This window comes from Haemorhous mexicanus, unplaced genomic scaffold (genome assembly GCF_027477595.1).
Source record: "Haemorhous mexicanus isolate bHaeMex1 unplaced genomic scaffold, bHaeMex1.pri scaffold_192_ctg1, whole genome shotgun sequence".
NCBI lineage: Eukaryota > Metazoa > Chordata > Aves > Passeriformes > Fringillidae > Haemorhous > Haemorhous mexicanus.
The window spans coordinates 1-52,866 of NW_026776023.1; the positions used below are offsets into that span (position 1 = coordinate 1).

Sequence of the window (52,866 nt, forward strand, 5' to 3'; positions counted from 1 at the left end):
CACCCCCAAAATTCCCATTTTTCACCCCAAAATTCCCATTTTTAATCCTCATAATTCTGTTTTTCATCCCCAAAATTCCAATTTTTCATCCTTAAAATTCCCATTTTTAATCCCCAAAATTCCAAATTTTCATCCCCAAAATTCCCATTTTTAATCCTCAAAATTCCAATTTTTAATCCCCAAAATTCCGATTTTTAATCCTCAAAATTCCAATTTTTAATCCTCAAAATTCCCATTTTTAATCCTCAAAATTCCAATTTTTCACCCCCAAAATTCCCATTTTTAATCCTCAAAATTCCCATTTTTAATCCCCAAAATTCCCATTTTTAATCCTCAAAATTCCAATTTTTAATCCCCAAAATTCCGATTTCATCCCTAAAATTCCCATTTTTAATCCTCAAAATTCCAATTTTCAATCCTCAAAATTCTCATTTTTAATCCTCAAAATTCCCATTTTTCACCCCCAAAATTCCCATTTTTAATCCTCAAAATTCCCATTTTTAATCCTCAAAATTCCCATTTTTAATCCCCAAAATTCCAATTTTTTATCATGAAAATTCCAATTTTTTTCATGATTTTTCCCCCAGAATTCTCCCCCAAAAATTGGGATTTTGGGCCCCCAGTTCCAGCACCGCCTCATCTTCCGCACCAGCCAGGTCCCAAAAACCCCAAATCACCCCAAAACATCCCCCCAAATCACCCCAAAAATCACCCCAAATATCCCCCAAAATCCCCCCAAAATTGGGGAAAATCGGGGAAAAATTGTCCTTGAAATTGGAATTTTTCGTCCTCAAAATTCCGATTTTTTATCATGAAAATTCCAATTTTTCGTCCTCAAAATTCCAATTTTTAATCCTCAAAATTCCAATTTTCACCCTCAAAATTCCCATTTTTTATCCTCAAAATTCCAATTTTTCATCCTCAAAATTCCCATTTTTAATCTTCAAAATTCCCATCTTTAATCCTCAAAATTCCAATTTTTTATCATGAAAATTCCCATTTTTAATCTTCAAAATTCCCATTTTTAATCCTCAAAATTCCCATTTTTAATCCCCAAAATTCCCATTTTTAATCCTCAAAATTCCAATTTTTTATCATGAAAATTCCAATTTTTCACCCCCAAAATTCCGATTGTTAATCTTCAAAATTCCCATCTTTAATCCTCAAAATTCCAATTTTTTATCATGAAAATTCCCATTTTTAATCTTCAAAATTCCCATTTTTTAATCTTCAAAATTCCCATTTTTCATCCTCAAAATTCCAATTTTTCACCCCCAAAATTCCCATTTTTTATCATGAAAATTCCAATTTTTCGTCCTCAAAATTCCCATTTTTCACCCCCAAAATTCCCATTTTTCATCCTCAAAATTCCAATTTTTCATCCTTAAAATTCCCATCTTTAATCCTCAAAATTCCAATTTTTCATCCCCAAAATTCCAATTTTTCACCCCCAAAATTTCCATTTTTAATCCTCAAAATTCCCATTTTTAATCCCCAAAATTCCCATTTTTAATCCCCAAAATTCCAATTTTTCATCCCCAAAATTCCCATTTTTAATCCTCAAAATTCCAATTTTTCACCCCCAAAATTCCCATTTTTAATCCTCAAAATTCCAATTTTTCACCCTCAAAATTCCCATCTTTAATCCTCAAAATTCCAATTTTTCATCCCCAAAATTCCCATTTTTCACCCCCAAAATTCCCATTTTTAATCCTCAAAATTCTCATCTTTAATCCTCAAAATTCCAATTTTCACCCCCAAAATTCCCATTTTTTTATCATCAGAATTCCAATTTTTTATCATGATTTTCCCCCCCAAAATTGGGATTTTCGTGTCCCCATTTCCAGCACCAGCCAGGTCCCAAAAATCCCCAAAATCACCCCAAAATTATCCTTCCATTTTAGGAGAAAATTTTCTCAATTTTGGGATCAAATTCCCCAAATTTTTTGTAAAATATTCTTCATTTTTTAGATAAATTCGCCCCAATTTTTTTGTCAAATTCTCTCAATTTTGGGCTCAAATCCCCTGAATTTTAGGATAAAATTCCCACCAGTTTTGGTATAAAAATCCTCAATTTTAGGATAAAAACCCCTCAATTTTGGGCTCAAAATCCATCAATTTTGGGATAAAATCCCCAGAATTTGGGGAGAAAATTCCCCCATTTTTTGGGCTCAAATCCCTCAATTTTAAAGCTAAATTCCCACAATTTCAGGATAAAATTTCCTCAGTTTTGGGCTAAAATTCCCTCAATTTTGGGGTTCCAATCCCTGAATTTCAGGCTAAAATTCCCTCAATTTTGGGGTTCCAATCCCTGAATTTTGGGCTAAAATTCCTTCAATTTTGGGGTTCCAATCCCTGAATTTTGGGATCAAATTCCCTCAATTTTGGGGTGAAATCCCTGAATTTTGGGAAAATTCCCTCAATTTTGGGGTTCAATCCCTGAATTTTGGGCTAAAATTCCCTCAATTTTGGGGTGAAATCCCTGAATTTTGGGCTAAAATTCCCTCAATTTTAGGGTTCCAATCCCTGAATTTTGGGCTAAAATTCCCTCAATTTTGGGGTATCAATCCCTGAATTTTGGGCTAAAATTCCCTCAATTTTGGGGTGAAATCCCTGAATTTTGGGCTAAAATTCCCTCAATTTTGGAGTGAAATCCCTGAATTTCAGGCTAAAATTCCCTCAATTTTGGGGTGAAATCCCTGAATTTTGGGCTAAAATTCCCCAAATTTTGGGGTTCCAATCCCTGAATTTCAGGCTAAAATTCCCTCAATTTTGGGGTAACAATCCCTGAATTTTGGGCTAAAATTCCCTCAATTTTGGGGTGAAATCCCTGAATTTTGGGCTAAAATTCCCTCAATTTTGGGGTTCCAATCCCTGAATTTCAGGCTAAAATTCCCAACAATTTTGGGGTGAAATCCCTGAATTTTGGGATCAAATTCCCAACAATTTTGGGGTGAAATCCCTGAATTTTGGGATAAAATTCCCTCAATTTTGGGGTTCCAATCCCTGAATTTTGGGCTAAAATTCCCTCAATTTTGGGGTTCCAATCCCTGAATTTTGGGCTAAAATTCCCTCAATTTTGGGGTTCCAATCCCTGAATTTCAGGCTAAAATTCCCTCAATTTTGGGGTGAAATCCCTGAATTTTGGGCTAAAATTCCCTCAATTTTGGGGTGAAATCCCTGAATTTCAGGCTAAAATTCCCAACAATTTTGGGGTAACAATCCCTGAATTTTGGGATAAAATTCCCTCAATTTTGGGGTATCAATCCCTGAATTTTGGGCTAAAATTCCCTCAATTTTGGGGTTCATTCACTCAATTTTGGGCTAAAATTCCCTCTATTTTGGGATCAAATTCCCAAAATTTTGGGCCCAAATTCTCAGAAATTTTGGGGTGAAATCCCTCAATTTTGGGGTTCCAATCCCTGAATTTCAGGATAAAATCCTCTCAAATTTGGGCTCCAATCCCCAAATTTTGCTCCCAAATCCCCAAATTTTACCCTAAAAACCCCACATTTTTTTCCCTAAACCATCTGCAAACATCCCCAAAATTACAAATTCCCTCTTTTTCCCTAATTTTCCCCTAATTTTCCCCATTTTTTCCCCCTTTCCCAGCTGGTGACTCAGGGATTGAATCTTAAAATTTTGGGGTTCAAATTCTTTAATTTTTGGGTTCAAATTCCTCAATTTTTGGGATAAATTTATGACAATTTTGGGCTAAAATTCCCTCCATTTTGGGATCAAATTCCCACAATTTCAGTGTCAAATTCTTCAATTTTGGGAATAAATTTCCTCAAATTTAAGATAAATTTCCCAGAATTTTGGGATAAAATTCCCTCAATTTTGGGGTCAATTCCCCAGAATTGTGGTGAAAAATTCTCCAAATTTTTGGTATAATTTATCTCAATTTCAGGCTAAAATTCCCTCAATTTTGGGGTGAAATCCCTGAATTTTGGGCTAAAATTCCCTCAATTTTGGGGTTCCAATCCCTGAATTTTGGGCTAAAATTCCCTCAATTTTGGGGTGAAATCCCTGAATTTTGGGCTAAAATTCCCTCAATTTTGGGGTGAAATCTCTGAATTTTGGGCTAAAATTCCCTCAATTTTGGGGTGAAATCCCTGAATTTTGGGCTAAAATTCCCTCAATTTGGGGGTGAAATCCCTGAATTTTGGGATCAAATTCCCTCAATTTTGGGGTGAAATCCCTGAATTTTGGGCTAAAATTCCCTCAATTTTGGGGCTCCAATCCCTGAATTTTGGGCTAAAATTCCCTCAATTTTGGGGTTGAAATCCCTGAATTTTGGGCTAAAATTCCCTCAATTTTGGGGTTCCAATCCCTGAATTTTGGGCTAAAATTCCCTCAATTTTGGGGTAACAATCCCGGAATTTCAGGATAAAATTCCCTCAATTTTGGGGTGAAATCCCTGAATTTTGGGCTAAAATTCCCTCAATTTTGGGGTGAAATCCCTGAATTTTGGGCTAAAATTCCCTCAATTTTGGGGTTCCAATCCCTGAATTTCAGGCTAAAATTCCCTCAATTTTGGGGTGAAATCCCTGAATTTTGGGCTAAAATTCCCTCAATTTTGGGGCTCCAATCCCTGAATTTTGGGCTAAAATTCCCTCAATTTTGGGGTAGAAATCCCTGAATTTTGGGCTAAAATTCCCTCAATTTTGGGGTAACAATCCCGGAATTTCAGGATAAAATTCCCTCAATTTTGGGGTAACAATCCCTGAATTTTGGGCTAAAATTCCCTCAATTTTGGGGTTCCAATCCCTGAATTATGGGCTAAAATTCCCTCAATTTTGGGGTGAAATCCCTGAATTTTGGGCTAAAATTCCCTCAATTTTGGGGTAACAATCCCTTAATTTTGGGCTAAAATTCCCTCAATTTTGGGGTTCAATCACTCAATTTTGGGATCAAATTCCCTCAATTTTGGGATCAAATTCCCACAATTTTGGGATCAAATTCCCAAAATTTTGGGATCAAATTCTCCGAAATTTTGGGGTGAAATCCCTCCATTTTGGGGTTCCAACCCCTGAATTTCAGGATAAAATCCTCTCAAATTTGGGCTCAAATCCCCAAACTTTGCTCCCAAATCCCCAAATTTTACCCTAAAAACCCCACATTTTTTTCCCTAAACCCCCTGCAAACCTCCCCAAAATTACAAATTCCCTCTTTTTCCCTAATTTTCCCCTAATTTTCCCATTTTTTCCCCCTTTCCCAGCTGGTGACCCTCCGTGGCTCCATCCTGGAGGACGCCACCCCCAGCACGGCCAAGGCCGGATCGGTGCGCGGGATCCCCCTGCGGGACCTGCTGGAATTCGTCCTGCCCGAGCTCAACATCCACTGCCTGCGCCTGGCCCTGGCCACCCCCAAGGTCCCCGAGCAGCTCCTCAAGCTGGACGAGCAGGGGGTGAGAATTCCAGAGATTTTGGGAATTTTTGGGGAATTTTTTTGGAATTTTTTGGCAATTTTTTGGGAATTTTTCGGAATTTTCGCGAATTTTTTTGGCAATTTTCGCGACTTTTTTGGGCAATTTCTGGAATATTTTGGGCTTTGGTGTAGTTGAAGGGTTAAAGGATCTCAAGGGTTAAACGATTGCTGGGATTTGAGAGAATTCCTGGAATTTTTGGGAATTTTTTGGGAATTTTTTGGGAATTTTTTGGGAGTGTTTTGGCAATTTCTGGGATTTTTTGCTGATTTTCCGCGGCTTTTTCCGCAGATTTTTCACCGATTTTTCTGGGATTTTTGAGGGATTTTTTAGGATTTTTGAGGGATTTTTGAGGGATTTTTTCGGATTTTGGGCTCTGTCCCATTCCCACCCTTAAAGTCTCCCAACTCTTGAAAGATTCCTGGGATTTTTCGGGAATTTTTGGGGGAATTTTGGGGTTTTTTGGGGATCCCCCTGCGGGACCTGCTGGAATTCGTCCTGCCCGAGCTCAACATCCACTGCCTGCGCCTGGCCCTGGCCACCCCCAAGGTCCCCGAGCAGCTCCTCAAGCTGGACGAGCAGGGGGTGAGAATTCCAGAAAATTTTGGGAATTTTTGGGAATTTTTGGGGAATTTTTTGGGAATTTTTCGGATTTTTCGCTAATTTTTTTGGCCATTTTCGCGACTTTTTTGGGGAGCAATTTCTGGGATATTTTGGGCTTTGGTGTAGTTGAAGGGTTAAAGGATCTCAAGGGTTAAACGATTGCTGGGATTTGAGAGAATTCCTGGAATTTTGGGGAATTTTTTGGGAGTTTTTTGGCAATTTCTGGGATTTTTTGCTGATTTTCCGCGGCTTTTTCCGCAGATTTTTCACCGATTTTTCTGGGATTTTTCTGGGATTTTTTTAGGGATTTTTGAGGGATTTTTGAGGGATTTTTGAGGATTTTGGGCTCTGTCCCATTCCCACCCTTAAAGGCTCCCAACTCTTGAAAGATTCCTGGGATTTTTAGGGAATTTTTGGGGGAATTTTGGGATTTTTTGGGGATCCCCCTGCGGGAGCTGCTGGAATTCGTCCTGCCCGAGCTCAACATCCACTGCCTGCGCCTGGCCCTGGCCACCCCCAAGGTCCCCGAGCAGCTCCTCAAGCTGGACGAGCAGGGGGTGAGAATTCCAGAAAATTTGGGAATTTTTGGGAATTTTTTGGGAATTTTTTGGGAATTTTTCAGAATTTTCGCGAATTTTTTTGGCAATTTTCGCGACTTTTTTGGGCAATTTCTGGAATATTTTGGGCTTTGGTGTAGTTGAAGGGTTAAAGGATCTCAAGGGTTAAATGATTGCTGGGATTTGAGGGAATTCCTGGAATTGTTGGGAATTTTTTGGGAATTTTGGGAATTTTTTGGGAATTTTTTGGCAATTTCTGGGTTTTTGTGTGGAATTTTCTGGGATTTTTTAGGGATTTTCTGTCATTTTTGGTGGTTTTGGGCTCTGTTTTATTCCAAGGGTTCAAGGATCTCAAGGGTTCAATGATTCCTGGGATTTGAGGGAATTCCTGGAATTTTTGGGAATTTTTGGGGAATTTTTTTGGATTTTTTTTGAATTTTTTTGGCAATTTCTGGGAGTTTATTTTTTGGGATTTTTTGGATAATTTCCTGAGATTTTAGGGAAATTTCCTGGGATTTTTGGGGGGAATTTCCTGAGATTTTTGGGGGTGGAATTTACTGGGATTTTGGGGGGGTTTTCTGGAATTTTTTGGGATTTTTTGGGAATTTTTTGGCAATTTCTGGGAGTTTATTTTTTGGGATTTTTTGGATAATATTCTGGGATTTTGGGAAATTTCCTGGGATTTTGGGGGGGAATTTTCTGGGAATTTGGGGGGTTTTTCTGGAATTTTCTGGGGATTCCCTGGGACTTTTTGGGGTTTTTGGATTTGTCATTTTCCAAGGCTTTCCTGCTCCCGTGAGTCGGGCGATCCCAAGGCTCGACGAATTTCCAGGATTTTCTGGAATTCCTTGGCTTTGGGATTTTTTGGGGGGGGTGGAATTTGGGGGTTTTTTTTTGGTATTCTGAAGATCCTAAATCCCCCAACGTCGGCGCGGCGCAGCTGTGCCGGCGGCACAAGGTGGGGATCCTCTACTGCAAGGCCGGGCAGAGCTCGGAGGAGGAGATGTACAACAACGAGGCCGCCGGGCCCGCCCTCGACGAGTTCCTCACGCTCCTGGGCGAGAAGGTGTCCCTCAAGTCCTTCACCAAGTACGCGGCGCAGCTCGACACCAAGAGTGAGTTTGGGCATCTTCTCGGGATCTTCTGGGGATCTGGGATGTCCCCAGGAGATCCCAAGGGTAGAAGGGTTCCAAGAGCTGGGGGATTCCAAGGGTTGAAGGATCTCAAGAGTTGGTTGAAGGATCTCAAGGCTTGGATGGTCCCAGAAGTTGGGCAATCTCAGGGGTTGAAGGATCCCAGGAGTTGGTTGAAGGATCCCAAGAGTTGGTTGAAGGATCCCAAGAGCTGGGAGATCCCAAGAGTTTAAGGTTCCCAAGGGTTGAAGGATTCCAAGAGTAGAAGGGTTCTAGGAAAGGATTCCAAGGGTTGAAGGATTCTGAGGGTTGGGAGATCCCCGGAGTTGGAGGCTCTTGGCAGAGAAGGTGTCCCTCAAGTCCTTCACCAAGTACGCGGCGCAGCTCGACACCAAGAGTGAGTTTGGGCATCTTCTGGGGATCTTCTGGGGATCTGGGATTTCACCAGGAGATCCCAAGGGTTGAAGGTTCCAAGGGTTGAAGGATTCTGAGGGTTGGGAGATCCCCAGAGTTGGAGGCTCTTGGCAGAGAAGGTGTTCCTCAAGTCCTTCACCAAGTACGCGGCGCAGCTCGACACCAAGAGTGAGTTTGGGCATCTTCTCGGGATCTTCTTGGGATCTGGGATTTGACCAGGAGATCCCAAGGGTTGAAGGGTTCCAAGAGCTGGGGGATTCCAAGGGTTGAAAGATTCCAAGAGTTTGGAGATCTCAAAAGTTGAAGGATTCCAAGGGTTGAGGGATCTCAAGGGTTGGGGGATCTCAAGGGTTGGGGGATCTCAAGGTGTGGGTGAATCCAGGGGTTGAAGGATCTCAACGTTGAAGGATTTCAAGAGTTGGTTGAAGGATCCCAAGAGTTGGTTGAAAGATCCCAAGAGTTGGGAGATCCCAAGAGTTTAAGGTTCCCAAGGGTTGAAGGATCCCAAGAGTTGAAGGGTTCTAGGAAAGGATTACAAGGGTTGAAGGATTCTGAGGGTGGGGAGATCCCAAGAGTTGGAGGCTCTTGGCAGAGAAGGTGTCCCTCAAGTCCTTCACCAAGTACGCGGCGCAGCTCGACACCAAGAGTGAGTTTGGGCATCTTCTCGGGATCTTCTGGGGATCTGGGATTTCACCAGGAGATCCCAAGGGTTGAAGGGTTCCAAGAGTTGGGGGATCTCAAGGGTTGGGGGATCTCAAGAGTTGGAGGCTCTTGGCAGAGAAGGTGTCCCTCAAGTCCTTCACCAAGTATGCGGCGCAGCTCGACGCCAAGAGTGAGTTTGGGCATCTTCTCGGGATCTTCTGGGGATCTGGGATTTCACCAGGAGATCCCAAGGGTTGAAGGATTCCAAGAGCTGGGGGATTCCAAGGGCTGAAGGATCTCAAGGGTTGGATGGTCCCAGAAGTTGGGGGTGGATCTCAAGGGTTGAAGAATCCCAAGAGTTGGAGGCTCTTGGCAGAGAAGGTGTCCCTCAAGTCCTTCACCAAGTACGCGGCGCAGCTCGACACCAAGAGTGAGTTTGGGCATCTTCTGGGGATCTTCTGGGGATCTGGGATTTCACCAGGAGATCCCAAGGGTTGAAGGGTTCCAAGCGTTGGTTGAAGGATCCCAAGGGTTGAAGGATTCCAAGAGTTTGGAGATCTCAAAAGTTGAAGGATTCCAAGAGTTGGGGGATCTCAAGGTGTGGGTGAATCCAGGGGTTGAAGGATCTCAAGCGTTGAAGGATTTCAAGAGTTGGTTGAAGGATCCCAAGGGTTGGTTGAAGGATCCCAAGGCTTGGATGGTCCCAGAAGTTGGGCAATCTCAGGGGTTGAAGGATCCCAGGAGTTGGTTGAAGGATCCCAAGTGTTGGGAGATCCCAAGAGTTTAAGGTTCCCAAGGGTTGAAGGATTTCAAGAGTTGGTTGAAGGATCCCAAGAGTTGGTTGAAGGATCCCAAGAGCGGGGAGATCCCAAGAGTTTAAGGTTCCCAAGGGTTGAAGGATCCCAAGAGTTGGTTGAAGGATCCCAAGAGTTGGGAGATCCCAAGAGTTTAAGTTTCCCAAGGGTTGAAGGATCCCAAGAGTTGAAGGGTTCTAGGAAAGGATTACAAGGGTTGAAGGATTCTGAGGGTTGGGAGATCCCCAGAGTTGGAGGCTCTTGGCAGAGAAGGTGTCCCTCAAGTCCTTCACCAAGTACGCGGCGCAGCTCGACACCAAGAGTGAGTTTGGGGTCTCAGGATCTTCTCGGGATCTTCTGGGGATCTGGGATTTCACCAGGAGATCCCAAGGCTTGAAGGGTTCCAAGAGCTGGTGGTTCCCAAGGGTTGGGTGATCCCAAGAGTTGAAGGATCCCAGAGGTTGTGTCGAGGATCCCTGAGACTGGGCAATCCCGGAAGTTGGGTGATCCCAAAACTTGAAGGCTTCCAAAGGTTAAAGGATTCCTAAGAGAGGGAAGATCCAAGAGTGGGAGATCCAGTGTTGGAGGATTCCAAGAGTTGGGGGATCCCAAGGGTTGGAGGATCCCAAAGTTTGGAGTATCCCAGAAGTTGGTTGGAAGATCCCTCTGATTGTGGGATCCCAAGGGTTGGGGGGTCCCAGACGTTGGGTGATCCATCCCAAGGTTCCAGGATGATCCCAAGGGTTGGGTGGTCCCAGACGATGGGTGATCCATCCCAAGGTTCCAGGATGATCCCAAGGGTTGGGTGGTCCCAGACGTTGGGTGATCCAGCCCAAGGTTCCAGGATGATCCCAAGGGTTGGCTGGTCCCAGACGTTGGGTGATCCATCCCAAGGTTCCAGGATGATCCCAAGGGTTGGGTGGTCCCAGACGTTGGGTGATCCAGCCCAAGGTTCCAGGATGATCCCAAGGGTTGGGTGGTCCCAGACGTTGGGTGATCCAGCCCAAGGTTCCAGGATGATCCCAAGGGTTGGGTGATCCCAGACGTTGGGTGATCCAGCCCAAGGTTCCAGGATGATCCCAAGGGTTGGGTGGTCCCAGTTGGACACCAGGAGGGAGTTTCGGGATGTGTTCCTGGAGCCAGGATTTCAGCGGATCCATTTTTTGGGATTCCACCTGATCCACTGGTCAGGATTTTATCAGATCCACTTCTCCGGATTGCACCGTCTCTGTTTTTTGGGATTCCACCAGGTCCATCTTTTGGCATTCCACCAGATCCATCTTTTGGCATTCCCCAGATCCATCTTTTGGCATTCCAGCAGATCCATCTTTTGGCATTCCACCAGATCCATCTTTTGGCATTCCCCAGATCCATCTTTTGGCATTCCACCAGATCCCTCTTTTGGCATTCCAGCAGATCCATCTTTTGGCATTCCCCAGATCCATCTTTTGGCATTCCCCAGATCCCTCTTTTGGCATTCCACCAGATCCCTCTTTTGGCATTCCACCGGATCCATCTTTTGGCATTCCACCGGATCCATCTTTTGGCATTCCACCAGATCCATCTTTTGGCATTCCCCAGATCCATCTTTTGGCATTCCACCAGATCCATCTTTTGGCATTCCCCAGATCCATCTTTTGGCATTCCAGCAGATCCATCTTTTGGCATTCCACCAGATCCATCTTTTGGCATTCCCCAGATCCATCTTTTGGCATTCCACCAGATCCCTCTTTTGGCATTCCAGCAGATCCATCTTTTGGCATTCCACCAGATCCATCTTTTGGCATTCACCGGATCCATCTTTTGGCATTCCACCGGATCCATCTTTTGGCATTCCCCAGATCCATCTTTTGGCATTCCCCAGATCCATCTTTTGGCATTCCACCAGATCCATCTTTTGGCATTCCACCAGATCCATCTTTTGGCATTCCCCAGATCCCTCTTTTGGCATTCCCCAGATCCATCTTTTGGCATTCCCCAGATCCATCTTTTGGCATTCCACCGGATCCATCTTTTGGCATTCCACCGGATCCCTCTTTTGGGATTCCACCAGATCCATCTTTTGGCATTCCACCGGATCCATCTCTTGGCATTCCCCAGATCCATCTTTTGGCATTCCAGCAGATCCATCTTTTGGCATTCCACCAGATCCCTCTTTTGGCATTCCACCAGATCCATCTTTTGGCATTCCCCAGATCCATCTTTTGGCATTCCACCGGATCCATCTTTTGGCATTCCCCGGATCCATCTTTTGACATTCCACCAGATCCATCTTTTGGCATTCCACCGGATCCATCTTTTGGCATTCCACCGGATCCATCTTTTGGCATTCCACCAGATCCATCTTTTGGCATTCCAGCAGATCCATCTTTTGGCATTCCACCGGATCCATCTTTTGGCATTCCACCGGATCCCTCTTTTGGCATTCCACCAGATCCCTCTTTTGGCATTCCCCAGATCCCTCGTTTGGCATTCCACCGGATCCATCTTTTGGCATTCCACCAGATCCATCTCTTGGCATTCCACCGGATCCATCTTTTGGCATTCCACCGGATCCATCTTTTGGCATTCCACCAGATCCATCTTTTGGCATTCCACCGGATCCATCTTTTGGCATTCCACCAGATCCATCTTTTGGCATTCCACCGGATCCATCTTTTGGCATTCCACCAGATCCATCTTTTGGCATTCCACCAGATCCATCTTTTGGCATTCCACCGGATCCATCTTTTGGCATTCCACCAGATCCATCTTTTGGCATTCCACCGGATCCATCTTTTGGCATTCCACCAGATCCATCTTTTGGCATTCCCCAGATCCATCTTTTGGCATTCCACCGGATCCATCTTTTGGCATTCCAGCAGATCCATCTTTTGGCATTCCCCAGATCCATCTTTTGGCATTCCACCGGATCCCTCTTTTGGCATTCCACCAGATCCATCTTTTGGCATTCCACCGGATCCATCTTTTGGCATTCCACCGGATCCATCTTTTGGCATTCCATCAGATCCCTCTTTTGGCATTCCACCGGATCCATCTTTTGGCATTCCACCGGATCCATCTTTCGGCATTCCACCGGATCCATCTCTTGCCATTCCACCGGATCCCTCTTTTGGCATTCCACCGGATCCATCTTTTGGCATTCCACCAGATCCATCTTTTGGCATTCCCCAGATCCCTCTTTTGGCATTCCACCGGATCCATCTCTTGGCATTCCACCAGATCCATCTTTTGGCATTCCACCAGATCCATCTTTTGGCATTCCAGCAGATCCATCTTTTGGCATTCCCCAGATCCCTCTTTTGGCATTCCACCAGATCCATCTTTTGTCATTCCCCCAGATCCATCTTTTGGCATTCCCCAGATCCATCTTTTGGCATTCCCCAGATCCCTCTTTTGGCATTCCCCAGATCCCTCTTTTGGCATTCCCCAGATCCCTCGTTTGGCATTCCACCAGATCCATCTTTTGGCATTCCACCAGATCCATCTTTTGGCATTCCACCGGATCCATCTTTTGGCATTCCAGCAGATCCATCTTTTGGCATTCCCCAGATCCCTCTTTTGGCATTCCCCAGATCCATCTTTTGACATTCCACCGGATCCATCTTTTGGCATTCCACCGGATCCATCTTTTGGCATTCCACCAGATCCATCTTTTGGCATTCCACCGGATCCCTCTTTTGGCATTCCCCAGATCCATCTTTTGGCATTCCACCAGATCCATCTTTTGGCATTCCACCGGATCCATCTTTTGGCATTCCACCAGATCCATCTTTTGGCATTCCACCGGATCCATCTTTTGGCATTCCACCGGATCCCTCGTTTGGCATTCCACCAGATCCATCTTTTGGCATTCCACCAGATCCATCTTTTGGCATTCCATCAGATCCCTCTTTTGGCATTCCACCGGATCCATCTCTTGCCATTCCACCAGATCCATGTTTTGGCATTCCCCAGATCCCTCTTTTGGCATTCCACCGGATCCATCTTTTGGCATTCCACCAGATCCATCTTTTGGCATTCCACCGGATCCATCTTTTGGCATTCCACCAGATCCATCTTCTGGCATTCCACCAGATCCATCTTTTGGCATTCCACCGGATCCATCTTTTGGCATTCCACCGGATCCATCTTTTGGCATTCCACCGGATCCCTCTTTTGGCATTCCACCAGATCCATCTTTTGGCATTCCACCGGATCCATCTTTTGGCATTCCAGCAGATCCATCTTTTGGCATTCCAGCAGATCCATCTTTTGGCATTCCCCAGATCCATCTTTTGGCATTCCACCAGATCCATCTTTTGGCATTCCACCAGATCCATCTTTTGGCATTCCAGCGGATCCCTCTTTTGGCATTCCAGCAGATCCATCTCTTGGCATTCCACCAGATCCATCTTTTGTCATTCCCCCAGATCCATCTTTTGGCATTCCACCAGATCCATCTTTTGGCATTCCAGCAGATCCATCTTTTGGCATTCCACCAGATCCCTCTTTTGGCATTCCACCAGATCCATCTTTTGGCATTCCCCAGATCCATCTTTGGCATTCCATGGGATCCATCTTTTGGCATTCCACCAGATCCATCTTTTGGCATTCCACCGGATCCCTCTTTTGGCATTCCACCGGATCCATCTTTTGGCATTCCACCGGATCCCTCTTTTGGCATTCCACCAGATCCATCTCTTGGCATTCCACCGGATCCATCTTTTGGCATTCCCCAGATCCCTCTTTTGGCATTCCACCGGATCCATCTCTTGCCATTCCACCGGATCCCTCTTTTGGCATTCCACCGGATCCATCTTTTGGCATTCCACCGGATCCATCTTTTGGCATTCCCCAGATCCCTCTTTTGGCATTCCCCAGATCCCTCTTTTGGCATTCCACCGGATCCATCTTTTGGCATTCCACCAGATCCATCTTTTGGCATTCCACCAGATCCATCTTTTGGCATTCCCCAGATCCATCTTCTGGCATTCCACCAGATCCCTCTTTTGGCATTCCACCGGATCCATCTTTTGGCATTCCACCAGATCCATCTTTTGGCATTCCACCAGATCCATCTTTTGGCATTCCACCGGATCCATCTTTTGGCATTCCACCGGATCCATCTTTTGGCATTCCCCAGATCCATCTTTTGGCATTCCACCGGATCCATCTTTTGGCATTCCCCAGATCCATCTTTTGGCATTCCCCAGATCCATCTTTTGGCATTCCCCAGATCCCTCTTTTGGCATTCCACCGGATCCCTCGTTTGGCATTCCACCGGATCCATCTTTTGGCATTCCAGCAGATCCATCTTTTGGCATTCCCCAGATCCCTCTTTTGGCATTCCACCGGATCCATCTTTTGGCATTCCACCAGATCCATCTCTTGGCATTCCCCAGATCCCTCTTTTGGCATTCCACCGGATCCCTCGTTTGGCATTCCACCGGATCCATCTTTTGGCATTCCAGCAGATCCCTCTTTTGGCATTCCACCGGATCCATCTTTTGGCATTCCACCAGATCCATCTTTTGGCATTCCCCAGATCCATCTTTTGGCATTCCACCGGATCCATCTCTTGGCATTCCCCAGATCCCTCTTTTGGCATTCCAGCAGATCCATCTTTTGGCATTCCACCAGATCCATCTTTTGGCATTCCACCGGATCCATCTTTTGGCATTCCAGCAGATTCCTCGTTTGGCATTCCACCGGATCCATCTTTTGGCATTCCACCGGATCCCTCTTTTGGCATTCCACCGGATCCATCTTTTGGCATTCCACCAGATCCATCTTTTGGCATTCCCCAGATCCATCTTTTGGCATTCCACCGGATCCATCTCTTGGCATTCCCCAGATCCCTCTTTTGGCATTCCACCAGATCCATCTTTTGGCATTCCACCAGATCCATCTTTTGGCATTCCACCAGATCCATCTTTTGGCATTCCACCGGATCCATCTTTTGGCATTCCACCAGATCCATCTTTTGGCATTCCAGCAGATCCATCTTTTGGCATTCCAGCAGATCCATCTTTTGGCATTCCACCGGATCCATCTTTTGGCATTCCACCGGATCCCTCTTTTGGCATTCCACCGGATCCATCTTTTGGCATTCCAGCAGATTCCTCGTTTGGCATTCCACCGGATCCATCTTTTGGCATTCCACCAGATCCATCTTTTGGCATTCCACCAGATCCATCTTTTGGCATTCCACCGGATCCCTCGTTTGGCATTCCACCGGATCCATCTTTTGGCATTCCACCGGATCCATCTTTTGGCATTCCACCAGATCCATCTTTTGGCATTCCCCAGATCCATCTTTTGGCATTCCACCGGATCCATCTCTTGGCATTCCCCAGATCCATCTTTTGGCATTCCAGCAGATCCATCTTTTGGCATTCCACCGGATCCCTCTTTTGGCATTCCACCAGATCCATCTTTTGGCATTCCACCAGATCCATCTTTTGGCATTCCACCGGATCCATCTTTTGGCATTCCACCAGATCCATCTTTTGGCATTCCAGCAGATCCATCTTTTGGCATTCCAGCAGATCCATCTTTTGGCATTCCACCGGATCCATCTTTTGGCATTCCACCGGATCCCTCGTTTGGCATTCCCCAGATCCATCTTTTGGCATTCCACCAGATCCATCTTTTGGCATTCCATCAGATCCCTCTTTTGGCATTCCACCGGATCCCTCGTTTGGCATTCCACCGGATCCATCTTTTGGCATTCCCCAGATCCCTCTTTTGGCATTCCCCAGATCCATCTTTTGGCATTCCACCAGATCCCTCTTTTGGCATTCCACCAGATCCATCTTTTGGCATTCCACCAGATCCATCTCTTGCCATTCCAGCAGATCCCTCTTTTGGCATTCCAGCAGATCCATCTTTTGGCATTCCAGCAGATCCATCTTTTGCCATTCCACCAGATCCATCTTTTGGCATTCCACCGGATCCATCTTTTGGCATTCCACCGGATCCATCTTTTGGCATTCCACCGGATCCCTCGTTTGGCATTCCCCAGATCCATCTTTTGGCATTCCCCAGATCCATCTTTTGGCATTCCACCAGATCCCTCTTTTGGCATTCCACCGGATCCCTCGTTTGGCATTCCCCAGATCCATCTTTTGGCATTCCCCAGATCCATCTTTTGGCATTCCCCAGATCCATCTTTTGGCATTCCAGCAGATCCATCTTTTGGCATTCCCCAGATCCCTCTTTTGGCATTCCACCGGATCCCTCTTTTGGCATTCCACCAGATCCATCTTTTGGCATTCCACCGGATCCATCTTTTGGCATTCCACCGGATCCATCTTTTGGCATTCCACGGGATCCCTCGTTTGGCATTCCACCGGATCCATCTTTTGGCATTCCCCAGATCCCTCTTTTGGCATTCCACCGGATCCCTCGTTTGGCATTCCCCAGATCCATCTTTTGGCATTCCACCAGATCCATCTTTTGCCATTCCACCAGATCCATCTTTTGGCATTCCACCAAATCCCTCTTTTGGCATTCCACCGGATCCATCTTTTGGCATTCCACCGGATCCATCTTTTGGCATTCCACAGATCCCTCTTTTGGCATTCCCCAGATCCATCTTTTGGCATTCCACCAGATCCATCTTTTGGCATTCCACCAGATCCATCTTTTGCCATTCCAGCAGATCCCTCTTTTGGCATTCCAGCAGATCCATCTTTTGCCATTCCATGGGATCCATCTTTTGTCATTCCACCGGATCCATCTTTTGGCATTCCACCGGATCCATCTTTTGGCATTCCACCGGATCCCTCGTTTGGCATTCCCCAGATCCATCTTTTGGCATTCCCCAGATCCATCTTTTGGCATTCCACCAGATCCCTCTTTTGGCATTCCACCGGATCCCTCGTTTGGCATTCCCCAGATCCATCTTTTGGCATTCCCCAGATCCCTCTTTTGGCATTCCACCGGATCCCTCTTTTGGCATTCCACCGGATCCATCTTTTGGCATTCCACCGGATCCATCTTTTGGCATTCCACGGGATCCCTCGTTTGGCATTCCACCGGATCCATCTTTTGGCATTCCCCAGATCCCTCTTTTGGCATTCCACCGGATCCATCTTTTGGCATTCCACCAGATCCATCTTTTGGCATTCCACCAGATCCATCTTTTGGCATTCCACCAGATCCATCTTTTGGCATTCCACCGGATCCCTCGTTTGGCATTCCCCAGATCCATCTTTTGGCATTCCACCAGATCCATCTTTTGGCATTCCACCGGATCCCTCGTTTGGCATTCCCCAGATCCATCTTTTGGCATTCCCCAGATCCCTCTTTTGGCATTCCACCGGATCCCTCTTTTGGCATTCCCCAGATCCATCTTTTGGCATTCCACCAGATCCATCTTTTGGCATTCCACCGGATCCATCTTTTGGCATTCCAGCAGATCCATCTTTTGGCATTCCACGGGATCCCTCGTTTGGCATTCCACCGGATCCATCTTTTGGCATTCCCCAGATCCCTCTTTTGGCATTCCACCAGATCCATCTCTTGCCATTCCAGCAGATCCCTCTTTTGGCATTCCAGCAGATCCATCTTTTGCCATTCCACCAGATCCATCTTTTGGCATTCCACCGGATCCATCTTTTGGCATTCCACCGGATCCCTCGTTTGGCATTCCCCAGATCCATCTTTTGGCATTCCCCAGATCCATCTTTTGGCATTCCACCAGATCCCTCTTTTGGCATTCCACCGGATCCCTCTTTTGGCATTCCACCGGATCCATCTTTTGGCATTCCACCGGATCCATCTTTTGGCATTCTCCAGATCCATCATTTGGCATTCCACCGGATCCCTCGTTTGGCATTCCACCGGATCCCTCTTTTGGCATTCCACTGGATCCCTCGTTTGGCATTCCAGCAGATCCCTCGTTTGGCATTCCAGCAGATCCTTCTTTTGGCATTCCCCAGATCCCTCGTTTGGCATTCCACCGGATCCATCTTTTGGCATTCCCCAGATCCATCTTTTGGCATTCCCCAGATCCATCTTTTGGCATTCCACCAGATCCATCTTTTGGCATTCCACCGGATCCCTCTTTTGGCATTCCAGCAGATCCATCTTTTGGCATTCCACCAGATCCATCTTTTGGCATTCCACCAGATCCATCTTTTGGCATTCCACCAGATCCATCTTTTGGCATTCCAGCAGATCCCTCTTTTGGCATTCCCCCGATCCCTCTTTTGGCATTCCACCAGATCCATCTTTTGGCATTCCACCAGATCCATCTTTTGGCATTCCACCGGATCCATCTTTTGGCATTCCACCGGATCCCTCTTTTGGCATTCCATCAGATCCCTCTTTTGGCATTCCACCGGATCCATCTCTTGCCATTCCACCAGATCCATCTTTTGGCATTCCACCGGATCCCTCTTTTGGCATTCCACCGGATCCATCTTTTGGCATTCCACCGGATCCATCTTTTGGCATTCCCCAGATCCCTCTTTTGGCATTCCCCAGATCCCTCTTTTGGCATTCCCCAGATCCCTCGTTTGGCATTCCACGGGATCCCTCGTTTGGCGTGTCCCCATCTCCTCTTTCCCCGTTTCTCCGCAGCCGACTCGACGGGCACGCACTCGCTCTACACCACCTACCAGGACTACGAGATCATGTTCCACGTGTCCACCATGCTGCCCTACACGCCCAACAACCGCCAGCAGGTACCGCCCCTGCACCCCGGGCCTTTCCTGGAATCCGTGGGGATCGGGAGATCCCAAGGGTTGGGTGCTCCCAGAGGTTGGGGGAGCTCAAGGGTTGGATGATCCCAAGGGTTGGTCGGGAGATCCAAGAGTTGGGGGATCCCAAGGGTTGGGTGGTCCCAAGGGTTGGATGATCCCAAGAGCTGGATGATCCTAAGGGCTGGATGATCCCAAGGGTTGGATGATCCCAAGGGTTGGTCGGGAGATCCCAGAGTTGGGGGATCCCAAGGGTTGGGTGTTCTCAAGGGCTGGATGATCCCAAGGGTTGGTTGGGAGATCCAAGAGTTGGGGGATCCCAAGGGTTGGAGGATCCCAAGAGTTGGAGGATCCCAAGAGCTGGATGATCCCAAGGGTTGGTTGATCCCAAGGGTTGGTTGGGAGATCCAAGAGTTGGGTGATCCCAAGGGTTGAAGGATTCCAAGAGTTGATTGGAAGATCCCAAGGACTGGATGATCCCATAAAGTGGATGATCCCAAGGGTTGGTTGATCCCAAGGGTTGAATGATCCCAAGGGTTGGCTGGGAGATCCAAGAGTTGGGGGATCCCAAGGGTTGGTTGGTCCCAAGAGTTGGAGGATCCCAAGGATTGGATGATCCCAATGGTTGGTTGATGGACCCAAGGGTTGAAGGATTCCAAGAGTTGGAGGATCCCAAGGGCTGGTTGAGAGATCCAAGAGTTGGGTGATCCCAAGATTTGGAGGATCCCCAAGGTTGGACCATCCCAGATCTCCACCCCACCCACTCCCAATGTTTTATTTCCCCCCAAAACCCATTCCCAGCTTCTCCGGAAGCGCCACATCGGCAACGACATCGTCACCATCATCTTCCAAGAGCCCGGCGCGTTGCCCTTCACGCCGCAGAACATCCGCTCCCACTTCCAGCACGTCTTCATCATCGTCCGCGCCCACCAGCCCTGCTCCGACAACGTCTCCTACAGGTGGGACCCAAAAATTCCACAACAATCCCCAAAAATTCCTTCAAATTCGCAAAACTTCCCCCCCAAAAATACCAAAAATTTGTAAAAAACCAGCGAAAATTCCCCAAAAATTTGACCCAAAAAAAAATCACCAAAAATTTCTTACAATTCCGATCCCATCGGATCTGCCGGCCCTGGGAATCACAAAAATTCCCCCAAAATACCAAAAATTTTGTAAAAAACCAGCAAAAATTCCCAAAAAATTTGCCAAAAATTCACCAAAAATTTCTGAAGGTTCTGATCCTGTCGGATCTGCTGGGTCCAGGAGTCCAGAATCACAAAAATTCCCAAAAATACCAAAAATTTGTAAAAAATCAGCGAAAATTCCCAAAAAATTTGCCAAAAATTCACCAAAAATTTATAAAGGTTCTGATCCTGTCGGATCTGCTGGGTCCAGGAGTCCAGAATGACAAAAATTCCCCAAAAATACCAAAAATTTGTAAAAAACCAGCAAAAATTCCCCAAAAATTTGACCAAAAAAAAAAAATCTCCAAAAATTTCTTACAATTCCGATCCCATCGGATCTGCCGGCCCTGGGAATCACAAAAATTCCCCCCAAATACCAAAAATTTGTAAAAAACCAGCAAAAATTCCCCAAAAATTTGCCAAAAATTCACCAAAAATTCCTGAAGGTTCTGATCCCGTCGGATCTGCTGGGTCCAGGAGTCCAGAATCACAAAAATTCCCCAAAAATACCAAAAATTTGTAAAAAATCAGCGAAAATTCCCTAAAAATTTGACCAAAAAAAAAAATCACCAAAAATTTCTTACAATTCCGATCCCATCGGATCTGCCGGCCCTGGGAATCACAAAAATTCCCCCAAAATACCAAAAAATTGTAAAAAAACCAGCGAAAATTCCCAAAAAATTTGCCAAAAATTCATCAAAAATTTCTGAAGGTTCTGATCCTGTCGGATCTGCTGGGTCCAGGAGTCCAGAATCACAAAAATTCCCCAAAAATACCAAAAATTTGTAAAAAATCAGCAAAAATTCCCAAAAAATTTGAGCAAAAAAAAAAAAATCACCAAAAATTTCTTACAATTCCAATCCCATCGGATCTGCTGGCCCTGGGAATCACAAAAATTCCTCCAAAATACCAAAAATTTTGTAAAAAACCAGCAAAAATTCCCAAAAAATTTGCCAAAAATTCACCAAAAATTTCTGAGAGTTCTGATTCTGTCGGATCTGCTGGGTCCAGGAGTCCAGAATCACAAAAATTCCCCAAAAATACCAAAAATTTGTAAAAAATCAGCAAAAATTCCCCAAAAATTTGCCAAAAATTCACCAAAAATTTCTTACAATTCCGATCCCATCGGATCTGCCGGCCCTGGGAATCACAAAAATTCCCCCAAAATACCAAAAATTTGTAAAAAACCAGCAAAAATTCCCAAAAAATTTGCCAAAAATTCACCAAAAATTTCTGAGAGTTCTGATCCTGTCGGATCTGCTGGGTCCAGGAGTCCAGAATCACAAAAATTCCCCAAAAATACCAAAAATTTGTAAAAAAATCAACGAAAATTCCCCAAAAATTTGAGCAAAAAAAAAAAAATCACCAAAAATTTCTTACAATTCCGATCCCATCGGATCTGCCGGCCCTGGGAATCACAAAAATTCCCCCAAAATACCAAAAATTTGTAAAAAACCAGCAAAAATTCCCCAAAAATTTGCCAAAAATTCACCAAAAATTTCTGAAGGTTCTGATCCTGTCGGATCTGCTGGGTCCAGGAGTCCAGAATCACAAAAATTCCCCAAAAATACCAAAAATTTGTAAAAAATCAGCAAAAATTCCCCAAAAATTTGACCAAAAAAAAAATCACCAAAAATTTCTTACAATTCCGATCCCATCGGATCAGCCGGCCCTGGGAATCACAAAAATTCCCCCAAAATACCAAACATTTGTAAAAAACCAGTAAAAATTCCCAAAAAATTTGCCAAAAATTCACCAAAAATTTCTGAGAGTTCTGATCCTGTCGGATCTGCTGGGTCCAGGAGTCCAGAATGACAAAAATTCCCCAAAAATACCAAAAATTTGTAAAAAATCAGCGAAAATTCCCCAAAAATTTGCAAAAAATGACCAGAACGTCCCCAAAATTGCCAAAAAATTCCCAAAACTTACCAAAAATCCTGATCCCATTGGATCTGCAGGGCCTGGGAGTCGGGAATCCCAAAAATTCCCTGAACTTCCCCAAAAATTCCCAAATGTTGGGTCAAGGCTTGGGTGATCCCAAAGGTTGGTTGGAGGATCCCAAGGGTTGAAGGATCCCAAGAATTGGTTGGAGGATCCCTGAAATTGGGGGATCCCAAGAGCTGAGTGATCCCAAAGATTAGTTGGAGGATCCCAAGAGTTGAAAGATCCCAAGAATTGGTTGGATGATCCCAAAAATTGGTTGGGTGATCCCAAAGGTTGGTTGGAGGATCCCAAGAGTTGAAGGATCCCAAAAATAAGTTGGAAAATCCCTGAAATTGGGAGATCCCAAGAGTTGGCCGATCCCAAACATTGGTTGGAAGATCCCCAAAATCTTCCAATCCCCAAAACCACCCAACCCCAAATCTGGAAGAACCCCAAGTTGCCCAACCCCAAATCTGGATGAACCCCAAGTTGCCCAACCCCAAATCTGGAAGACCCCCAAGGTGCCCAACCCCAAATCTGGAAGACCCCCAAGGTGCCCAACCTCAGATTTTGAAGAACCCCAAGTTGCCCAACCCCAAATCTGGAAGAACCCCAAGTTGCCCAACCCCAAATCTGGAAGACCCCCAACTGGACCAACCCCAAATTTTGAAGAACCCCAACTTGACCAGCCCCAAATCTGGAAGAACCCCAAGTTGCCCAACCCCAAATCTGGAAGAACCCCAAGGTGCCCAACCCCCAATCTGGAAGAACCCCAAGTTGCCCAACCCCAAATTTTGAAGAACCCCAAGGTGCCCAGCCCCAAATCTGGAAGAACCCCAAGGTACCCAACCCCAAATCTGGAAGAACCCCAAGTTGCCCAACCCCAAATTTTGAAGAACCCCAAGGTGCCCAGCCCCAAATCTGGAAGAACCCCAAGTTGCCCAACCCCAAATCTGGAAGAACCCCAAGTTGCCCAACCTCAAATCTCACAGAACCCCAAGTTGCCCAACCCCAAATTTTGAAGAACCCCAACTGGACCAACCCCAAATCTGGAAGAACCCCAAGGTGCCCAACCCCAAATCTGGAAGAACCCCAAGTTGCCCAACCCCAAATCTTGGAGAACCCCAAGTTGCCCAACCCCAAATCTGGAAGAACCCCAAGGTGCCCAACCCCAAATCTGGAAGAACCCCAAGGTGCCCAACCCCAAATTTTGAAGAACCCCAAGGTGCCCAACCCCAAATCTGGAAGAACCCCAAATTTCCCAACCCCAAATCTGGAAGAACCCCAAGTTGCCCAACCCCAAATCTTGGAGAACCCCAAATTGCCCGACCCCAAATCTTGAAGAACCCCAACTTGACCAGCCCCAAATCTGGAAGAACCCCAAGTTGCCTGACCCCAAAGACCTCCCCCAACCACCAAACCCCCTAAACCCCAAAACTCCTTTCCCCCCCCCCAAAAAAGCGTCGCCGTCACGCGCTCCAAGGACGTCCCTCCCTTCGGCCCCCCGGTGCCGCCGTCCGGCGTCACCTTCCGCCGCTCCGACCTCTTCCGCGCCTTCCTCTTGGCCAAAGCCATCAACGCCGAGAACGCCGCCCACAAGTCCCACAAATTCCGCACCATGGCCACCCGGACTCGGCAGGAGTACCTGCGGGACTTGGCCGAGAATTACGTCACCAACACCCCCCTGGACACGGTGGGGAAGTTCAACCTCATCTCCTTGGCTTCCAAAAAGAAGGAGAAGTCCAAAGCGCGGCCCTTGGCGGAGCTGGAGAGCGCCGGCGCCGTCTCTTGGCGCGTGTCGGCGTTGGATTTCGGCCGGGGCGGGGCGGAGATCCCGTGCGTGTTGGGGATCTCCAAGGAGTTGGTGGTGTTGGTGGACCTGGTGGCCAAGGAGGTGGTGTTCAACTGTTTCACCGGGGACGTGATCGGCTGGAGCGCCGAGGGGGCGGCCCTGAGGATCTACCACGGCCGCGGGGATCTGGTCAGCGTCAGGGCGGCGGCGGGAGCGGAGGAAGGAGCGGAGGGAGCGGCCGAGGAGGTGAAGGAGATCGTGCAGAGGCTGAAGGTGAGGAGGGGCTGGGGCAGAAATGGGGAAAATTTGGGGGGAAATGGGGAAAAAATGGGGGGGAAATGGGGAAAAAAATTGAGGAAAAGGGGGGGAAAATGGGGGAAAAATGGGGGGAAAATTGGGAAAAATGGGGGGAAAAAATGGGGGGAAGGGGGTGAAGTTGGGGGAAAATGGGGGGGAAGTTGGGGGAAAATGGGAAAAATTGGGGGAAATGGGGAAAAATGGGGAAAATTGGGGGGAAAATGGGGAAAATTGGGGAAAATTGGGGGGAAAATGGGGAAAAATGGGGAAAATTGGGGGGAAAAATGAGGGAAAATGGGGAAAAATGGGGAAAAATGGGGAAAATGGGGGGAAATGGGGGGAAAAGGGAAAAATTGGGAAAAAATGGGAAAAATTGGGAAAAATGGGAAAATTGGGGAAAAATGGGAAAAATGGGGGGAAAAGGGGGGAAGTTGGGGGAAAAATGGGGGGGAAGTTGGGGGAAAATGGGAAAAATTGGAGGGAAAGGGGGAAATTGGGAAAAATGGGGAAAATTGGGAAAAAATGGGGAAAATTGGGAGGAAGGAGCGGAGGGAGCGGCCGAGGAGGTGAAGGAGATCGTGCAGAGGCTGAAGGTGAGGAGGGGCTGGGGCAGAAATGGGGAAAAATTGGGAAAAAATGGGGGGGAAATGGGGAAAAATGGGGAAAAATGGGGATAATTGGGAAAAATGGGAGAAAAATGGGGTAAAGGGGGGAAAAAATGGGGGAAAAATGGGGGGGAGGTTGGGGGAAAATGGGGGGGAAGTTGGGGGGAAATGGGAAAATTTGGGGGAAATGGGGAAAAATGGGGAAAATTGGGAAAAATGGGAAAAAATGGGGAAAAAATGGGAAAATTGGGAAAAATTGGGAAAAATGGGGAAAATTGGGAAAAAATGGGAAAATGGGGGGAAAAAATGGGGGGAAAGGGGGGGAAGTTGGGGGAAAAATGGGGGGGAAGATGGGGGAAAATGGGAAAAATTGAGGGAAATGGGAAAAATTGGGGGGAAAATGGGGAAAAATGGGAAAATTGGGGGGAAAAATGAGGGAAAATGGGGAAAAATGGGGAAAAATGGGGAAAATGGGGGGAAAATGGGGAAAATTGGGAGGAAGGAGCGGAGGGAGCGGCCGAGGAGGTGAAGGAGATCGTGCAGAGGCTGAAGGTGAGGAGGGGGTGGGGCAGAAATGGGGGGAAATGGGGGGAAATGGGGAAAAATGGGAAAAAATGGGGAAAAATGGGGAAAAAATGGGGAAAATTGGGAAAAATGGGGGAAAAATGGGGGGAAGTTGGGGAAAAATGGGGGAGAAAATGGGGAAAAATGGGAGGAAGGAGTGGAGGGAGCGGCCGAGGAGGTGAAGGAGATCGTGCAGAGGCTGAAGGTGAGGAGGGGCTGGGGCAGAAATGGGGGGGAAATGGGAAAAATGTGGGAAAATGGGGGAAATTGGGAAAAAATGGGAAAAACTGGGAAAAATGGGAGGAAAATGGGGGGAAAATGGGAAAAATGGGAAAAATTGGGGGAAAATGGGGGGGAAGTTGGGGGGAAAATGGGGGAAAAATGGGGGGGAAATGGGAAAAATGGGCAAAATTGGGGGGAAAATGGGAAAAATTGGGGGGGAAAATGGGGAGAATGGGGTAAAGGGGGGGGAAATGGGGGAAAATGGGGAAAAATGGGGGGAAATGGGAAAAATGGGAAAAATTGGGGGAAATGGGGGAAAATGGGAAAAAATGGAGGGAAATGGGGAAAATGGGGGAAAGGGGGGGAAGTTGGGGGGAAAATGGGGAAAAATGGGAAAAATGGGGAAAAAATGGGGGAAAATGGGGAGAAGGGGGGGAAGTGGGGGAAAATGGGAGAAAAACAAGGGAGGAAAATGGGGGAAGATGGGAAAAATGGGGAAATGGGGGGAAAATGGGAAAAAGGGGAGGAAATGGGGAAAAGGGGGGGAACTTGGGAGAAAAACAAGGGAGGAAAATGGGGGAAGATGGGAAAAATGGGGAAAATGGGGGGAAAATGGGAAAAAGGGGGGGGAAATGGGGGAAAATGGGGGAAGGGGGGGAAGTTGGGGGGAAATGGGAGAAAAACAAGGGAGGAAAATGGGGGGAAGATGGGAAAAATGGGGAAATGAGGGGAAAATGGGAAAAATTAGGGGGAAAAGGGAAGGAATGGGGAAAATGGGAAAAATGGGGAAATGGGGGGAAAACACGGAAATTTGGGGAAAAAATGGGAAAATGGGGGAAGAATGGGGAAAATGAGGGAAGAATGGGGGAAAATGGGGGGAAATGGGGGGGAAATAGGGGGAAAATTGGAAATTGGGAGAAATGGGGGGGAAATGGGAAAAAAGGGGGGAATGGGAAAAAATGTGAAAAATTGAGAAAAAATGGGAAAAATTGGGGAAAATGGGAAAAATTGGGAAAAATGGGGGGAAAATGGGGGAAAGGGGGGAAGTTGGGGGGGAAATGGGGGAAAAATGGGGGGAAATGGGGGAAGGGGGGGAAAATGGGGGAATAACAAGGGAGGAAAATGGGGGAAGATGGGAAAAATTGGGGAAATGGGGGGGAAAATGGGAAAAATTGGGGAAAAATGGGGGGAAATGGGGGAAATGGGGGAAGTTGGGGGAAAATGGGAGAAAAACATGGGAGGAAAATGGGGGGAAGATGGAAAAATGGGGGAAATGGGGGGAAATGGGGAAAAAAGGGGGGGAAAATGGGGGAAAATGGGGGGAAAATGGGAAAAAATGAGGAATGGGGGGAAAACACGGAAATTTGGGGAAAAAAATGGGAAAATGGGGGAAGAATGGGGAAAATGAGGGAAGAATGGGGGAAAATGGGGGGGAAATGGGGGGGAAATAGGGGGAAAATTGGAAATTGGGAGAAATGGGGGGGAAATGGGAAAAAAGGGGGGAATGGGAAAAAATGTGAAAAATTGAGAAAAAATGGGAAAAATTGGGGAAAATGGGAAAAATTGGGAAAAATGGGGGGGAAAATGGGGGAAAGGGGGGAAGTTGGGGGGGAAATGGGGGAAAAATGGGGGGAAATGGGGGAAGGGGGGGAAAATGGGGGAATAACAAGGGAGGAAAATGGGGGAAGATGGGAAAAATTGGGGAAATGGGGGGAAAATGGGAAAAATTGGGGAAAAATGGGGGGAAATGGGGGAAATGGGGGGAAGTTGGGGGAAAATGGGAGAAAAACATGGGAGGAAAATGGGGGGAAGATGGGAAAAATGGGGGAAATGGGGGGAAATGGGAAAAAAGGGGGGGAAAATGGGGGAAAATGGGGGGGAAAATGGGAAAAATGAGGAATGGGGGGAAAACACGGAAATTTGGGGAAAAAATGGGGAAATGGGGGAAAATTGGGAAAATGAGGGAAGAATGGGGGAAAATGGGGGGGAAATGGGGGGGAAATAGGGGGAAAATTGGAAATTGGGAGAAATGGGGGGAAATGGGAAAAAGGGGGGGAAATGGGAAAAAATGCGTTTAAATGGAGGAAATTGGGGTATAATGGAGGAAATTTTGGTGAAAAAGGAGGAAATTGGGGTAAAATGGAGGAAATTGGAAAAATGGAGGAAATTTGGGGTGAAAATGGAGCAAATTGGGGGTAAAATGGAGGAAATCAAAGAAAAATGGAGGAAATCAAAGAAAAATGGAGGAAATTTGGGTTAAAATGGAGCAAATTGAGGCAAAATCCTTGAATTGGAGAAGAGGCAGAAAGGAGGAATTGGACAAATCCGAGAACGCGCCAAAACCGGCGGAACCCCCAAATCACGGCCAACAAAATGACCCCAAAGCCACCCCAAAAAAACCGAATTTGGGCCAAAAATGGAATTTTGGGTGTGTGGCAGGTGACCACGCCGGGCTGCGCCACGGTGGACATGACGCTGCGACGCAACGGCTTGGGTCAGCTGGGCTTCCACGTGCACCCCGACGGCAGCGTGGCCGAGGTGGAGGAGTACGGCTTCGCCTGGCAGGCCGGCCTGCGGCGCGGCAGCCGCCTGCTGGAGGTGTGCAAGGTGGCCGCGGTGGCCCTGAGCCACGAGCAGATGATCGACCTCCTGCGCACCTCGGTCACCGTCACCGTGGTCATCGTGCCGCCGCACGAGGATGGCACGCCCAGGAGGTCGGTGGGGTTTGGTTTTGGTGATGATGGTGATGGTTGGGTGCCGTTGGTGCCATCTGGGTGTCCTAGGTGACACTGGTGCCATCTGGGTGTCACGGATGTCATTGGTGCCATCTTGGTGTCATTGGTGCCATCTGAGTGTCTTGGGTGCCATTGGTGCCATTGGGTTGTTGTGGGTGCCATTGGAGCCATCTTGGTGTCATGGAGGACATTGGTGCCATCTGGGTGCCATTGGTGCCATTGGGTTGTTGTGGGTGCCATTGGAGCCATCTTGGTGTCATGGAGGTCATTGGTGCCATCTGGGTGCCATTGGTGCCATCTGAGTGTCTTGGGTGCCACTGGAGCCATTGAGATGCTGTGAGGACATTGGTGCCATCTGGGTGTCCTTGATGCCATCTGAGTGTCTTGGGTGCCATTAGTGGCACTTGGTTGTCTTGAATGTCATTGGTGCCATCTTGGTGCCATTGGTGACACCTGAGTGTCTTGGGTGCCATTGGTGCCATCTGGAGGTCTCGGATGTCATTGGTGCCATCTTGGTGCCATTGGTGACACCTGGGTGTCTTGGATGACATTGGTGCCATCTGGAGGTCATGGATGTCATTGGTGCCATCTTGGTGTCATTGATGACACCTGAGTGTCTTGGGTGACATTGGTGCCATTGGTGCCATCTTGGTGCCATTGGTGCCATCTTGGTGCCATGATGACCTTGGTGCCATCTTGGTGCCATTGGTGTCATTGAGATGTCTTGAGTGCCATTGATGTCATCTGGGTGCCATTGATGACACTGGAGCCATCTTGGTGCCATTGGTGCCATCTGGGCGCCATTGATGACCTTGGTGACATCTTGGTGCCGTTGGAGCCATTGGGATGTCTTGAGTGCCACTGGTGCCACCTGGGTGCCATTGATGCCATTGGTCACATCTGGGTGTCATTGGAGCCATCTGGGTTCCATCGATGTCATTGGTGCCATCTTGGTGCCATCGGTGCCATTGGAGCCACCTGGGTGCCATTGATGCCATCGGTGCCCTCTGGTGCCTTTGTCACTCCGGGTGCCACCCCCGTGCCGTGGGTGCCCCGGTGTCCCCGGGCTGCGGTGGCACGGCCTGCTGGAGGTGTGCAAGGTGGCCGCGGTGGCCCTGAGCCACGAGCAGATGATCGACCTCCTGCGCACCTCGGTCACCGTCACCGTGGTCATCGTGCCGCCACACGAGGATGGCACGCCCAGGAGGTCGGTGGGGTGGTGGTGATGATGGTGATGGTTGGGTGCCATTGGTGGCACTTGGGTGTCTTGGGTGCCATTGGTGCCAGTGGGTTGTTGTGGGTGCCATTGGAGCCATCTTGGTGTCATGGAGGACATTGTTGCCGTCTTGGTGCCATTGGTGCCATCTTGGTGCCATTGGAGCCATCTGAGTGTCTTGGGTGCCATTGGGTTGTTGTGGGTGCCATTGGAGCCATCTTGGTGTCATGGAGGACATTGGTGCCATCTGGGTGCCATTGGTGCCATCGGAGTGTCTTGGGTGGCACTGGAGCCATTGAGATGCTGTGAGGACATTGGTGCCATCTGGGTGTCCTTGATGCCATCTGGGTGTCTTGGGTGCCATTAGTGGCACTTGGTTGTCTTAAATGTCATTGGTGCCATCTTGGTGCCATTGGTGACACCTGAGTGTCTTGGATGACATTGGTGCCATCTTGGTGCCATTGGTGACACCTGAGTGTCTTGGATGACATTGGTGCCATCTTTGTGTCATGGATGTCATTGGTGCCATCTTGGTGCCATTGGTGACACCTGAGTGTCATGGATGTCATTGGAGCCATCTTGGTGTCATTGGTGCCATCTGAGTGTCTTGGATGACATTGGTGCCATCTGGAGGTCACGGATGTCATTGGTGCCATCTGGGTGCCATTGGTGCCATCTGGGTGCCATTGATGACCTTGGTGCCTGCTTGGTGCCATTGGTGTCATTGAGATGTCTTGAGTGCCATTGATGCCATCTGGGTGCCATTGATGACCTTGGTGACATCTTGGTGCCATTGGTGTCATTGAGATGTCTTGAGTGCCATTGATGCCATCTGGGTGCCATTGATGACACTGGAGCCATCTTGGTGCCATTGGTGCCATCTGAGTGTCTTGGGTGCCGTTGGTGCCATTGGGATGTCTTGAGTGCCACTGGTGCCACCTGGGTGCCATTGATGCCATTGGTCACATCTGGGTGTCATTGGTGCCATCTGGGTTCCATCGATGTCATTGGTGCCATCGGTGCCATTGGAGCCACCTGGGTGCCATTGATGCCATCGGTGCCCTCTGGTTCCTTTGTCACTCTGGGTGCCACCCCCGTGCCGTGGGTGCCCCGGTGTCCCCGGGCTGCGGTGGCACGGCCTGCTGGAGGTGTGCAAGGTGGCCGCGGTGGCCCTGAGCCACGAGCAGATGATCGACCTCCTGCGCACCTCGGTCACCGTCACCGTGGTCATCGTGCCGCCGCACGAGGATGGCACGCCCAGGAGGTCGGTGGGGTTTGGTTTTGGTGATGATGGTGATGGTTGGGTGCCATTGGTGGCACTTGGGTGTCTTGGATGTCACTGGTGCCATCTGGGTGTCCTAGGTGACATTGGTGGCATCTGGGTGTCACAGATGTCATTGGTGCCATCTTGGTGTCATTGGTGCCATCTTGGTGTCATTGGTGCCATCTGAGTGTCTTGGATGACATTGGTGCCATCTGGAGGTCATGGATGTCATTGGTGCCATCTTGGTGTCATTGGTGACACCTGGGTGTCATGGATGTCATTGGTGCCATCTTTGTGTCACGGATGTCATTGGTGCCATCTTGGTGCCATTGGTGACACCTGAGTGTCTTGGGTGCCATTGGAGCCATTGGTGCCATCTGGGTGCCATTGGTGCCATCTGGGTGCCATTGATGACCTTGGTGACATCTTGGTGCCATTGGTGCCATCTGAGTGTCTTGAATGCCGTTGATGTTATCTGGGTGCCATTGATGTCATCTGGGTGCCATTGATGACCTTGGTGACATCTTGGTGCCATTGGTGCCATCTGAGTGTCTTGGGTGCCGTTGGAGCCATTGGGATGTCTTGAGTGCCACTGGTGCCACCTGGGTGCCATTGATGCCATTGGTCACATCTGGGTGCCATTGGAGCCATCTGGGTTCCATCGATGTCATTGGTGCCATCTTGGTGCCATCGGTGCCATTGGAGCCACCTGGGTGCCATTGATGCCATCGGTGCCCTCTGGTTCCTTTGTCACTCTGGGTGCCACCCCGGTGCCGTGGGTGCCCCGGTGTCCCCGGGCTGCGGTGGCACGGCCTGCTGGAGGTGTGCCAGGTGGCCGCGGTGGCCCTGAGCCACGAGCAGATGATCGACCTCCTGCGCACCTCGGTCACCGTCACCGTGGTCATCGTGCCGCCGCACGAGGATGGCACGCCCAGGAGGTCGGTGGGGTGGGGGTGGTGTGGGTGGTTTTGGTGATGGTTGGGTGTCGGTGGTGGCATCTGGGTGTCCTAGGTGACACTGGTGCCATCTTTGTGTCACGGATGTCATTGGTGCCATCTTGGTGCCATTGGTGACACCTGGGTGTCTTGGATGACATTGGTGCCATCTTGGTGTCATTGGTGCCATCTGAGTGTCTTGGATGACATTGGTGCCATCTGGAGGTCACGGATGTCATTGGTGCCATCTGGGTGCCATTGGTGCCATCTGGGTGCCATTGATGACCTTGGTGCCATCTTGGTGCCATTGGTGTCATTGAGATGTCTTGAGTGCCATTGATGCCATCTGGGTGCCATTGGAGCCATTGGTGCCATCTGGGTGCCATTGATGACACTGGAGCCATCTTGGTGCCATTGGTGCCATCTGAGTGTCTTGGGTGCCGTTGGAGCCATTGGGATGTCTTGAGTGCCACTGGTGCCACCTGGGTGCCATTGATGCCATTGGTCACATCTGGGTGTCATTGGAGCCATCTGGGTTCCATCGATGTCATTGGTGCCATCTTGGTGCCATCGGTGCCATTGGAGCCACCTGGGTGCCATTGATGCCATCGGTGCCCTCTGGTGCCTTTGTCACTCTGGGTGCCACCCCCGTGCCGTGGGTGCCCCGGTGTCCCCGGGCTGCGGTGGCACGGCCTGCTGGAGGTGTGCAAGGTGGCCGCGGTGGCCCTGAGCCACGAGCAGATGATCGACCTCCTGCGCACCTCGGTCACCGTCACCGTGGTCATCGTGCCGCCGCACGAGGATGGCACGCCCAGGAGGTCGGTGGGGTGGGGGTGGTGTGGGTGGTTTTGGTGATGGTTGGGTGTCTTGGGTGCCATCTGGGTGTCCTAGGTGACACTGGTGCCATCTGGGTGTCACGGATGTCATTGGTGCCATCTTGGTGACATTGGTGCCATCTGGGTGTCTTGGATGACATTGGTGCCATCTGGAGGTCATGGATTACATTGGTGCCATCTTGGTGCCATTGGTGACACCTGAGTGTCTTGGGTGCCATTGGTGCCATCTTTGTGTCACGGATGTCATTGGTGCCATCTTGGTGTCATTGATGCCATCTGGAGGTCATGGATGTCATTGGTGCCATCTTGGTGCCATTGGTGACACCTGGGTGTCTTGGATGACATTGGAGCCATCTGGGTGTCACGGATGTCATTGGTGCCATCTTGGTGCCATTGGTGACATCTGAGTGTCTTGGGTGCCACTGGTGCCATTGGGTTGTTGTGGGTGTCATTGGAGCCATCTTGGTGTCATGGAGGACATTGGTGCCATCTTGGTGCCTTTGGTGACATGTGATGATCCTGGGTGCCATTGGAGCCCTTGAGATGCTGTGAGGACCACTGGTGCCATCTGGGTGCCATTGATGACGTTGGTGCCATCTTGGTGCCATTGGTGACATCTGAGTGTCTTGGGTGCCATTGGAGCCACCTTGGTGTCATGGAGGACATTGGTGGCATCTGGGTGCCACTGGCGCCGTCTGAGTGTCTTGGGTGCCACTGGAGCCATTGAGATGCTGTGAGGACATTGGTGCCATCTGGGTGTCCTTGATGCCATCTGGGTGTCTTGGGTGCCATTAGTGGCACTTGGTTGTCTTGAATGTCATTGGTGCCATCTTGGTGTCATTGGTGACACCTGAGTGTCTTGGGTGCCATTGGAGCCATTGCTGCCATCTTGGGGCCATTCGTGCCATTAGTGCCATCTTGGGGCCATTCGTGCCATTGGTGCCATCTGGGTGCCATTGATGACCTTGGTGACATCTTGGTGCCATTGGTGCCATCTGGGTGCCATTGATGACTTTGGTGCCATCTTGGTGCCATTGGTGCCATCTGAGTGTCTTGGGTGCCATTGGTTCCATTGGTGCCATCTGGGTGCCATTGATGCCATCTTGGTGTCCTCGGTGCCTTTGGTGGCACTTGGGTCTCTAGGATGTCATTGGTGGCATCGTGGTGCCATTGCTGCCATCTTGGTGCCATTGGTGCCATCTGGGTGTCTTGGGTGCCATTGGTGTCATTGAGATGTCTTGAGTGCCACTGGTGCCATCTTGGTGCCATTGGTGCCGTCTGGGTGTCTTGGGTGCCATTGGAGCCATTGGGATGTCTTGAGTGCCACTGGTGCCACCTGGGTGCCATTGATGCCATTGGTGCCATCTGGGTGTCATTGGAGCCATCTGGGTTCCATCGATGTCATTGGTGCCATCTTGGTGCCATCGGTGCCATTGGTGCCACCTGGGTGCCATTGATGCCATCGGTGCCCTCTGGTTCCTTTGTCACTCCGGGTGCCACCCCCGTGCCGTGGGTGCCCCGGTGTCCCCGGGCTGCGGTGGCACGGCCTGCTGGAGGTGTGCAAGGTGGCCGCGGTGGCCCTGAGCCACGAGCAGATGATCGACCTCCTGCGCACCTCGGTCACCGTCACCGTGGTCATCGTGCCGCCGCACGAGGATGGCACGCCCAGGAGGTCGGTGGGGTTTGGTTTTGGTGATGATGATGATGGTTGGGTGCCGTTGGAGCCATCTGGGTGTCACAGATGTCATTGGTGCCATCTTGGTGTCATTGGTGACACCTGGGTGTCACGGATGTCATTGGTGCCATCTTTGTGTCACGGATGTCATTGGTGCCATCTTGGTGCCATTGGTGACACCTGGGTGCCATTGATGACCTTGGTGACATCTTGGTGCCATTGGTGTCATTGAGATGTCTTGAGTGCCATTGATGTCATCTGGGTGCCATTGGAGCCATTGGTGCCATCTGGGTGCCATTGGTGCCATCTTGGTGCCATTGATGACCTTGGTGCCATCTTGGTGCCATTGGTGTCATTGAGATGTCTTGAGTGCCATTGATGTCATCTGGGTGCCATTGATGACACTGGAGCCATCTTGGTGCCATTGGTGCCATCTGGGCGCCATTGATGACCTTGGTGACATCTTGGTGCCGTTGGAGCCATTAGGATGTCTTGAGTGCCACTGGTGCCACCGGGGTGCCATTGATGCCATTGGTCACATCTGGGTGTCATTGGAGCCATCTGGGTTCCATCGATGTCATTGGTGCCATCTTGGTGCCATCGGGGCCATCTGAGTGTCTTGGGTGCCACTGGAGCCGTTGGGATGTTGTGACTGCCACTGGTGCCATCGGGCTGCCATTGATGACGAGGGTGCCATCTTGGTGCCATTGGTGCCATCTGAGTGTTTTGTCATCTATTAGTGCCATCTTGGTGTCATGGAGGACATTGGTGCCATCTTGGTGCCATTGGTGCCATCTGAGTGTCTTGGATGACATTGGTGCCATCTTTGTATCACGGAGGTCATTGGTGCCATCTTGGTGTCATTGGTGCCATCTTGGTGCCATTGTAGCCATCTGGGTGTCTTGGGTGCCATTGGTGCCATTGGGTTGTTGTGGGTGCCACTGGAGCCATCTTGGTGTCATGGAGGACATTGGTGGCATCTGGGTGCCATTGGTGCCATCTGAGTGTCTTGGGTGCCACTGGAGCCATTGAGATGCTGTGAGGACATTGGTGCCATCTGAGTGTCCTTGATGCCATCTGGGTGTCTTGGGTGCCATTAGTGGCACTTGGTTGTCTTGAATGTCATTGGTGCCATCTTGGTGCCATTGGTGACACCTGAGTGTCTTGGGTGCCATTGGTGCCATCTGGAGGTCACGGATGTCATTGGTGCCATCTTGGTGTCATTGGTGACACCTGGGTGTCTTGGGTGCCATTGGTGCCATTGATGTCATCTGGGTGCCATTGGAGCCATCTGGGTGCCATTGATGACCTTGGTGACATCTTGGTGCCATTGGTGTCATTGAGATGTCTTGAGTGCCATTGATGTCATCTGGGTGCCATTGATGACACTGGAGCCATCTTGGTGCCATTGGTGCCATCTGGGTGCCATTGATGACACTGGAGCCATCTTGGTGCCATTGGTGCCATCTGGGTGCCATTGATGACACTGGAGCCATCTTGGTGCCATTGGTGCCATCTGGGTGTCTTGGGTGCCATTGGAGCCATTGGGATGTCTTGAGTGCCACTGGTGCCACCTGGGTGCCATTGATGCCATTGGTCACATGTGGGTGTCATTGGAGCCATCTGGGTTCCATCGATGTCATTGGTGCCATCTTGGTGCCATCGGTGCCATTGGTGCCACCTGGGTGCCATTGATGCCATCGGTGCCCTCTGGTTCCTTTGTCACTCTGGGTGCCACCCCGGTGCCGTGGGTGCCCCGGTGTCCCCGGGCTGCGGTGGCACGGCCTGCTGGAGGTGTGCAAGGTGGCTGCGGTGGCCCTGAGCCACGAGCAGATGATCGACCTCCTGCGCACCTCGGTCACCGTCACCGTGGTCATCGTGCCGCCGCACGAGGATGGCACGCCCAGGAGGTTGGTGGGGCTTGGTTGTGGTGATGATGGTGATGGTTGGGTGCCGTTGGTGGCACTTGGGTGTCTTGGATGCCATTGGTGCCATCTTGGTGTCCTAGGTGACATTGGTGGCATCTGGGTGTCACAGATGTCATTGGTGCCATCTTGGTGTCATTGGTGCCATCTGAGTGTCTTGGATGACATTGGTGCCATCTGGAGGTCTCGGATGTCATTGGTGCCATCTTGGTGTCATTGGTGACACCTGAGTGTCTTGGATGACATTGGTGCCATCTTTGTGTCACGGAGGTCATTGGTGCCATCTTGGTGCCATTGGTGACACCTGAGTGTCTTGGGTGCCATTGGAGCCATTGATGCCATCTACGTGCCATTGGTGCCATCTGGGCGCCATTGATGACCTTGGTGACATCTTGGTGCCATTGGTGTCATTGAGATGTCTTGAGTGCCATTGATGTCATCTGGGTGCCATTGATGACACTGGAGCCATCTTGGTGCCATTGGTGCCATCTGAGTGTCTTGGGTGCCGTTGGAGCCATTGGGATCTCTTGAGTGCCACTGGTGCCATCTGGGTTCCATCGATGTCATTGGTGCCATCTGGGTGTCATTGGAGCCATCTGGGTTCCATCGATGTCATTGGTGCCATCTTGGTGCCATCGGTGCCATTGGTGCCACCTGGGTGCCATTGATGCCATCGGTGCCCTCTGGTTCCTTTGTCACTCTGGGTGCCACCCCGGTGCCGTGGGTGCCCCGGTGTCCCCGGGCTGCGGTGGCACGGCCTGCTGGAGGTGTGCAAGGTGGCTGCGGTGGCCCTGAGCCACGAGCAGATGATCGACCTCCTGCGCACCTCGGTCACCGTCACCGTGGTCATCGTGCCGCTGCACGAGGATGGCACGCCCAGGAGGTCGGTGGGGTGGGGGTGATGATGGTGATGGTTGGGTGCCATTGGTGGCACTTGGGTGTCTTGGGTGCCATTGGTGCCATTGGGTTGTTGTGGGTGCCATTGGAGCCATCTTGGTGTCATGGAGGACATTGGTGCCATCTGGGTGCCATTGGAGCCATCTGAGTGTCTTGGGTGCCATTGGGTTGTTGTGGGTGCCATTGGAGCCATCTTGGTGTCATGGAGGACATTGGTGGCATCTGGGTGCCATTGGTGCCATCTGAGTGTCTTGGGTGCCACTGGAGCCATTGAGATGCTGTGAGGACATTGGTGCCATCTGAGTGTCCTTGATGCCATCTGGATGTCTTGGGTGCCATTAGTGGCACTTGGTTGTCTTGAATGTCATTGGTGCCATCTTGGTGCCATTGGTGACACCTGAGTGTCTTGGGTGCCATTGGTGCCATTGGGTTGTTGTGGGTGCCATTGGAGCCATCTTGGTGTCATGGAGGACATTGATGCCATCTGGGTGCCATTGGTGACATGTGACGATCTTGGGTGCCATTGGAGCCCTTGAGATGCTGTGAGGACCATTGGTGCCATCTGGGTGCCATTGATGACGTTGGTGCCATCTTGGTGCCATTGGTGCCATCGGAGTGTCTTGGGTGCCACTGGAGCCATCTTGGTGTCATGGAGGACATTGGTGCCATCTTGGTGCCATTGGTGACATGTGATGATCTTGGGTGCCACTGGAGCCATTGAGATGCTGCCATTGGTGCCATCTGGGTGTCTTGGGTGCCATTAGTGGCACTTGGGTGTCTTGGGTGTCATTGGTGCCATCTTGGTGCCATCTGAGTGTCTTGGGTGACCTTGGGGCCATCTTGGTGTCTTGGGTGCCACTGGAGCCACTGGGATGTTGTGACTGCCACTGGTGCCATCAGGGTGCCATTGATGATGCCATTGGTGCCATCTTGGTGCCATTGGTGCCATCTGGGTGTCTTGTGATCTATTAGTGCCATCTTGGTGTCATGGAGGACATTGGTGCCATCTGGGTGCCATTGGTGCCATCTGGGTGTCTTGGGTGCCATTAGTGGCACTTGGGTGTCTTGGGTGTCATTGGAGCCATCTTGGTGCCATTGGTGCCATCTTGGTGCCATTGGTGCCATCTGTGTGTCTTGGGTGCCATTGGTGCCATCTTGGTGTCTTGGGTGCCACTGGAGCCATTGGGATGTTGTGACTGCCACTGGTGCCATCAGGGTGCCATTGATGACGTTGGTGCCATCTTGGTGCCATTGGTGCCATCTGAGTGTCTTGGGTGCCATTGGTTCCATTGGTGCCATCTGGGTGCCATTGATGCCATCTTGGTGTCCTCGGTGCCGTTGGTGGCACTTGGGTCTCTTGGATGTCATTGGTGGCATCGTGGTGCCGTTGGTGCCATCTGGGTCCCTTGGGTGCCACCAGTGCCACCTTTCCCCTGTCCCTCAGTGCCACCGGTGCCACCTTTCCCCTGTCCCATTGGTGCCACTGGTGCCAGGTCCCTGTGTCCCTCAGTGCCACTGGTGCCACCTTTCCCCTGTCCCTTGTGCCAGCCCGGTGCCCGCTGTGCCCGCAGGGGTTGGTCGGAGAGCCTGGCAGCCGGACTGCAGTGGTGCCATCCTGGTGCCACCGGTGCCACCTTTCCCCTTGTCCTTATCCCAGTGCCACCACTGCCACCTTTCCCCGGTCCCTCAGTGCCACCAGTGCCACCTTTCCCCTGTCCCTCAGTACCACCGGTGCCACCTTTCCCCTGTCCCCTGGTGCCCCCGGTGCCATGCCGGTGCCCGCTGTGCCCGCAGGGGTTGGTCGGAGAGCCTGGCAGCCGGAGCACAGCGGTGCCATCCTGGTGCCACCTTTCCCCTTGTCCCTATCCCAGTGCCACCGGTGCCACCTTTCCCCTGTCCCTTGGTGCCACCTTTCCCCTGTCCCCCGGTGCCAGCCCGGTGCCCGCTGTGCCCGCAGGGGTTGGTCGGAGAGCCTGGCAGCCGGAGCGCAGCGGTGCCATCCTGGTGCCACCGGTGCCACCTTTCCCCTGTCCCTCGGTGCCACCTTTCCCCTGTCCCTTGGTGCCACCGGTGCCAGCCCGGTGCCCGCTGTGCCCGCAGGGCTTGGTCGGAGAGCCTGGCAGCCGGAGCACAGCGGTGCCATCCTGGTGCCACCGGTGCCACATTTCCCCTGTCCCTTGGTGCCACGTTTCCCCTGTCCCCTGGTGCCCCCGGTGCCCGCTGTGCCCGCAGGGGTTGGTCGGAGAGCCTGGCAGCCGGAGCACAGCAGTGCCATCCTGGTGCCACCTTTCCCCTTGTCCCTCGGTGCCACCTTTCCCCTGTCCCCTGGTGCCCCCGGTGCCATGCCGGTGCCCGCTGTGCCCGCAGGGGTTGGTCGGAGAGCCTGGCAGCCGGACTGCAGTGGTGCCATCCTGGTGCCACTGGTGCCACCTTTCCCCTGTCCCTCAGTGCCACCGGTGCCACCTTTCCCCTGTCCCATTGGTGCCATCCTGGTGCCCCCGGTGCCACCTTTCCCCTTGTCCCTATCCCAGTGCCACCAGTGCCACCTTTCCCCTTGTCCCTATCCCAGTGCCACCGATGCCACCTTTCCCCTGTCCCTCAGTGCCACCAGTGCCACCTTTCCCCTGTCCCCTGGTGCCCCCGGTGCCACCTTTCCCCTGTCCCTTGGTGCCACCTTTCCCCTGTCCCTTGGTGCCAGCCCGGTGCCCGCTGTGCCCGCAGGGGTTGGTCGGAGAGCCTGGCAGCCGGACTGCAGTGGTGCCATCCTGGTGCCACCCGTGCCACCTTTCGCCTTGTCCTTATCCCAGTGCCACCACTGCCACCTTTCCCCTGTCCCTCAGTGCCACTGGTGCCACCTTTGCCCTGTCCCCTGGTGCCCCCAGTGCCATGCCGGTGCCCGCTGTGCCCGCAGGGGTTGGTCGGAGAGCCTGGCAGCCGGACTGCAGTGGTGCCATCCTGGTGCCACCGGTGCCACCTTTCCCCTTGTCCCTGTCCCAGTGCCACCGGTGCCACCTTCCCCTGTCCCTCAGTGCCACCGGTGCCACCTTTCCCCTGTCCCTCAGTGCCACCTTTCCCCTGTCCCTCAGTGCCACCGGTGCCACCTTTCCCCTGTCCCTCAGTGCCACCTTTCCCCTGTCCCTCAGTGCCACCGGTGCCACCTTTCCCCTGTCCCATTGGTGCCATCCTGGTGCCACCGGTGCCACCTTTCCCCTCGTCCCTGTCCCAGTGCCACCAGTGCCACCTTCCCCTGTCCCTCAGTGCCACCGGTGCCACCTTTCCCCTGTCCCTTGGTGCCACTGGTGCCACCTTTCCCCTTGTCCCTATCCCAGTGCCACCGGTGCCACCTTTCCCCTGTCCCTCGGTGCCACCTTTCCCCTGGTGCCCCCGGTGCCATGCCGGTGCCCGCTGTGCCCGCAGGGGTTGGTCGGAGAGCCTGGCAGCGGGAGTGCAGTGGTGCCATCCTGGTGCCACCGGTGCCACCTTTCCCCTTGTCCCTGTCCCAGTGCCACCGGTGCCACCTTCCCCTGTCCCTCAGTGCCACCGGTGCCACCTTTCCCCTGTCCCTCAGTGCCACCTTTCCCCTGTCCCTCAGTGCCACCGGTGCCACCTTTCCCCTGTCCCATTGGTGCCATCCTGGTGCCACCGGTGCCACCTTTCCCCTCGTCCCTGTCCCAGTGCCACCAGTGCCACCTTCCCCTGTCCCTCAGTGCCACCGGTGCCACCTTTCCCCTGTCCCTTGGTGCCACTGGTGCCACCTTTCCCCTTGTCCCTATCCCAGTGCCACCGGTGCCACCTTTCCCCTGTCCCTTGGTGCCACCTTTCCCCTGTCCCCTGGTGCCCCCGGTGCCAGCCCGGTGCCCGCTGTGCCCGCAGGGGTTGGTCGGAGAGCCTGGCAGCCGGAGCGGAGTCCCGGGCGGATCCGGAGCCGTTCCCGGAGCCTTTCCCGGGCCCTTTCCGGGCCGGGTTCCGCAGCGCCCCCTCCTGGCACCGCGGGGGCACCAAACGGGCACCGCCGGCCTTGGCACCGATCCCCGGCATCCCGGCCCGGGAGCCCGGGCACGGCAAGAGGTGAGGAGCCCCCACCTTCCTGACATCCCCTGGAAAACTCCCCCAATTCCCAGAACTGCCCCCCAAATCCCCTCCAAAATCCCCCAAAATTCCCAGAATTTCCCCCAAAATTCCCCCAAAATTCTCCCAAATTTCCCCCATTTTTTTCTCCATTTTCCCCCAATTTTCTGAAATTTTTTCCCCCTTTATTCCCAATTTTCCCCCACTTTTTTCCCATTTTTTTCAGTTTTATTCCCAACTTTCCCCCAAGTTTTTCCCATTTTTTTCAGTTTTATTCCCAATTTTCCCCCATTTTTTCTCATTTTTTCCCTTTTATTCCCATTTCCCCCCCAATTTTTTCCTCATTTTCCCATTTTATCCCAATATTCCCCATTTTCATCCCAAATTTTCCCAATTTTCCCCCATTTTTCCCCATTTCCCCCCTTTTATTCCCAATTTCCCGCCAATTTTTTCCCTTTTTCCCCTTTTATTCCCAATTTCCCCCCATTTTTTCCTTTTTCCCAATATTTCCCCAATTTCCCCCATTTTTATCCTAAATTTTCCCAATATTTCCCCAATTTTTCCCCTTTTATTCCCATGTTCCCCAATTTTTCCCCTTTCTCCCAATTATTCCCTTTTTCCCCCATTTTCCCAAATTTTTCCCATTTTTCCTCAATATTTCCCATTTTTATCCCAAAGTTTCCCAATATTTCCCATTTTAATCCCAAATTTTCCCATTTTTTTCCAGTTTTCCCCCAATTTTTTCCCATTTTCCCCCATTTTTATCCCAAATTTACCAATATTTCCCATTTTTATCCCAAATTTCCCCAATATTTCCCATTTTTATCCCAAATTTCCCCAATATTTCCCATTTTTATCCCAAATTTCCCCAATATTTCCCATTTTTATCCCAAATTTTCCCAATATTCCCCCCATTTTTTCCATTTTAATCCCAAATTTTACCAATATTTCCCATTTTTATCACAAATTTCCCCCTTTTCCCCCCATTTTTCCATTTTATTCCCAATTTTCCCCATTTTTTCCCCAATATTTCCCATTTTTATCCCCAATTTTCCCAATATTCCCCATTTTTATCCCAAATTTTCCCATTTCCCCCCATTTTTATCCCAAATTTTCCCATTTTCCCCAATTTTTATCCCAAATTTTCCCAATATTTCCCATTTTATCCCATTTTTTCCCAATATTTCCCATTTTTATCCCATTTTTCCCATTTTTTCCCCATTTTTATCCCCAATTTCCCCAATATTTCCCATTTTTATCCCAAATTTCCCCAATATTTCACATTTTTATCCCCAGTTATCCCAATATTTCCCATTTTTATCCCAAGTTATCCCAATATTTCCCCTTTTTATCCCAAATTTTCCCATTTTTCCCCATTTTTATCCCCAATTTTCCCAGTATTTCCCCTTTCCCCCCATTTATCCCCAATATTTCCCATTTTTATCCTAAATTTCCCCAATATTTCCCATTTTTATCCCAAATTTCTCCAATATTTCCCATTTTTATCCCAAGGTTTCCCAATATTTCCCATTTTTATCCCAAATTTCCCCAATATGTCCCATTTTTATCCCAAATTTTCCCCTTTCTCCCGCATTTTTTCCATTTTATTCCCAATTTTCCCCATTTTTCCCCATTTTATCCCATTTTTCCCCAATATTTCCCATTTTTATCCCAAATTTCCCCAATATTTCCCATTTTATCCCCAATTTCCCCAATATTTCCCATTTTTATCCCAAATTTCCCCAATATTTCCCATTTTTATCCCCAATTTTCCCAATATTTCCCATTTTTATCCCCAATTTTCCCAATATTTCCCATTTTTATCCCAAATTTCCCCATTTTCCCCCCATTTTTCCCCATTTTATTCCCAATTTTCCCCATTTTTCCCCCTTTTCCCCCATTTATCCCCAATATTTCCCATTTTTTATTCCCAATTTCCCCAATATTCCCCATTTTTATCCCCAATTTTCCCATTTCCCCCCATTTTTATCCCAAATTTTCCCATTTTCCCCAATTTTTAACCCGAATTTTCCCAATATTTCCCATTTTATCCCAAATTTCCCCAATATTTCCCATTTTTATCCCAAATTTCCCCAATATTTCCCCTTTTTTTCCCCATTTTCCCCCAATATTTCCCATTTTTATCCCAAATTTCCCCAATATTTCCCATTTTTATCCCCAATTTCCCCAATATTTCCCATTTTTATCCCAAATTTCCCCAATATTTCCCATTTTTATCCCCAATTTTCCCAATATTTCCCATTTTTATCCCCAATTTTCCCAATATTTCCCATTTTTATCCCCAATTTTCCCAATATTTCCCATTTCCCCCCATTATCCCCCAATATTTCCCATTTTTATCCCCAATTTCCCCAATATTTCCCATTTTTATCCCCAAATTTCCCCAATATTTCCCATTTTTATCCCCAATTTTCCCCAATATTTCCCATTTTTATCCCCAATTATCCCAATATTTCCCATTTTTATCCCCAATTATCCCAATATTTCCCATTTTTATCCCCAATTTCCCCAATATTTCCCATTTTCCCCCATTATCCCCCAATATTTCCCATTTTTATCCCCAATTTTCCCAAATTTTCCCCATATTTTCCCCATTTTCCCCCAATATTTCCCATTTTTATCCCCAATTTCCCCAATATTTCCCATTTTTATCCCAAATTTCCCCAATATTTCCCATTCTTATCCCAAATTTCCCCAATATTTCCCTTTTTAATCCCAAATTTCCCCAATATTTCCCATTTTTATCCCCAATTTTCCCAAATTTTCCCCATATTTTCCCCATTTTCCCCCAATATTTCCCATTTTTATCCCCAATTTCCCCTATATTTCCCATTTTAACCCAAATTTTCCCAATATTTCCCATTTTTATCCCAAATTTCCCCATTTTTCCCAGTTTTCCCCCAATCTCTTCCCCATTTTTCCCATTTTCCCCCATTTTTATCCCAAATTTTCCCAATATTTCCCATTTTTATCCCAAATTTCTCCAAATTTCTCCAATATTTCCCATTTTTATCCGAAATTTTCCCCTTTTTCCCCCATTTTTTTCCATTTTATTCCAAATTTTCCCCATTTTTTCCCCATTTCCCCCCAATATTTCCCATTTTTATCCCCAATTTTCCCATTTTCCCCGTTTTTACCCCCAATTTTCCCAATTTCCCCGTCTTTTCCCCCATTTTAGGCCGCTGAGTTTCCCGGAGTCGCCCCATTCCGGCTCCGCCTTCCGCCAACCTTCCGGAAGCTTCTCTGCCCCCGGCAGCGCCAGGGGGGGAGGGGAGAGGTGGGCAAGGGGAAACGGGGGGAAAATGGGCGAATTTGGGAAAATTGGGGAAAAACGGGGAAAATTGGGGGAAAATTGGGGAAAATGGGGGAAAAATTGGGGGAGAATGGGGAAAAATTGGGGGAAAATTGGGAAAAAAAGGAAAAAATTGGGGGAGGAGATCTGGGAAAATTGGGGAAAAATGGGGAGAAAATGGAAAAAATTGGGGGAAAATGGGGAAAAATGGGAAATAATTGGGGGAAAAATGGGGGGAATGGGGAAAAATTGGGGGAAAAATGGGGAAAATTGGGGGAGGAAATTGGGGAAAAATTGAGAGAAAATGGGGAAAAATGGGGAAAATTTTGGGAAAATTTGGGGGGAAATGGGGAGAAAATGGGGGAAAATTTGGAAAAATTGGGAAATAATTGGGGAAAATTGGGGGGAACTGGGGAAAATGGGGGAAAATGGGGGGAAATGGGGAAAAATTGGGAGAAAATGGGGAAAAATGGGGAAAATTGGGGGAAGAAATTGGGGAAAATTGAGAGAAAATGGGAAAAAATGGGGGAAAATGGGGAAAAATGGGGAAAAAATTGGGGAAAATGGGGGGAAATGGGAAAAATTGGTGGAAGAAATTTGGGAAAATTGGGGAAAAATTGGGGGAAAATGGGGAAAAATTGGAAAAATTGGGGGAGGAAATTGGGGGAAAATTGAGAGAAAATGGGGGAAAGTGGGGAAAAATTGGGAAAAATGGGGGAAATTTGGGGGAAATAGTGAAAATTTGGGGGAAAAATGGAGGGAAAATGGGGAGAAATTGGGGGAGGAAATTGGGAAAATGGGGGGAAATGGGAAAAAATGGGGGAAATTGAGGAAAAACGGGGGGAATGGGGGAAAATGGGGAAAATGGGGGAAGAGAGGGAAAAATTGGGAAATTGGGGGGAAAATGGGGCGAAAAATGGGGAGAAATGGGTGAAAAATTGGGAAAAAAAGGGATTTGGGCAGCCTCAGAATTCCCGTTTTTCCCGTTTTTTTTTTTCTCCCCGCAGGTCTCCGAGGGGGGCGGAGCCCCAGGCCGGGAATTCCGGGAATTCCGGGAATTTGGGGAATTGCGGCCACGAGGGCGGAGCCGGGATCGGCCACGAGGGCGGAGCCGAGAGGCTCAGGGCGGGTACGGACGGCCGGGGGCGGCGGGAAAAGACGGGGGGTTGGCGGGAAAATTTGGGAGTTTGGCGGGAAAATCGGGGGTTTGGAGGGAAAATTGGGGGTTTGGCGGGAAAATGGGGGGTTTGGCGGGAAAATTGGGGGTTTGGCGGGAAAAACCAGGGGTGTGGTGGGAAAATTTGGGGGTTTGGCGGGAAAAATCCGGGGTTTGGCGGGAAAATTTGGGGGTTTGGCGGGAAATTGGGGGATTTGGCGGGAAATTTCGGGGGTTTGGCGGGAAAATTTGGGGGTTTGGAGGGAAAATTTGGGGGTTGGGCGGGAAAAATTGGGCTTGTTGGGAAAATTTCGGGTTTTGGCGGGAAAAATCGGGGGTTTGGCGGGAAATTTTGGGAGATTGGTGGGAAAATTTGGGGGTTTGGTGGGAAAAATTGGGATTTGGTGGGAAAAAATTGGGGTTTGGTGGGAAAAATCGGGGGTTTGGTGGGAAAATTTAGGATTTGGTGGGAAAAATCGCGGGATTTGGCGGGAAAATCTGGGAATTTGGCGGGAAAATTTGGGAGTTTGGCCGGAAAATTTGGGAGTTTGGCGGGAAAAATTGGGATTTGGTGGGAAAAATTTGGGGGTTTGGCGGGAAAATCTGGGGGTTTGGCGGGAAATTTTGGGATTTGGCGGGAAAAATCCGGGGGTTGGCGGGAAAATTTGGGAGTTTGGCGGGAAAAATTGGGAATTGAGAGGGAAATTTGGGAATTGAGAGGGAAATTTGGGAATTTGATGGGAAAAATGGGAATTTAAAGGGAAATTTGGGAATTTAAAGGGAAATTTGGGGATTTAAAGGGAAATTTGGGAATTTGGGAGGGAAATTTGGGAATTTGGGAGGGAAATTTGGGGATTGAGAGGGAAATTTGGGGATTTAAAGGGAAAATTGGGGATTTGAGAGGGAAAACTGGGAATTTAAAGGGAAAATTGGGAATTGAGAGGGAAATTTGAGAATTGAGAGGGAAATTTGGGAATTGAGAGGGAAATTTGGGAATTTGGTTGGGAAATTTGGGGATTGAGAGGGAAATTTGGGAATTTGGGAGGGAAAATTGGGACTTTGGGAGGGAATTTGGGAATTGAGAGGGAAATTTGGGAATTTAAAGGGAAATTTGGGAATTTGGGAGGGAAAAATGGGAATTTAAAGGGAAAATTGGGAATTTGGGAGGGAAAATTGGGGATTTGGGAGGGAAAATTGGGAATTGAGAGGGAAAATGGGGGATTTGGGAGGGAAATTTGGGAATTTGGGAGGGAAAACTGGGAATTTAAAGGGATATTTGGGAATTGAGAGGGAAATTTGGGAATTTGGAAGGGAAAATTGGGAATTTAAAGGGAAATTTGGGAATTGAGAGGGAAAATTGGGAATTTGGAGGGAATTTGGGGATTTGGGAGGGAAATGTGGGAATTTGGGAGGGAAATTTGAGAATTTAAAGGGAAATTTGGTAATTGAGAGGGAAATTTGGGGATTTGGGAGGGAATTTGAGAATTGAGAGGGAAAATTGGGAATTGAGAGGGAAACTTGGGAATTTAAAGGGAAAATTGGGAATTGAGAGGGAAAATTGGGAATTTAAAGGGAAAATTGGGAATTTGGGAGGGAAATTTGGGAATTTGGGAGGGAATTTGAGAGGGAAAATTGGGAATTTAAAGGGAAATTTGGGAATTGAGAGGGAAATTTGGGAATTTGATGGGAAAAAATGGGGGATTTGGGAGGGAAATTTGGGAATTTGGGAGGGAAATTTGGGAATTTGGGAGGGAATTTGAGAGGGAAAATTGGGAATTGAGAGGGAAATTTGGGAATTGAGAGGGAAAATTGGGAATTGAGAGGGAAATTTGGGAATTTGATGGGAAAAATGGGAATTTAAAGGGAAATTTGGGAATTTGAGAGGGAAATTTGGGAATTGAGAGGGAAAATTGGGAATTTGATGGGGAAAATGGGAGTTTAAAGGGAAATTTGGGAATTTGGGAGGGAAATTTGGGAATTTAATGGGAAAAATTGGGGATTTGATGGGAAAAATTGGGAATTTAAAGGGAAATTTGGGGATTTGATGGGAAAAATTGGGGATTTGATGGGAAAAATTGGGAATTTAAAGGGAAATTTGGGCATTTGGCTGGAAAAATTGGCAATTTGATGGGAAAAATTGGGGATTTGATGGGAAATTTGGGGATTTGATGGGAAAAAATGGGGGATTTGGTGGGAAAAGTGGGAATGGTGCCATCCCGAATTCCCAAATTCCCGAATTCCCGGGGCAGAGCCGCTGTGGCACATCCCAGCCCCCGGCCGCCTCCCCGGGAAGCGCCCGACGGAGTCCCCGAAGCGCCTGCCCAAGGTGAGAGGCTGGAAAATCCCCCCAAAACCCCGAGAAAACTCGGGAATTCCGGGAATTCCGGAGAAAATCCTGGAATTCCCAAAAAAATCCCCCCCAAAAAAGGCCAAAATTGCCCCAAAAATGGTCAAAAAAACCCCAGAATTCGCCCCAAAAATCCCCCAAACGTTGCAAAAAATTCACAAAAAATATTGGATTTCCAAAGAAATCCCAGAATTTCTGGAATTCCAAAGGAATCCTGGAATTTAAAAAAATAACTTTAAAAATTCCCCCCAAAAAATCCCTAAATAATCCCAGAATTCCGCCCAAAAATTCTCAAAAAATTCTCAAAATTCCCCAAAATTCCCAAAGGAATCTCAGAATTCCTGAAATTGCCCAAAAAATCCTGGAATTCCCTCCCAAAAAATCCAAAAAAATCCCCCCCAAAACTCCAGAAATCCTCCCAAAAATTCCCCCCAAAATCCCAGAATTCCCCAAAAATTCCTGGAATTCCCTCTCAAAAATCTGGAAATCCCCAAAAAATCCCAAAATTCCAAAGAATTCCCGCCGAATTCTCAAACAATCCCAAAAATTCCCCCAGAATTCAAAAAAATTCCCAAAAAATCCCAAAATTCCCCCCAAAAAATCAACCAAAAAACCCTAAAAAAAGCCCAAAAAAATCCAAAAAAGTGCTTTAAAAATCAGAAAAATCCCGAAAAATCCTCCAAAACTCGGGGAATTTTTGGGATCTGGAATTCCAAACCCTCTGGAATTCCCAGAATTCCCAAAATTCCCTAAAAAAATCCCCAAAATTCCTTAAAAATTCCCAATTTTCTGCAGCCCTCGAGTCACTCGCCGCTGTCCCCGAGCCTGGAACCCCAAAAATCCCAAAATTCCCAAAAAAAACCCTCCAAAACTCCCCTGAAAAATCCCAGCATTCCCAAAAAATCCCAGAATTCCCAAAAATTCCCAAAATAATCCTTAAACCCCCTGGAATTCCCCAAAAAATTCCCCAAAAAATCCCAAAAAAATGCCTTAAACGTCCCAAAAATCCCTAAAAATCCCCCAAAAATCCGGGAATTTTTGGGATCTGGAATTCCAAACCCTCTGGAATTCCCAGAATTCCCGAAATCCTCTAAAAAATTCCCAATTTTCTGCAGCCCTCGAGCCACTCGCCGCTGTCCCCAAGCCTGGAACCCCCAAAATCCCAAAATTCCCCAAAAAATCCCCTGAAAACTCCCAGAATTCCCTAAAATTCCTGGAATTCCCCCCCAAAAATCCCAAAATTCCAAAAAAATTCCCCTGGAATTCCCAAAAAATTCCCAAAATTCTTCAAAAAAATCCCTAAAAAATGCAAAAAAAAATTCAAAAAAATGCCCTTAAACACCCCAAAAATCCCTAAAAATCCCCCAAAACCTCGGGGAATTTTTGGGATCTGGAATTCCAAACCCTCTGGAATTCCCAGATTTCCCAAAATCCCCTAAAAATTCCCAATTTTCTGCAGCCCTCGAGCCACTCGCCGCTCTGCCCGAGCCTGGAACCCCAAAAATCCCAAAATTCCCAAAAAAGACCATCCAAAAACCCCTTGAAAAATCCCAGAATTCCCAAAAAAATCCAGAACTCCCCAAAATTCCAAAATAATCCCCAAATCCCCTGGAATTCCCAAAAAAATTCCCAAAAAAATCCATAAAAACTGCAAAAAAAAAGCAAAAAATTCCAAAAAAATGCCTTAAACGTCCCAAAAATCCCTAAAAATCCCCCCAAAACTCGGGGAATTTTCGGGATCTGGAATTCCAAACCCTCTGGAATTCCCAGAATTCCCAAAATCCCCTAAAAAATTCCCAAAATTCCTTAAAAATTCCCAATTTTTGCAGCCGTCGAGCCACTCGCCGCTGTCCAGCTCGGCCTCCAGCGACCCCGAGGAGAGCGGCGCCGACTCCCGCGCCTCCAGGACCCCCAAAAATCCCCAAATTCCCCCCAATCCCCCCAATCCCCCCAACCCCCCGAACCCCCCGAACCCCCGAACTCCAGAATTCCCAGAATTCCCAAAATTCCCAAATTTCCGCCCGGAATTCCCAGAAAATCCCCAAGGAGGCCTCGGCCACGGCGCCCCCTGCTGGACGGAAAACCGCGAGCGACGGCGGCGCCAGGTGGGGGAAAAATCCCCAAGGTTTGGGGTGAAAGTCCCAAATTTTGGTCAAAACCCCCCATTTTCTCCAAATTCCAAGTGTTTAGATCGAAATCCCAAATTTTTGGGTTGAAATTCCCATTTTTTCCCATTCAAATTCCCTTTTTTTTTAGGTTTAAATTTCCACTTTTTATGTAAAATTCCCAAATTTTTGGGGTGAAATTCCCAAATTTTGGTCAAAATCCCCCATTTTCTCCAAATTCCAAGTGTTTTAGATAAAATTCCCAAATTTTTGGGGTAAAATTCCCAAGTTTTTGGGGTGAATTTCCCATTTTTCACATTCAAATTCCCTTTTTTTTAGGTTTAAATTCCCGAATTTTTGCGGTAGAAATTCCCAAAGTTTTGGGGTGAAAGTCCCAAATTTTGGTCAAAATCCCCCATTTTCTCAAAATTCCCAGGTTTTAGATCGAAATCCCAAATTTTTGGGGTAAAAATTCCCAAGTTTTTAGGTTGAAATTCCCTTTTTTTACGTTCAAATTCCCTTTTTTTTTAGGTTTAAATTCCCACTTTTTCTGTTAAAATTCCCAAAGTTTTGGGGTGAAATTCCCAAATTTTGGTCAAAATCCCCAATTTTCTAAAATTTCCCAGGTTTTAGATCGAAATCCCAAATTTTTGGGTTGAAATTCCCAAGTTTTTAGGGTGAAATTCCCTTTTTTCCCATTCAAATTCCCTGGTTTTTAGGTTTAAATTCCCAGTTTTTTTCGTTAAAATTCCCAAATTTCTGGGGTGAAATTCCCAAATTTTGGTTAAAATTCCCAGTTTTCTAAAAATTCCCAGGTTTTAGATTGAAATCCCAAATTTTTGGGGTAAAATTCCCAAGTTTTTAGGGTGAAATTCCCATTTTTTACATTAAAATTCCCTGGTTTTTAGGTTTAAATTTCCACTTTTTTATGTTAAAATTCCCAAATTTTTGGGGTGAAATTCCCAAATTTTGGTCAAAATCCCCCATTTTCTCCAAATTCCAAGTGTTTTAGATAAAATTCCCAAATTTTTGGGGTAAAATTCCCAAGTTTTTGGGGTGAATTTCCCATTTTTCACATTCAAATTCCCTTTTTTTTAGGTTTAAATTCCCGAATTTTTGCGGTAGAAATTCCCAAAGTTTTGGGGTGAAAGTCCCAAATTTTGGTCAAAATCCCCCATTTTCCTCAAAATTCCAGGTTTTAGATCGAAATCCCAAATTTTTGGGGTAAAATTCCAAGTTTTTAGGTTGAAATTCCCTTTTTTTACGTTCAAATTCCCTTTTTTTTTAGGTTTAACTTCCCACTTTTTCTGTTAAAATTCCCAAAGTTTTGGGGTGAAAGTCCCAAATTTTGGTCAAAATCCCCCATTTTCTAAAATTTCCCAGGTTTTAGATCGAAATCCCAATTTTTTGGGTTGAAATTTCCAAGTTTTTAGGGTGAAATTCCCATTTTTTACATTAAAATTCCCTTTTCTTTAGGTTTAAATTCCCGAATTTTGGGGGTAAAAATCCCCAAAGTTTTGGGGTGAAATTCCCAAATTTTGGTCTAAATCCCCCATTTTCTTAAAATTCCCAGGTTTTAGATCGAAATCCCAAATTTTTGGGCTGAAATTCCCATTTTTCCCATTCAAATTCCCTTTTTTTTTTAGGTTTAAATTCCCGAATTTTGGGGTTAAAAATCCCCAAATTTTCGGGGTGAAATTCCCAAATTTTGGTCAAAATCCCCAATATTCTGAAATTTCCCAGGTTTTAGATCGAAATCCCAAATTTTTGGGGTAAAATTCCCAAGTTTTTAGGGTGAAATTCCCATTTTTTACATTAAAATTCCCTTTTCTTTAGGTTTAAATTCCCGAATTTTGGGGGTAAAAATCCCCAAAGTTTTGGGGTGAAATTCCCAAATTTTGGTCAAAATTCCCCATTTTCTTAAATTTCCAATTTTTAGATAAAATTCCCACTTTTTTTTTGGTTAAAATTCCCAATTTTGGGGTGAAAAATTCCCAAATTTTTGGTGAAAATTTCCAGTTTTTGGGTGAAAAATTCCCGATTTTGGTTTTTTATTCCAGGTCTGGCCCCGCAGCCCCGAAAATCCCCGGGAGAGGCCGAGAGGGAAACGAGCACAGAATGTGAGAGGGGAAATGGGCAAAAATGGGGAAAAATGGGGAAAAATGGGGAAAATATTGGGGGGAAATATTGGGGAAAATGGGAAAAAATGGGGAAAAATATTGGGAAAATATTGGGGGAAAATGGGAAAAAATGGGAAAAATATTGGGGGAAAATATTGGGGAAAATGGGAAAAAATGGGGGAAAATATTGGGGAAAATGGGGAAAATTGGGAAAAAATTGGGAAAAAATGGGAGAAAAATGGGGAAAAAATGGGGGAAAATGGGGGAAAATATTGGGGAAAATGGGGAAAATTGGGAAAAAATTGGGAAAAAATGGGAGAAAAATGGGGAAAAAATGGGGGAAAATGGGGGAAAATTGGGAAAAAATTGGGAAAAAATGGGAGAAAAATGGGGAAATATTGGGGGGAAAATGGGGGAAAATTGGGGG

At 48.2% G+C, this 52,866-nt stretch overlaps 1 protein-coding gene across 1 annotated transcript; it reads left to right on the forward strand.

Annotated features, from left to right (window-relative positions):
- Window positions 1–611: 611 nt before the first annotated feature.
- LOC132322900 (signal-induced proliferation-associated 1-like protein 3) lies at window positions 612–28,649 on the forward strand (the record flags this gene model as incomplete). Its single annotated transcript, XM_059837648.1, has 7 exons — window positions 612–656; window positions 5,222–5,410; window positions 7,529–7,703; window positions 19,142–19,245; window positions 20,062–20,219; window positions 23,829–24,432; window positions 28,287–28,649. Coding segments are annotated over 7 exons (1,623 nt in total), but the record flags the coding sequence as incomplete, so codon positions are not given.
- Between the last annotated feature and the right edge of the window lie 24,217 nt (window positions 28,650–52,866).